Consider the following 52,551-nt stretch of genomic DNA (forward strand, 5'->3'; position numbering starts at 1 on the left):
AGAGGTTGAAGCGCAACAGGCGAAGGAAGAGAAGGAGAGAGCCTGGAGGGAACGGAAAAATGTAGCAGATGACGACGAGGATGAGAACTCTGAAGATGACAGCGAGGAGGAGTGAGTTCGCTCCCCATGTGTTTCTCATCCCATCAGGCCATCCTAGTCATGCTCGTGCAGCCCTTATTTTTTTCGTTCCCGTTTGTTTCACCAACATAGACTGACGGGTGGTCGAGTGGTTAGCGCGTTTGTCACTACTCGTGCAAACGTGCATAGCCGCAACGACGGCGCTCGCGCGGGAGGCGGTGAGGCTTCGATCCCTGCTGCCGGAAAAATATTCCTTACGGAAACGCAGGTACTCGGCCTTGATCCTCCTGGGTACATTTGCTCTATGGATCCGTCATCGGAAGCAATGTGAATAACAGTACCCGGGACGTTAAACCTTGGCTGTGTGGATCAGCCCGAAAAAGTTTTTTGTTTCACCAACATGATCACTTGTTGCCTTTCGACTTGGCTCAAACGGTTCGGTTGAGCACGTGCGACTTTTACAGATCTTCAGAAGAATCGTCTGGAGAAGAAGAAGGAGAAGCGGCCGAGGAGAAAAAGAAGGGTGTCGAGGGCTTGATCGAAATTGAGAACCCCAACCGAGCAGTGACGAAGCCGAAGAAAACTACTGAAGCTCTAGATACGGAACAAGCCCCTGAACTCAGCCGGAGAGAACGCGAAGAAATTCAGAAACAGAAAGCTCGAGCCCACTACGAGAAGATGCACGCGGCAGGTCGGACCGATCAGGTCAGTGTGATCATTTTCTCTTCATAGAGCTCCAATATATGAAGCGTACTCCTAGATTTCGTCCGTTTAGTCTTCGCTTCTGCTCGTTTGCTACTCTTTCTGAGGGATCACATGGACTTGCAGGCCCGCGCGGATCTCGCTCGGTTAGCGATCGTTCGCAAGCAACGTGAGGAACAGGCCCGGAAGAAGGCTGAAGAGAAACGACTTGCCGAGGAGAAGCTCGCGGCCGCCAAGAAGTAACAACCTTTGTCGGCTAGATTAGCGAAAGTCAAACGGGCACACCATATGCCATCGAGGTAGGCTATCCTGCGATGGATAGTGAACTCTCCGTTTTGTGGATGGGAGCTTATGTTTGCGCTTGTGTTTCCGAGTCCGCCGATTTGATTTGACGCGAGTCGGCAGCAATTGTTCTGATTGGGGAGAATGTCGACCAAATGATTTCGGTTGGGTGTATATGCTGTGAGCTGTTTTGTTCGCTGTCGCAGCTCTTCGCCATGTATCGTTACGGCCTATAGCGTCAGAGCTGCGATGCGAACGACGAGGGAACGACTAAACAGAAAGTTAACCGATGAGTACCGGCGTGTTTGAGAGACCGCATTTATGTACACTTCGTAAAGCAGGGCGAGGGGCCGCGCTGGTCTTGGTGAATAAAGGTCTCTGAGACAACTTTTCGGACCGTGTGTATTGTGCTCACTGGAGAAGTGGCGCCGTCCTCCGGGTCCTAGCCCAATTACCCGAGGCTGCGAGGCGAAGACACCGGGGGCCCCTTCATTCCCAAGCCTGGATCAGGAGCACCCTACGCTCCTGGCATCGTTTGATCCACGAGGGATCGGTGACATGCATAAGCAGTCTCGGCCAAAAGTATCGAATTTCAATCGTCGATCTCATGAGATTTCGTTGATCGCATACCGCTGTAGAGCAGATGGCTCATCTTTCTATACTTTCCGTGGACTGAGGAACTTCGCTCTAATCGCGGCTCCTGGGACGCTCCGCCTGCCGATGACCCCCTTGCCGGATTCGATCGGGATCCTTGAAAAAGGTTTCCAATGACGATGCCATCGCGTATCCCTGGGCGACCCCGATCCTCGATCTCCAGCGACCCAGCGCGAAGAACTATGGAGTGCGATCGTTGGAGGAAGCTCTCCAAGCGTCTCTCAGGCTTCTCCTCAAACAAGCATTGTTTCTGTAACATTTACCATAATGTCTAGGTCGAGATCCTCCTCCCAAACCCGGCGCGTCATTTTTCGAGATTTTGCCCTCTCCCAGCTTCGGATGAACGCATACGAGATTGTTTTGTTCTCCTCCTCCGATCTAAAATGGCGATGCGCTGTCCGCAGTGCAGTGGAGTTACATTACGGACAGTTTCGGTGCTCGATCCTGTGATCGAAACGATCATGAGCCGGATCATCGAGATGTGCTACGCTTATCGATGAATTGTCGGAAACGACGCTTGCATTCGGCTCACCGAGGGTAGCGACCGGATAACATCCCGCGGTTCAGGCGGTCCGTCCCCCCTCGAAGGTCTCTCCTGCGAGCAGATGAGCTGAACTTGACCACATTTCAAAATGTCCAAGTTCTCGAGATCCTGCTTGAACTGCTGTCGGCGAGTTCTCGATTACCGGCTCAACCCACAGATGTCACTGGGCCCTGATCAGTGGTACCGTCGGAATGGTTTTTCGCTGCCGCTGCACCCGTTCCAGCTAGCGGCCTGGTTCATGTTGGGAATCTTCCTCTTCCTCTACTATACGGCTCTGATCCCCAACGTATCGAGCTCGTGTGCCCAACGAATTCTCATCATCGTCATGACGGTAGGCGTATCCATTCATATCCTGTCGCACGTTGTCTGTATGGCGATCAATCCCGCCGACTACAGTGTCCTCGCGAAAAACTTCCAAGGCCGTAGGCCGTTTGACAGAAGCAAGCACAAACATGTGATAGAGAACCAGTACTGCTATATCTGCGAAACGAGGGTCGGTGCTAAGAGCAAGCACTGTTCGGCGTGCAACAAGTGCATCGGAGAATTCGATCATCACTGCAAATGGCTCAACAATTGCGTCGGAGTCCGTAATTACCGCTGGTTCTTGCTCTGTGTTATATCGGCGTTGTTCTGCTCGCTTCTCATCGTAGGTCTGAGCGGCCGTCTATTCTTCGAGCACAGCATCTCGGTCACGGACCTGAAACGTGCCGCTATCGAGCAGAACAACTGCGAGCCGTTCGTTCAGCATTCCAACTGTACACTCTCATCGGTGCCGGTGATCCATCGCTTCTTCGCGAGCTCCCGCATCGACTACAAGCTCTACGTTTTCATTCTTCTGACAACAATCATTCTGTCGTTAGCAGCTACGTTACTTCTCACACATCTGCTGTTTTTCCACATTTTCCTCTGGAAGAAGAAAATGTCTACCTACGAATACATCGTCTCTAAACGGGATACGCTGCGTCATCAGCAGGATCAACTCGGCTACACCGAGAGAACCGTGTGTTGTTGCTTTAAACGCAAGCAGAAAATCAATCAGATCCGCCCATCTTCGTTGGCGAACGTTGAGGACACTATACGACCCGACAACGCCAACGTCCAGCAGAACTCTTCCCAACAAGAAGCGACCCAAGCGCCCCAACAATTCGACATGGAGAGAATCGAGAAGGAGAACCTGGCGCGCAAAGCCAGCTCTAGCCATTCGCAAGTGTCCCGCATGGCCAGCAATAAATCTCATACATCGTCGGTGATCACGCAAGATGACCTGAAGCGCAAAGGATCTTTCGCGGCCGGCGATGTCTATATCGGAACCCCGACCGCCGAAGTGATGGTCGCCGATGAGATCAGTCGGAGGAGCGCGTCGCTCCATCGGCAAGAGTCTCTGCAACGACAAGACTCGCTGCAGCGACAGGAATCTCTACCTCAGGATCCGCCCGAGGTCGGATCGGATAGACCCGGCTCGTTGGAAGGAAGTCGCTCGGGGCGTTCAATATCTCAGTTGTCGCTCAACAAAAATCAATATCCCTCTAGTGAAAGCGTCCATCTACCTATAGAGGCAGACGTCGTCATTTGTCAGGGCGACAGCACGCACGAGGCCCTGAGCAAAGGGCATAGCATGATGAATCTTTTGCCCCAGAATTCCGCCGATTCCGCTTGCAACGCCGATGAGGAAGAGCTGAACGCTCCGTCCGAGGACGCTGAAAATAGACCTAAGAGGCGTAACCACGATTCAGGTTATTCAGAGAAGACCAAGCGCAGCCCTAAATCCGAAGAGATCGACGAACATGAAAAGAAAGTCGACCCGCTCATGCTGAAAGCCATGGAGCGAGCCATGATGCGACCGCAAACGCTGCCCGTGACAGTCTCACCTCTGATAGGCAATAATCTGAGTCCCGTGAACGCGTGAGCTTTCCGAAACCAAAAAGGAAAATCGCTATTTTCACAGCAGTGAGCAATCTCAAAAGGAGAATCGTTTGGCATTTGATTTGGAACGACTTTGATTCATCGCAGCTAATACTGTAAAAAGAACTTGTGATTTGGCGAATACCCGTCGACTAGAGATACGAGCGCGATTGGGGAAAACGATTCAAATCGAAGGGTTCGTGGCCTCATCTCCCGAGGAAACACCGAATTGACGGGGGTGACTGTAAAGGGGAGATTCCGTTCTCCCCCGAGCGCCTCAAGACCTCTGAAAGCAATCTCGACCCCTGGTCAGTATTCGACGATACTCATCCTTTTCTAAGGAACCCCGATAGCGAGTTTTTTCGCGAGAGCGTATGATGTGCACAATGTAGTACCGGAATTCCTCGACTATCTACTCACTACGATTTAGTTTTGCGATACCCCGGCTTATGAAATCCGTCGCCGCTCCCCACGAGCCTAGAGATCGAAGAGCGACTCATATTCTGAGCTTGCCCTACTGCGTGCATGAACTCTAGCGTGACTTCAAATCGGTCTGGGGGAATTCCAATCGGGCTGCAGGAAGAAACTGATGTGCTTAATCTCGACTGATCGCCCTTGAGGTACACGGAAATTGCTGCTTAAAAGTCGGAGATTGTCGATTCAACAGCCCTAGCGCCCCCTCCCGCGATGCTTCAACTCTGAGAGGAAACATTCGACCGTGATTCTAGTCCATGTTCATTCGGGCGGATGGATTCTCCGTGATCCGTCGTAGCAGACCGAACCGCGATCCTTCTTCGTTTGTTCAGATCGACGCCGTTTGAGGTATAAAATGAGAAACGATCCGCATTGTGGGCTTGCAGGACTGATTTCTCCTGTGAGGGGGATTAGATGATAATCACAGCTGTTCCAGGCGGAGCCCACGAGAAAACGCGAGAGGATTCCTTTCCATTGCACAAAATGCCCAAGCGCTTCCTCGGTTCGCAATTCCAAAGCTTCTCGCCTGTTTTTCGGTTGTTCTGAAGCTTAATTCCGCGTAGCGATCAGTGATAAACTCTGTCGTCACCAACTTTGAGGAGCATACTGGCTCCCTAGACTCCTCCTTGGATGACTCGCAATATTCAGTGCAAACAGTCGATGTTCTCGACGAGATCGATTTAATACTTGGAGCGGTTGTCGTTGTCCTTCTTTCGTTGATCCCATTTGTACGCAGAAACCATGGTCGAGAAATAGAAAGCCTCCGATGCAAAACAACAGGGAGATTCCGGGGCTCTCAAAAACTGCCGAATCATTTTTCAGAGTCACATAAAGAATTGGAATCCCTGTCGCCGCGGAGAGGCGGCTTTTCCGATTGTGTGCAGATCCGCACTGTATTGTTCTTTAATGTCTTATTGATTCCCTCGGGTTCGCGACACAACCATTGACGACCTCGCGAATATCTAGAGTCGCTGTCAGTGCTAACTCGTCTAGGCAGCAGACCTTGATTGTATAAAATGATCAGTGCATACAATTGTAAATAAACTTAATCCATGATCATCCATAAATTTTCGTCTTCCATCCCGCGATTTCTGGCGCCGATGGTGCGGTCCTGGGAGCCACAGCGCATTCCTCTAATGATGATTCGTCGATGGTCCTCACTACCAAGCTTTCCGCGCGCCCACGGCGATAACAAAACGCCTGTCAGAACTTGTTCTGCGGCTTGAGTCTGGTCCTGGCCGATCCGACGATGCACTAGAAACATACTGACCCAAAACTGCATCGATCCGCGAGTATTATGGACGCGACCTCGTTGGACTACACCGAATCATAGCGGACGCAGGCTTTTCCGTCCTGAGCATAGCTTGGCAAACTCTATTCTCGAGAAGCGAAAGATAACATTAGAGCGCGACCTGTTCTGCTTCCCAGAATGTCTGGGCCGCGCCGTGAGCAACCCGTACGACTGTTGTTAGAGACGGATGTGGGGATTTCCCGCCGTCGTTGAGAGGGAACATCGCATGACTACGATTTGCCGTTGACGTGATGAATCAAGGGATTAACTTCAGTGGCTTTGAATAATCCCTGCTGCATAAATGGCGGCTGTCAAGGACTGTATCATCCGCCTCGAGCCCAGAACAAGCTCTGGCTCCTCCCTGCATGAGCCTACTGCCCCAGATCTCATCCAGGCCCAGGGAGCATCATCCTGACCCACTCGATGAGTCTTTCACACTAGGGAGCTGCTTTCTTCGTAGGAGACCTCCTTCATCTCTACGTCGGAATATAAGATGACTCCCTTATCTCGCACCAGATTTTCGGGCTCGAATTAGAGTCTCGATTGAGTGTTCCGCTTCAACCCAGCCAACATCTTTGGAGACTCCCACCTCGAAGCGGAATAGCCCTCTGCGAAATATTCGGTTTCCTGGCTGGATGCGTAACGAGTACCGACCGTTCCCCAAGGTCTCGGGTCGACTTGGGGCCAGATCCGTGAGTCATGTTTTACATCAAGCTTCAATCGGAAATCGGACCCGATCAGTGGATCGCAGGTGTATTCGGGGTTATCTGCGCAAACTCAAATTTTTTACTCATTCGAAAGTGTGATCTCTGGAACACGCAAGTGTAATTGTTCCAAGCAAGCTCGAAATGATCTGCTAAATATTCAAGAGCGTCAATAAAATATCGAAGTACGTGAAAAAAAGTCGCAGAATGAGCTGCGATGTGCTCGAGACAGTACACGCAAATCCATAATTTATTCGAATGAGAGTTCTCATATAACAAGAAAATCCGAAAATTCAAGTCTCGATTCCTGCGACATGGTTCCAGCCGCACCGAGCTTCGAGCAGGCGAGGAGGAGGAAAAAGTCCTGCCAATCGAAGCTATATGAAGGACGGATGGGAAGGGGGGGGGGGATCTTTTCGCAAAGTTCTCGAGTTTCCCAAGCTGACTCTGGAAGACAGTGAGAACTTGACTGATGAGTAGAGTTCCTAAATTTCGGACATTTCACATGTACCCAATCCGCGAGAGCGAACACCGACGATTACATCGACGAGGAAATCGCCTCTGATGAGTTTTTCCTGTCGCCGGACGATAGGGGAAAGACTAGAATAAGAATGCCGCAATCGAATCTTTCCTTATTCGAGAGTCGGAAAATGAAAATGTCCGAAATTTAGGAACTCTGCTGATGAGTGCAGGAGCTCGTGAAACGAGAGAAGCATGAAAGAAGACCGAGATACGGTGCCAAGGTTATGCCAAATCATAAGTCTTATAACTTATGAAACATAGTGGCCAGGTATGCGACACGACTGTCCGAATTGCTTCGCCGAGCGGTGTCTTGACAAGGGGGGTAGACGGGCAAATGGAAACAAAAGGATAACGTATGCCGTATGCAGTCCCGGATTGACTTCCTCGATATGAAAAGGAGAATCAAGAAAGTCCGTCCCAACTAGACGAGCTCGGATTACTTCCTACCTAGAGACTAGAAGAAGCGTGTTTGTTTCCTCTCATCATTCCTTCCGGATTGGCCATGTAAAGTTTAGCTACAGGATTAAAGATCCCAGAACGACGGATACCACCGGATAAATAAATATCCCAATGTCTCCCTTGTGTCTCAACGCAAAAACTTTTGAAGAATTGTTGATTCACAGTCTTGATTGGAGCCTCACGAGTTTTTTCTGGTATTCTACTCAAGCGGTCAGCTACATGGATGAATTTTCTGAAGGCCCGGAACGCTAAAAACGCGCGATTCCCGAGGCGGGAATGGCTCAAGATTCTATTCTTGCGGTTGCCCAAGTTTGATGACTGTCAGAAAGTTCAATTCTAGAGGGAAGGCACTTCTTGAGAGGATGAGACTCAGGTATAAAATGCAGTACCAAACGAAGCATTCGGTGGATCGCGGCCAGCTCCCTGAAGACGGCCGGGCAGAGGCGAACTCCGAACTCCGTCCGAGCCTGAAGCACTCATGAAGCTGATTTACTTATTTGTGATTGTGGCATTGCTCTCCCTCCATTCGCATGCCTTCCTGAAGAAGAAGAAGAAGCTACTTCTAGGATTGTTAGCTGGTGGTTCATTGCTCGGCGGCGGAGGTGGTCTCCTAGGCGGAAAGGGTGGAGGGTCGGGAGGACACAGTGGAGGAGGAGGAGGAGGCGGTTGGAGCAGTGGAGGAGGAGGAGGCGGTTGGAGCAGTGGAGGAGGAGGAGGCGGTTGGAACAGTGGAGGAGGAGGAGGCGGTTGGAGCGAAGTGGAGGAGGAGGAGGAGGCGGTTGGAGCAGTGGTGGAGGCGGCGGTTGGAGCAGTGGCGGAGGAGGGGGAGGATGGGATAGCGGCGGCGGAGGCTGGTAGGGCCATCAACTCTTAATCTGGAAAATCACACCACGGAGCAGGATCAGGAGCAGCGACGGGGGTTCCCAGGAGACGACATCAGGATGAGACACGTCGAACCCAGTTTTTGATGTGCGTACGATCACCGCTTTCTGCATCAGTACCCGGGACGTTAAACCTTGGCTGTGTGGAACAGCCCGAAAAAGTGAAAGTGGATCAGTTGCATGAGCCCGACTCCAAATAAATAGGAACTTATGTCCTGCCTGGAGGCATGGATGTCATTCTTATCTCCCTCCGGAATGCCGTTTACGAAGAGAAGGCTCTCGAGCTCATGTTACGATCGATGGATTTCCGAGAGCTGTGTCAGAATGCTAGTTCAGAAGACTAAAGTGAAAACAGCAAAGGGTCTGTAATTTTCATCTTTATAATTGATAATAAAACCCTTCACTTCAATTGGATCCTCTCCATGTAATATAGAAGAAAATGTACATAATAAGAATAAGATAATCGCGAAGGCAAACAGCAATATGTAGTTCCTTCTTCGGGTAGAACTCCGTATGATACACACTCACACACACACAAAGTTGCAAATCGACAAAAATAAATAATTGAAGCATGGATTCCAGGAAGCAGTGAAGCCAGCAGGCACGGAATCACACCGACTGTTGATCTAGAGGGATGATATCCTCTGATTTGTTGGAAAGGGAGGCGAAAAAAAACATATTGGGAGAAAGGGCAGTGTGTTCTTCCTATTGACACTCTCGTTCTGATCGGATCATCCCATGGCTATTTTCTCGGCCGACCCCGAAGAGTCTCTTGAGCGCAGAGGAACGTTTCCTACCTCAGGCACGGAGAAGTTGATGCGGAAGAGGGTACAACATGAGAATCGTACTTCTCCAATCGCGCATTTACCCAGATCCGTTATTTTCGTAGATAGTGTAAACTTGGGGAAAATAAGAACTTGACGAAACAACTCATTGGTCCATGAACGGGTAATGATATGTTTGAAACGCTGCTGTATTGGCGCGGCTTGGGAACATTTGTAAGCAGAAGACAATCTCGAGGCAGATCTTGTAGGTTCATTAGGTCCATCAACGACGTGCTCAATTTCTCCCGCGTGGCGGTCCGCTCTCTCAGTCATGTAATCATCACAACTCATCACCAATCCAACCGGAGGACATATGTAGAACGGATGGTAACGTGGAAAATAGTAAGAAAATATAAAAACTGCCTAATCAGCAAGGTCCATCGGTAGGCGCTTAGAATCCAGAACTTCCCGGAGATATGGAGACATTCGGGGACAGGTTACAATACTATTTTCAGAATGCTCGTAGGTATGTATGCTTTCTTCTTCTCCCTTAGAGTGGCCTTGCGAAATCGCTATGTGTATGTGAGTTTTCCCTGGTCGCTGTATGCATGCAGTTCTGGTATTGAGTCTCCTCCTCTCTAGCCTTTGAGACCTTCTGGAGCGCACGCATTTCGACTTGCGAAACAGCGAGATATCGACTCAAGCGATTATTCATACTTTTTAGGCATCTCCAGTTGAATCTGAGCGGATGCATCATCCGTTAGCGGATCATCCGCGACCATACGATTCGAACCCGACGTGGAATCTGATAAGTTTTCCATGCTCGAGTATATTCACTTATCATCGCAACTCGCTTCAGGGCGACTGTCGGGACTTCATTACACAGAACACTCGTTCGCACGCAGTCTTGCCGAATAGTCATGCTTTCTCGGTGTACATATCCTCACAGTGACTTACTGCTCTCTCTCGGATAATAATACAGATAATTCATTCGATTAGTTTCATGGGATCTAGAATGCAATTGTTGTTGTCGACGGGCTAGCGCCGGTGAAAGGGGCCCGCTGCAGCAAAGAAAGCAGTCGGACCCGCCTCGCTCCGGCCTCCTTGTGATAACCAGCAGCCAGACCAGAGCTTGCCTCGAACCGACTTCCACAAGAGAACCCTTCTCAGCCCGAGAGGAGCGACTTGACTTCTGCGACGATAGATCCCGCCTCAAAATCCTTCCCATGGCTCTCTCGAATGAGTTTATGTTCCCATTCTGTCTTCATCCTTCGATCCGAAGTCGAATCTATCCGAACGTCTGGGACGTTATTCCATGAGTCCTAGACGAGCTCGTGTTGTTCGAGTCGAATCGGAAGGGCGCAGTCGATGCAGTGAGGGCGAGCGGATATCGCTCCAGGATCCTCGATGCAGGGGAAGCCATTTCGTCGACTACGAGGCTCGGAGTGTCTGTTCAGTGTGGTACGGTTTCAAATGAATCGGTGCTTAATCGGTTATGGGCGAGAGTTGTGCTTCGGACTTTTCTAGGTCTTCGCTGCACATAGTGCGGAGGGCTCGGACGAGTCGCGATGACGTGAACTTCTTCTCCGAGTTCAATTAATGGAGTCCATCTCATCCTCGTGTCTGACAATTCCGAAGATAGCGCAGAACATTCCGATGAGGGTGCCGTCGGCGTCGTTGCCCTCTGACTGACGACCGGTCTAGCGACTCATTCATAAGTTCAATATTATTGTATATGTGTATATATAAAATCCAGTGTATTATTGCACAGAACTGATGCGCTCTGTTCAATACAATAAAGGTCAACAGCTGGGAGCTTGTTGCCGCAACGATTGAACAAGAGATCTTCCCGCTACGCTTAAGTGTAATCACGCTCAGCTAACAAATGTCACCCCTCAGTATTACTGTGGTACGAGCAGCCTCGGTCGAAGGAGGCGCAGAGTTTCTGAGTTTCCTTGGGGCTGCGGAGAAGGGGATAATTTCAATTCATCTTCGAAAAAGCATCGATGAACTTTGAGCGGCGACTGCTGTCCCGGTTGTGTCCTTGCATTCTCGTTAGGGCTCGGCACTTACTCGACGAGCCCTTCTGCCCGCCTGCTCGGCTCTCAGGATGCGGACTCCCGAAGCACCGCGAGTCCGAGCCGGGGATTCAACGTCTTTGGTGATAATTGATAATTCAGTTTTGTTCTCGTCGCTGAGTTACGAGCGATTCACCGGGATCGAACATCGCAACGAATGCACAGAGGCGGATGCAAGCTAAAAGCTCTAAAACCTCGGAGCTGATTTTAAGGAGGCACGTAAGGGGGTGGGTTCCGATAACTCGGAACCCCGCGCGGTCTACTGCCTCTAGCGCCGGAACCCATCGAAGGTCCGCCGACGTAAGGAGGCGACGGTTGATGATAGGGCTCATTGGATCGATGATGCATCGAGCCTTGACCCAGAAGCGGAGCCATGACGTCCCGGGACAAAGGTGGCCGTTCTTCATGCATGATAGCGGGTCGTTTTCCACCTGAGCCGCCCATGTGCGGACGATCCTCAAGTTCTTCATTGAGAATGATCGGGATGCCTGTGAAAGATTTTCGGTCAAATTAACTCAAGTCGCTTCAAAGCTTGACTTCCTACATAATCCAACATTTCGCTCCCGCGATAGATACAGATAGTCATGGAAGCGCTCGACATTGCCAAGAACGGAGCATCATCGATCGCCGGCTAACGGCTAATACAGAAGCTCGATGACTCACCCTTATGATATAGCGAGTTGTCATTCAGGCCTAGTTTGCCCCTTCTACGTTTGCTGTAGAGGCAGCAGGCTACGGCGGTGGCCATGACCAACATGAATATGATGACCAGAGCCGGAATGACTGTGGTGAAATAAACTTCGTCGTCCTCTGGCTGTTTGCCTGGATGCGTTTTCGGTGCTAATGGGGGCGATATTCCCGACGAGGGAGGCACTCCCCCCGCACCGAGACAGGCTCCGAGAGGACGAACGTCAGCCCTCAACACCCGGAAGTCAGGCCACATCGCATCGACGAGGTTCCTCGAGATGTGACCTGCGTTCGCTTGTTGCTGAGGAAACTGCTCAATTAGCTTGGCGCTCAAAGCCTTGATAGCGTCCGATGGACAGCGATCCATCGCTAAGGTGTTGTTCGTCCAGGTGAATATGGTTGAACCGTTCAGAATGCTCGTGACAGTGATCTTCATGGGGTCTGGATCGTTGTAGAGTTTCGCGAGCTTCTGCACGACGATGACTTTCTTGGTGGCGTTTTTCCTGAATTCGTCGATGGACTCTTGGAACTGAATCGAAAACTCGACGGCGTACTTTTCGTTGTCGGGCTTACGCACGTCGACCAGGAACACGTCGTTGGCTTCTTGACCCAACTTGTCGGCCGCGCTCATGATGTATTCGGTCCGGTTGAGATCGCTCGCTTCGGGCAAACCGAAGAGCTCCTGCGATTTGGTGTTGAATTGAAGCCAAGATTGCGGCGTGACACTCTCCCCATTCATGTTACGTAGATTCAGCGACAGGTAACGCGTGCTGCCGTCGTCGTAGTCGTAGAAGGTGTCCTCGGGTATTTTGAATAGGAAGAATCTACCTACGATTGCCTCTAGCTCGCCGATGTTGTTCCGACGGAGCGGGGCATTGTTCTCTGCCGGCGCACCCGTACTCAGAGGCGTCTTACAGAGTCCGAGCATGTCTAGAGAGATATGGACGATGGTGATCTCTTTCTCGGCCATCGCTTTGATCAACACGCCCCGGGGTTCACCCGAGTCTTTGTTGAGTTTCTTCTCGATCTGCTTCAATACCTCGCGGGGACAAGGCGTCGCAGGCAACGAGCTGTTCGTCCACGAGATCGTATGTTTTCTCTTATCGATGTTGATGATCGTAATCTTGATGTCGTCTCCGTCTCCGAAATAGTTTGAAAGTACGCGCACGACGTCCATGGGCCATCCGATCGCCCAATCCCAGTCTCCTCGCGGTTGCACGGACATCTTGAACTTGTGGTGGAAATTTCTTTCCTTCGGATGTTGCCACACATTGACTTCGAATGTCTCGGTCACGCTTTCTCCGGCGCTGTCGTAGGCCTTGAGGAAGAACGTGTGCTTCCCGTGTACTTCGCCGACCGGCAGGGCGAACAGAGTTTGATTTTCTTTGTCTAGTTGGATGAATGAGCTTGTGTTCACGGGCTGACCGTTGGTGCTGGTCAGCTCGAGAGCGAGTCCCCTGGTGTCTCCGTCCTCTTCGTCCATGAACGTCTCTGCGGGAATCTTGTACGTGAATATAGCTCCGGCAGTAAGGACGAGCTTCTTCAAGCGTTTGTTGACCACAGGCTTGTTGTTCACTGTGGGCGGATCGGGTTCAGGTATTGAACCGGGCGAGGGCGGATCCAAAGGCCTCCCAGTGGGATCTGCGGTAGGAGGTGGATACATTACGGTGGAACTAGGTTCGATGATTGGGGTCATTGAGGGAGGTGAGTTTGTCTCGGCGGGTACGTAGGTGAACGACGGCCGAGGCGGGGGGAGAGCGGGCGTCGAAAGGCCGTAGCCGGGGAGCATTGACTGAATCGTCATGGTGGGTGTGATCATTTCTTCGAAGTGACGGGTCGGGTGCGGTGCGTAAGAGCTCGGATCGACCGCTGGCGACGACATGCTAGGCACTATTCGGGTGTCCGGTGAAGCAGAGTCCCAATCGAGGTCGTTTGTCAGCGTCGCAGTCGGCACTACTACTGAAAAGTGAAAAGATAAAAAGTTAAAGAGTGGCGAGCAATCCGAGGATGCGGGACTTTCGGATTCCCACAACCCCTATGCGGGCTTGAAGAAGGAGGATCATCGATGATAACTCGACGGAGGAAACTCGCGGGAATCCAATAAATACTGAATACTTACTGCCAGGCATCGGCGTCTGGCTTGTGCCCATGTCCCTCCTCTGCCTCATGATCGAAAAACCAGACACCTGATTCCCTCCTAGCGATGTGCCGCGAACGTGCCAGCCGAGCACTCTGTGTCTGAGAAGGTGTCTGAGGGTGCTATCCTTTGCCGTAGTCTCGACAATTTTGATCTGTTCGTCGGCTTCGGCCGTGAGTTGACCGTCGCAGTCGCTGGGCATATTCCATTCGAATTGGATGCCGGACTTGGTTCGCTTGTGACCGTCTCCCGCGCCTGATCGTATGTGGGAGTCGTCGTGCAATGACGGAAACAGAAGGCTATTGCTTTGCGGCATCGCGGTGAGACGGAGCGATTCAAGAGCTACGCCTAGACAGTTCGCGAGAGAACAGGTCATCTCGATTTTACTCTCGAGCGGCAAGAAGTGCAAATCGGCATCGACCATCAAGGTCATTCGCGGCTCGAAGCGGCAGTGTGGATCCTTAAGTTTGTTGGGTAGAACTTCTATTGAGAAGATGTCTTTGAACTGTGTCGATTTCTCATCGCTGACCGATTGCTCGTCGAGCGAGTTTCCTTGATGTCGCATGCCAAAGCCATAGGCTTTCACGCAAATGTACGCTTTGCCTTCGTCGTGGACGTCGGGCAAGCCGATAAGTCTGCGGTTCTTCACGTCGAACTGCAGCCAGCCGGGTAGACGAATGTCGCCGGCCTCTGTCACCTGTGGAGCCATCGAAAGGGGAAGTGAGCGGGAGGAATATTCGAACGTCCATCGCCCACTGGTAGAGCACCGATAACTTTGCGGTCGTTTTCCATCACTTACGTCATAGTGGTGAACTTCCCCATTGAAAATGTCTTCGGGTAGAGTGTAGTTGAAAATGTAGCCTGCATAAGCGGTAGTATCTGGGATTCCGGACTTTCGGCTTAAGCGGACGTGTCCTCCGTGTGGCTCACCAGAGACCAGCAGCGATTCACGACCTCCGAGCAGGAGACCGAATCCCGCCCAAACGCACGTTAGCGTACAAAGTCCCGAAGCCGAGATCATCTCTATCTGTATTGCGGCGGGCTGATGATCGAGACTCGCTCAACTAGCTGGAAGGGAAGAAAAAACTTTTTTTAGAAAAGACAAAAACATGAGCGGAAAGAATAAGGACGACCTCAGTGAGCTTTGGGGGAAGCCTCTGCGAACGGCACTGTGGAATCTGCTGTCAATTCATCATGGATTTGACACGGCACACGCTTCTTTTTCGCGACACCGAAATCCCCGTTCGAAGCTCGACAAAGATTGACTTTTGAGCCTCGCTGGGTGAGCCGAGGAACATGAAGCGACGTTCCATCCGAGCTCAGAATAAAACTCTGGTGGAAAACGAAAATGGCAAGGTTACACGACAATCTGTAGGAGCTCGTTCACGGAATTCACCTGCTCGCCCCTGATCTCTCGAAAGCATCAGGGACCTCTCGAGGAGCGCATAGACAGACAATGAAGGAGGCCCGTTCCATCGCGCCGCTGGACGCAGCGGACAGAGGAAGCACCTGACTTTCTTCAGTCTTTCAATGTATGGTAGGCGTCTCACGCATTTCGTTCAGATGAACTGGAAGGCCGCAATTCATGACTCACTCAGTCAGATGCTCCATAAGACGAGATGCATACAAACGGACGAAACGGGAGCCGACCCTGGCACGCCGACTGGAGCCTGTGAGAATACTCTCTCGGATCCGGAGCCGCTAGCGAGTTCCGGCGGCCAGGTGCACGAGTGCGAGGAAATCTCTGTTCGAGAGTCGGGGGATTGAGCTCGTTTTGCGCAATGATGAGTTTTTGAAATTTCTTCCGAGACCCGGGGCGACATCTTAGAGCGAAAACCGAACGGGATTCTAGATGGCGCTTCCCGACCTAACTCCCGCGCGACTACAAGGGTCAGGGGTCCACTCATTGCAGGACGATCTTCGAAAGCCGCGTTAGAGCGGAGCTCTCGGGACATTCCGGCGGCCTGCTGAAAATATTCGAGGGAAACGGGAAAAGCGTCGTTCAGTAGACGTTTGTAACTTTCACAGTACAGGCTCGAAGATTATGCTCGCTGTGTTCTCGTCGGCGAGGGGCGAGATATTTTTGTCGGTGATGAGAAAACTCATTACGAAAATCCCTGGGACGCTCCCAGCGAGGGCAATTCCTTTATGGTGCGCCATCAAAGGCCCTAGTGTCTCTCTCACTCTCGTCGGCTCCTATCGTGCCCGAACTCGAAATCGCGCCAAAAGCCCGCCCGGATGAAGCTCCTTCCTAGCCGTTGATATCAACGGCCCGAACGTTCGGATCGGAAAAGAAGTGCTGGGAACACATCTTTTTCTAAAGAGAGAGCACGAGTTCCTAGCTCGATCTGAATCCCCGTGAGGGGTCAGCAAACGCACGAATGATCTTCTTCCTTGAATTTCGGCATTCCCGGGTATACGGATAGCAGCAGCTTGTGCGAAAGACGATACCCATCGATGGAGAGGGCTCATCACGAAGAATTCTTTGGTCGAATCTGATCTTTGACCGTGTTCGGTTGGATGCGGACCGCTCGCGTCAACATTGTTACGAATGCGAGCGACAATCTATGGTTCACATCGAGGCATGAGTCAATAATCACTCGTTATGTAGCGATTCGTGGAGCGAATAGCATTGTTCCGGAGCCGTGCGGTAGTTCATAATTTACCAGACCGCATAGAATTTTCAGCATGAGCTCCAATCCGGATTTGAATGAGACTTCAGGCTGTGAATTAGCCGAACCGATTAGCATGTGAGGCACGATGACCTCACCGACTTCCTACTCGAATCTAAGGAAGCACCCGAAATATATCGGTTCACTCGAAGGCAGCGGCGAGCGGACTTGAATCGAAATAGATGCGGGAGATCCGTCGTCTGAATCAGTGAGTTGACTCGCTTGCAACTTCGGTTTCTCCCGAAGGATCATGAGGCCGAGTCTCACCCCGGATGCGCTTGGAAGAATGGGTACGGGAGATTCGTCCCGATAGCTCAGGGGTCCGCATTCGGCGATCGACTCGAACACACAGCTGGCGTAGAAACGAGCCGCGAACCACCGAATAAGGAAACGCGAAACGAGTCGGCGCCGAACGAGTCAACGTCGAACTCTCTTGACAGACGAACCCAAAAACTGGCTGGATGGCTCCTGTTCGTTGGGCGCAGAGAAGCTCTAGCGCAAACAATCGGAGAGCGAGATAGCCAGATGCCTGGAAGTGTTCCCCGTAACACTAACCAGATTTTTTCCCTCCCTCTGTTCCATTGCCCCAAGAATTCTCTTCTTTTTCTCCCGCTGATCTCTGGGTCCCTGAATCCAATACGTCTGTCGAAAGGAGCCACGTTCTTCTGAGTCGTGAGCGGGCGTCGCTTTGAGAATGCGGACAAGCATATCGAACACGCAGGACAGCGAACGACAACGATTTTCGATTACGACAAATCAGAAACCTTTACGCATCATCTCGAGTCGCCAAGAAGCTCGCGAATCGACGGATCCCACCTCATTCACAATCCGCTGCCGAGCAACAGACGATTGGAATTCTCATGGCTTGTAATATTCCAAGGATTCGACATCGCGTGACCGATCCCTCTGAGGCTCCTATTCCGAGAAGGAATAAATGTCAAATCTTTATCTCGATCCCCGCTCGCGGCATGACTCGAAGCGGATGTGAACGGCTTCCGACTCGGACCCCAAATTATTATTATCAAAGTCGAGCCTTCCGTCTTGGTTTCGTGAGGCGAGACCCAAACTCGAGCTGTCAATCATGTCATCCTCGTGGGGGTCAGAGAGAGACTGCTCCCATGCCTGATTGGATCGGTATGTCAGGGACGATAGAGTCGAGAGATCACATTTTTTCCGGAGCCGCCGGGATTGCTCAACAGTCGGTACAGTTTGGGGAACCCGAGGATTCCCCGCTGTGGGTCGGCCGCAGACCAACGCTGCATGTAGAGTATTGAACATGGTGTCGGGCGTGAAGTAAATAGCTGCTCGCCAAAGTGAGTGGGAACACATCAAACACTAGCGATCCAGAAGAGACCCTCCTTCGAAGCAGCAATGTTCCATTCAGAGCAGAGGGAAAACGAGACATTCGGTTCCGCCTCTGACGCAACGCCTCTGTTCCGCAGGACGCCGAGACCATCCGCTCAACAATGGTACCGCATTAGAACGGACTTATAAAGAAAAAGTGAAGATTCACCCGTGAGGGAAGCTTTCTAGATTTGATCGCAATTCGAACGAAGGCTTTCTGAGGGTTCGATAAACTCTGTCCGGGAAATGGAATGTCTATGCGAAGAGAACGTTGCGCTCAAGCTCCTCCAGGAAATATCGAGCTGCATTACGCAATCATCTCGCAACCGAGCGTATTTCGGTATTCAGTGCAACAGCTGAATCTCGGATTCTACTCTCGAACTGTCTGTGCACGGAGACCTTATCGACTATCGAGCCTGACGCCGAGGACGGTTCCCTTCGAGAAATCGGCAATCGATGACTTAATCAACGATTGGGTTGAGTTCCAATCAGCACGACAACGACTCCGGGCTCCTCAGATTCATTGCCTCGCTAAGCATTGAATTCAGGGCAGTGACGTTCGACGTTGACGAATCGCTAGTCTAGATTCGACAATGGCGTCTGATTCCCGATTTTGGAAAGGTTCTTGATCAGCGTAACTTTCAAGCGATAGAAGCCGTCGGATGTTCGGATCAGTCTCAGCGGGAAAGGTATTCGCCGAGCTACTCTCCAACGGGGCGGAAATCAACGCAGGTCTCGGCCCCAAAGGAGTGACATACAGGGAGACACGTGCGTGAGGCTTCGGGGGAACCTCAGCTCGAACTCCCGGGAGGGCCATTCAGAGCAGGAAATTCCGACTCGTATCGAGCGTAACCGCATCGGACTTATCGTGGCTGATTTTCCAGTTGTGAGAAATCACCGTCCCCCACTACGGGCCCGGTGAAGGCGCCGAATATCCGAACACTGCCGCTTGTAGGCCGTTGCGCGCAGATGAACTATCACAGCAATCGATAATTACCTTGCACAGTTGGGTCCCGTCGATTTGGGAGTGATCGGTCGACGCGGTCTCCAGCTCACGTAAATCACATGTTTCTCGGTCATCACCACCCCGTCTTTTCGAACAGCACACGACTGCCGCAACCGGACCAGTGGGTATGCAGCCCCTCACAATGAATGCAGCAGTCCTAGCGGTGGCACACCGAGGAACCCTATCGACGCTCACCGAGCCATAGCTCCTTCGGCACGGGGCTCGGAGTTCCCTCGTTGGGCTCTGGCAGCAATCGCAGACTTCTTGACGCAAGAGCGGCAGCCACTGGAGGCGATCTCCTCTGCCACTCTCTTCTACTCATCTCTTAGTGTCCCGGGGCCTCCATGGCTTCTCACTCGCTCACTCATGCTGGCTGGCTAGCAGCTCACACACTCACTCGCTCCGTCAGTTTCTCCAACGAGCAGCACCTTAGCGATGGTGGCGGCGGCGGCGACGGCGGCGCTCAGCGGCACTCATAGGCCACCACAGAGCATGCGTGATACGGACGAGGGCTCGTTGTCGGAGTTTCTGTGGCTCCGCTGAAAGAGCGGGGGCTTCCGCCGAGCATCTGGGAGTGGCGGCAAAGCCGGTGCTGGCTCTGGTCTCCGAGAGAGGTTGGCAAGGAACGAAAATCAGGAACAAACTAACTCAGTTAGAGCGGCTCGATCCGATGCGAGAACAGAGTGGTATGAACGATCGGAAAGGGCTCGCTCGGGCCCTGTGATGAGATCTGTCGTAGGATAGGCTGAAACACAGCTGTACTTCAAAACGCTGTTCCTGAGACACTTTCCCAACTGTTTGTATAGTTGCTTGCTAAGTGGGACATTTTCCAGGGAAAAGAAAGTTTATTCTGCTCCACAATGAACGATCAGAGGCAGCCGCCAGTTTGGTACCGTCTATAATGCTCGAACGCCCTCGATCTGTGTGAACATGAGCTCCACGGTTTCGAGTCCCGTCTCATTTCAAACTTTCGATATTGCTCGCGGTTCTTCGGCTTTGTTTCAGAATCTCGAGAGATATGGAGGAAGTGTGCTTCATAAAATTTTCCTGCTCGATGGTCTCAACAATTCACCCTCCGACCCAACCTTTCGAAAGCTCACGGTGCTCGATCGAGATCTCTCCCCTAAGAATTCACATTGGGGAATTGACGATTCCGTGTGAGTCGTGAGGTTGCGGAGTTGACAATGTGAGGACTCGAATAATGGTCTCAAAGCGTCAATGGCTGAGGCAATCGAGCTCAATAGTTTGGGAGGAGATTCGAAACGGGAAAACCCGTTCGCCGTTTAGACGATTCAGACGCCTATTTGCAAGCATTCCTGAAAGACTTAACCGATAGTTTCGCCGTAGACTAGCGTTATGGATATTAGGTATCGAGTTGTGAGTCAAACATCTTGGCTGTGAGAGGTAGGTCAAGGAGAAAAATCTCTTCGTCATTCAGTTTGGCATCTCTCAGATGATCGAAAACTATCCTCCGGAGCTGCAGAATCGAGCCGACACCAGAATCGCTGAACTCTCGGTCATTGTGGAATGACCATCGGGACTGCGATATGCTAGTTGCTCTCCCCTCATTTCATCAGGGCATCTCCTTTTCCGCATTTTTTTTCCAAGTATTAAGCATGTTTCCACCCGTAGTTGGACCGGTGAAGCGATTGGTACAAGCAACGCGCGAGTAGCTGATGCGTGTACCTATATAAGGCAACAAGACAAGGTGAATTTCATCGGGAGGGGGGGGGTCGATTCCTGATAGGGATGATCGCGGCTCGATCGGGGGATAGATGCGGACTCGGGGGTATTGGCGAGGTGAACTCCGTCGCATGCCGATCGTTCCCCTCCACAAAAATCTGATGCGTGGATCACTGTACGGCTGACTTTTTTGATCCCGGCAAGCTCCCGGAAGGCGGCGAGCTCAGACTTTGTGGAGGCGAATCGAGGAAATGACAACGTCTCCTTCGATCACAAGGAACTTGAATGCTTGTATGTTTTGTAAACGATGTTTGAAGTCGGTAAAGTGCTTCCGATTGAAGGAGACGGTCACTTCCTGTTCGGTGATGAGCATCGTTAAATCAAAGTGTACTCCTTGGGCGAATTGGAAGTCCTGAATTCCCTCCTCAGTCGTCCATGAACCATTCTGCTTGGAATTCAGAGCAACATATCGCTGATCGAAGCGGGGATTCAGGTGAAATAGGATATTGCCTGCAAAAGGAATCTCGAAATGACCATGCTTGTCCCGATTGACGGAAAAACTTTCAATAGACGTTCGGAGAGAAGAAGCGGATTTTTGTTCCCCAGAATTACTGACCGTCACTGGCTTTATCGCACAGATTGATGTGAAACCGGTGAGCTGTCTTGGTCGGTTTAGCTGCGATTATGATCTTGAGGCCAGGCTTGAGATTCTCGAGCTCTTTGACAAACGGCACGTGAGGACTGATGATGGACTCGACGTTCTCCAGTTTACCGGGTAGGCTCAAGGTATCGATTGTGTCTCCGCATCCGGAGGCAAGATGCAGATATCTGATGGTAGAGAGAAATATGCGAAAATGCCTTCACGGCCCCGCTCATGGTGACGATGGAACCTTCGGATGAGAACTGCTAAGAAACTCACGGGAGAGGATCGTCTCGTTCCTGGAGCTCTGATATGACAAGTCCACTGCCACCGGCTATTTCGATACGATTCACTTTCTGATAATCAACCCGATGTTTGAAACAAAATTGATGCTCCCCATTGATTGCTACTTTGTAGTCGTCGCAATCAACCAGAATCGTCATCACGAACGGTTTATTCGGCTGGATGCTCAACGGCGATACTCTCTCCTGAATCGCGATGAAAAGACTTCAGCTCCTAGGACTTTCCGGAACGTTACGTCTTGGAGTAGCCAGGAGTAGAATTGGACTGCGTTCTCGGTTTTGTATATACCGGCACTGCTCTGCTGCTGGGTAACATGCCGGAAACCACTTGCCTCTTTCATCCATTGGCCTTTTTCGAATGAATTCAGCACGAGACTATCGTTCTCGATCCTCGGGTTGACATGGAGTGCTACGGTGTCTTCGTTATGCTTGAGCTCGATGTGAAACCTCTTCGGCCCGGAGACAATCCCTCGAAGTTCGAAAACACGTCCCACCTGGCGGATGACGATCCGAATCTCATTACTGTATTCTGTAGTTCACGTCGTGTCCTAGAGATATGTATACCGCTGAAACCACGGACCTGAACTTTGCAGCTGACCGACCCCTTATACGGGACAGACAAATTGTGCTTCGCTACTCCGAAATGACGAAACATTTTCAGAGATACGTTGTCGGGCATACTAAGGAGTCTTCTGCAATAGAAGTACAGGAAATTATCGCGTCGATCACAGAATCATCACAGCAAACAATCTTTTGTATAGGAGAGTCACTCCAAACTGGTATCTCACATGCTCGTTCGAAAGAGGGAGAAGCCCTCCTCGGTCGGTGCGTGAGGGAACGAGTCACACGATTTCTGCTCACTCGGCCCAAGTCAGCGGAGCGCTTCGGTCGAGCGATCAGCTGACGGCTCGAACTGTCACAGGTAAACTCAGAATCCGCTTCCAGCGCAGATCAGCGATAAATGCTTCCGCATCTCAAAAGCTCAGGCAAGACCGCTCGTGGAAGCGGATCTTCGGATCTCATAGAGAGATCGAATTTTCGCAGAGAGCGTCGCTGAACGCGGAATGTGGGACCGTCGAAGCTGAAGGACTCACGGATCTCTGACCATTCACGGCGCGTTCTCCAATCACGAGCCCACGCTCCTGTTAATCCTCAGAGACTAGCTACGAGCGCGCGATTCCAGAAAGTTGACTCACAATGGATTAATAGAGTGGCCTTCGCTGATCGTTCAAGCCATCGAGTAGTGCGTGCTAGAGGAGGGGTAAAGCTTTCGTGATTGCTGCACCGATAGGTTGCTGGACTTCGATAAGCTCTTTCATTCCAAAAAAACACGTACGAGTCCTCGATGAAATGACCCGTGATAGAACAAGTTTCCCCTCTCAGCTAACCATCACCCATACTACTCCCATCATCCGCACTCCGATCAAAACAGCAACAATAACAACGACGTCTGGCGCTTCTGCTACGCCGCAGCGGCGGCCTCTCTGTTTACCTCCTAGGTCCATGCGATGAAGAGAGAAAAAAAGTACGAGTGAACAATGCCGGACCTCTGCTATAATCACCGGAAGCTGCTCACGTTTTGTCGTCGATCCATTGATGAATGATTGCGCCAGGGTTTTTGAAGACATTGAATGCAGAGCGAAGTTTCGGCGGCTGTAGTTTCATTGCTGTCGATCGACCGGACCGCTTCATGTGCCTGTTGCGTGTCTCCTTGTCACCTTCGTGCCTTCGCACAAAGTTCCTGTATCGTCGGCGGCGCAGAACGTCGTGGACAAACCCTAGCAAAGCCTATCCGGGGTGGCACCGAATCTTCGTGAATTGGGTAGTTTGCTGGAAGCAGCGGAGCGCAACTTTTCGCCGAAGCCCTCGTGATTTACCACTCGAGATCCGCACGGCCTGGGGATCATTTTCGGGAGTTCAGAGATTCTATTCCCGTGTGAAGAACCCCGAAAAATGGCCCGAGAAGGCATGGAGTAGGCTTCGCGGAACCTAGGTTGGGGACCACTGGATTAGGAGCTCGACCAGTGGTTCGACTGAGCAGGTCACGGGGTAATCTTCGGTCCATCGGACGGCTTTTCCTCAGCTAGCTGTAGGGTCTAGTAGAGTATTGGCATCCGGTGGGAGATAGGTATCTAAATGGTTTAATGAAATGTCATTCGGGAGATCTGATGTGTTCTGCTCGTCGTGAATATTGAGCTGATGGTTTTTAGCAGGTGAGGGGAGAGTTCCCCCCTCTGTGCTGGACAGTAGCTTACCGGAGCGGTATCCCGGGTGCTTCCTCCCTGAAAGACATGTTGTAGCGGGACCTTCTCAATCTGACAGACTGGGCAGATGAAATCACTGCATCTTTTGTCGTCCGATCCTCTGCCAGCTGAGTCGGCATCAGCTCGGCTCGCATTTACTTTGGTAAAAAAAACACCATTGAACATGACAACAAGAGGCGGATCGAATAAGAAGTTCCGTCGATAGCCATCGTCAGCACCTCATATCGATTAGCTACATCACCACTTGATAATTTCGCAATGAGTGCCTCGTATGGTGGCAGAGCTTGTCTTTCCCGCGGGAAGACTTAACTATTATCGGGCACTCAGACATGCTGCTTCTAGGAGATTAGAAAACGGGTTGGAGGATTCCTAGCTCATGACTTCGATTCAAATGTTTGGATGTTGCTGAACTTTGCGTGTTTTTGTTGATGCCGTCAATTGTCGCATGCACGCTTCCCAAAGGAAGCTGGGGACGTTCAGTCATTTCTTTCCATGGCAGAGTTCCGCTCGTACGACGCGCACGGCTATCCAGCTGCTCGGGGACGTTCGAATAGCAGCTCTCGATGCCTAATCCATCAGCTGGTTCCCTTGCTTGTTGAGAACCTCAGCTTCCGAGACCAGGATTGAGGTTGCCGAAAATCGCAACGCTTGTATACTCGACTCGGGTTTTCTCTGGTATGCCATGTATAGAGACGAGCTGAATACCCATACATTCAGGGAGATACATCCGTATTCTGCATCCCGACCACGAAGCCGACTTCCTCATTGTAAAAAACCTTGAAGCCCTCCCTCATAGATCTTTCGCACAAGATTCCTGAGAGCCGTCCCTTCCGGTCGCTCATTTTCTCAAGCCGTCCCACGGCGGCCAAACGGTCCTGCGGCCAAACGGTACCGCGACCAAACGGTCCCGCGGCCAAACGGTACCGCGACCAAACGGTCCCGCGGCCAAACAGTCTCGCGTCCAGACGTCTCGCGGCAAAACGACCCGCGGCCGAACGGTCGCGGCCAAGTGGGGCGTATCGACTCACCCTGATCAGCCGCGGCTTCTGTTTCAGCTATGTAGGTGAGTGTGCTCCATCCACCTTCCGGCTCCAGAAAGAAGCTCCCGTGGAATGGAACGTCCGCTTCCCCCTCATCTTCATCTAGAGATTTGAGCCCGATACAGCGCGGGAAGCGCTTTTCCACCCCATAGAAAGGTAATCGACCTTGCTTGTCGGTGAGGAAGGTTTCATTCAGGGAACCATCTCGGGATTACACTTTGACTCTGACCATCCTTCTTCTGAGTTGAGCGACACTCTGAAATCACGGATCTGATGCAGATGTCGCATCAGGATTTGGCGGGAACATAAAACACGCAGGGTGATGGATTCTTGGAAATCCAAAACTCTACGTCAATTCAAAGTACATCACTCGGATACATCGTATACCTTGAAGACAGGAGAATCATTCCGGGGTGCTCTGTGGGTCGAGACGGCCAACTCGTCTTCCTCGAGAGAAAACCTCGATTTAGGATTGATAGAGAGACCTTAATGCATGCGCGACTTCGCAAACCGTTGGCAAAAGAACCCAGTGACAACAGTCCAAAGATTCAGGGAGGTGCATAGATCCCTCCAATCGATATTCGATATAGATTAATCATAATCATACACCGTTGGTATAGGAGTCAATCGGATTGATTTCCAGATTGCCTTGGTCATGACTGATGACTCATGACTCATGACTCATGACATCCGATCATCCCTCTGCGACAACGAATGCGTCCGAGATTCCTTGAGAAGGCAGATAATGATTTTTTCTTGAGCCAGACGCAATGGCTCGGGACATTACTTCCTACCCAGGTCTGCTATGGAAAAAATGTTTTTGAGAACTTCTATGGACACATCGGTGTCATTCTTCCGACGTCTTTACCGGAGCACTAAATTCAACCTCTAGATGGGAAGGGAAGGTTCCTGAAAGAAATTGGAGCATCTTCGATGAACTCTTCGTCCTTGACGGAATATGGCGGGAAGGACGACGTGCGATCGCTGACATCATTGTTGAAGGAGGAACTGGTACCAGATCTACCTCGAGCTGCGCAAGGAGGTTCAAATGTCAGAGCGATCAGAGCCTCGAGGAATGAATTTTGCTTGAAATACTGCACACTCTGGGGTATCATTCTGATGGCTTTCGTCACGGTTCTCCTGATAATTACAATCGGGAGTGAGACGACATCGCGGCTTTTGTCTCGAGGAGGGTGGCATCCGATTTTCATGGAGAAAGCCCGGCAACGCCTCTATGTAGGGAACGTTTCTGCACATGAACTGCCCGTTCCGAGGAAGTCCCTCGAGGACAAAACGACATCCCTTGATGAATCATCGACGGTCTGACCACATCCGAGGCCTCAGAGGAATTCACCCCATATTCATCGGGCCGAATAGGCGCTGAGGTTCTGACGAGAGGTCTGAGGTTCAATTACGCGGCGAGCTGCCTCTCTGATGAGTGGGGTTTCCTGATACAAGTCTCCTGAGAGGATTGGCTGCACGTACTACAATAAAAAATCACATGACGAAAGCATGTGATCATGTCAATCACATGATGAATCAGAATTCATCCGAATATATATATATAAACAGTACCTCACCGCTCAATGGAACAGGTGACGAACTCGTCCCATTTGGCTTCCTCGAATACAGTAGCTTGTACGCTCGGTCCTGCCACAGCTCACCGACAGCTTCACCGCAGCCACCTTCCGCCAATCGTGACGTCGGGGGTGCAATCGAAACGAGGAGAGACTATTTGGCGATACCGAGAAATTCCAGATGATGGATAGTTATTCTGGCTTCAATCCTCCTGTCAATACTGACCCGGGACCGCCGGCAGAAGTCAGTTTCCGAAATCGGCGGGATCAATGTTCCGAGCCCATTCGTCTTGAATTCTCGAGATATTCCGCCGAAAACTCATCCGATGATCCATCTTGTTCCCTCCGATATCGCCCCGGCATGCTTCTGCTGCTCTTTCGGTCTAACATCTCGACTCATCCCATGGGTTAGTCTTTGATAGAATTCACGTCTGCTACTTCCGTCTGGGGGACACCCACGGAGCAACATCGAACGACTCCGAGCTCATCCTGTGCATGGAGATTATGGGGCGGAATCCCCGTCCGGTGAGGATATCGTTATCGCACTGTTCGAGGATTGTACCCGGGGGCTCCCCCTCTTGTTATTCCTTCCCAAGCCGCTGTGACCTTCTAACAACCCTACCCGTTTGGAAGCGCCTGTATGCAAGGAATGAGTTTCATCCGGCTTGTTGAATAACGAAGAATTAGACGCGTCCCATTTAGTGCTTTTGCCTTACTCATCGAGAGCCCAGGGAATCTTCCGTCTCAGATATCATGGAGGAGGTCCCCCCTTACAGCTTAGGTGAGCGGCTCGCGGAGGGCTGCTCAGGCCAGAGGCGGATCCTGGAATCCTTCGAGGAGGGGGTGCGAGGCCTGGAGCCTGGAGGGAGGGTCGTTTCCATGCCTGGAATCAGATTTAAGATGGGGAATATAGGCAGTCGGGTCACTCGAGGGAAGAGGATCGGCCGAGGGCTCTTTTCCCCCTTCGGGCTCGTGCTCCGCTTGTGCTACCGGAGAGCTGCAATCACCACGCATTTTCCAGATTTCTCGCTCGTTGAGGATTCATTCATCAGGGCACAAACCCAGTATCCTGATTCCTCTGGAAGCTCCATTGCTGGGCGTTGGGGAAGGAGAGGTTCCGAAATTCCGGGACACGGAAGGGAATTCAAATTCAAGAACTTGAAGTATTCAATCTTGATTGTATCAGCTGTCGCAATGATCATTTTCCTAGCATCGAGACGTCATAGAAGCCAGACCCTCCAGGGAGATGATCAAGAAATCCGTACCGCGTTGTCCCGTCATCGCGTATCGTAGTCTCGGCTCTCTCAGATCTACCTCCACGCGTCTACCTCCACGCGTTCAAAGAAGCGCCACTCCATGAATCATTAGCACCGAAAATTCCCCAATGCATAGTCACCAGAGCAAAGAGGAAAACGCTCAACAGAAACGAACGTTTACGATGAAACAGGCAATTTCAATCTCAGATCGCGGAAAAAGCGGTGTTTTTCACACTAATAAACGTGACCCATTTACCGAACTCGTCTGTTCAGATCAAGCGAGTTCGATCAAGAAATAAATGTAGTACTGCAAGGAACACACGAGAAGCCGTCGTTGTGGGCTGCTTCCTCCGAAATTTCGCTAGAGTTGGAGGTAGAGCGGGACCGGATCTTCTGGCATCTGGGACTGTTCAGGAGATTGCCACATTGCCACCCGTTGCAAGAGCATCTTATTTATAGGCTTAGTGCACGTATCGCTATCTATCGTTTCGCTTTCGATGAATAAGCATAGCTGTATCTATGCAAAAGGTCTCTAATCTAGAGCCGAGGATTGACCATTCACGCGCTGCTTCATCCGCCGCTGCCGTATATGCATGACATACTGTACGACTTGGTTCGCCGCGCCGGGAATGACGGAAGGAGAACGATCCTCCATCGTTTGTCATGGGGCAGGCGAACGATCGTCTGTCATTTGACACGTGCAGAGCACGATCTTCTCGCAAGATCCCGGGAGCTCTCTATGAGAAATAACACGAATTATTTCGAGCTTGGTCACCAGAAAACATTCCACATTTCTTCGATACCCCAGAGCCCGCTGATTCAGGTTCTATTATAGCGTGGCAAGATGCCCTGTAAGGTGTTCCTCCTCCGTAAAAGAGTACGGAGTTGAAGAATTTACGAACACTACTATAAAGTCGATGGTATCCCAGCCATCGCTTTGGGTTTCTTCTAGATAATGAAAACTTTTGGGAATCTAAGGAAATTGATGAGATCTAAGAGAGAAAGGAGCTGATTATTATATTTATTCGATGTTCAGACTATTCAGACCAGGTTGGCTGTCTCGACATTGCATCAGCGATTCGGGAGCTTGGGGCTATGTCGTAGCAAGACGGGGATGGGTGGGGAAGCCTCGCACCACTCGGACGAAAGGCTTCAGCAGAGCGGATTTTCAAATAGATTCCTTCGATAGGACGGCGGGAGGTCCAGTCGCTGAGTTCTGACTGGACTGGAATTACTGAAGGACGGCAAGAATTGAATGGCGGACCTCGAAGTATGAAAAGAATTGCTGGTCCCGCTCATGGTGAGCTGGCTGAGGAGCCTCCCATGCCGCACAGCACGCTGGAATTGGAACGGAGAATGCCCGTATTCGTCGCGGATAGAGAAAAGTCTGATCAGGTCTATCAGCTCATACACATCGATACAATGATTGCCGAAGACCTCATGCATTTCGTCCAAAAGAATTATCGGCAGAAATTCTATCCTTGAGCGATAATTGGAGTCTATCCCGCTCCGATTCTAATAAGTCGTTCTCCCGGATGCAGCCCTCTAAAGCCTGCCTCTATCGAGATAAAACAACGAAAAGCCATCATTTGTTGACGGACCAGGTCAACCACTGAGAGGACTCGTGCAGGATGGCCGTCGACGCGATGGAGAAGGGTACACTCCGAGTGAAGGATGTGGCGAGCAGGGTGGAAAATCTCGCCAAGAAGGCCGACGCTCTCGCCAAGAAGTCTGAGTCTTCGTCGAGCACCCCCGAAGCGTCGAGCTCCTCGATTTCTAAGTCAAAAAGGAACATGAGGTCCATCCTCATGATGATCTGTCTGCTGCTGCTAATCGTCTACGTAATCGGTGCTCTTAACGAAGATCCTTCCGCAACAACAAAAACCACGACCACCACCAGTGAGCATGCGTTTTGAGTATTCACTATTCACCTATTCTGTAGTTTCATCATAGTCGTATGGAGAGAGCATTCTCACGATGTTTTTCAGAAAAGCCCGCTGCGAGGAAGATGGGTTGGCCATGGAAAGGAGGCAGATCTGGGGAAGATGTTGGCGAATCATTCGACGAGGCCGGTGCGGCTGAAGGCAGAGCCGGGGGCGGCGAGGAAGAATCCGAAGGGCCACACGACTCGAAACGGAAGGTCGAGAAAGCTCGAAGAAAGTCGAAGAAGAGAGGTCAACACGGAGGATCCAGCGGACGATCCGGAGAAGGCCACTCGGATGTGTCGGACAGCGGGTTTGAGGGATCTGAGGATGGAGTCGAGGGAGGTCAATTCGTCGCAGAAGACAGACTTCGCGCGAAGAGAAGTGTCCACAAGCGCAAGCGCCGCTCGTGATACACTAATCCAGGATGCCGCAGAGAATCTTTCTTCATCTATGTCTACTTTTTCGAAACTCACTTCTGGATCCGAGCCGATAAAGCATCCGAGATGGATGAGATAACCGTGTTGTCGTCTCCGAGTGATATTCACGTTTAGGAAGACCTGTCTATCGTGAAAGATGAACTCTATCGTAGGCGAAGTATTCGGTAAACGCGGGCGCTCGTCCCACCTTCCTGGCATCACTGTTCAGATTAGATTCCGTGGATAGACTTCCCGTTCGATACGAAAAAGCTGAAAGACTTCAGCGTGAAACACGAAGATGGAGAAGCTCGGCGGAGCCGATCGATCGATGGATGAATACCGGATGAATTGAAATGATTACGATTGAATTAATTACTAATTTCGCTTTCGGAAAGGAGGAGGTAGGGAAGCGAGAGTTTAGGCAAAGCGCCATGATCGGAAGAATAAGCGGCTCACCTACGGCGCTCATCTGTGGATGGGAGGGGCCGTAATCGCATCGCGTTTCATATCCTCAGGCTTCTCACACGTCGCCCGGATGTTCACGAGGAAGAAGTCCACTGTCAAGCTGCGAGATATCCCTCATCCCGAAGCTCCCAAAGAGACGTATTGATATTGCATATTTCGGATGCACCTGACCATAGCTGGAAGTGCACTCCGCAAGGAATTCGCTATCTAGATTGGTCTCAATATATCTACTCAGCAAAGGCATAATTCCGGTGATCTCACCAACGCGCGTAAATGCTCGAGAAAATTCGAATATGAGGTGCCGCTCCCGACTGAGAGACTGCATGTCAATCCCGGCCAGCCTCGCTGGACCTCCCTATGTCCTCGGTCCCGATGTGCGGGATCAATCAGGGGGTCGCAGAGGTGGGACGGATCTTTGGCTGCCTAAACCCACATAGGGGTACTGACTCCCGCAAGAAGCTTTGTATAAGCTCCCAGAGCCAAGCCGCGGCAATGGTCTCAATCTCAAGCACCTCTTCGGGTTGCCTGAGAAAGCAGAGCTCGGTGTCGAGCATCGATTTGCCTCGCCTACCAGCTTGGAAGCTTGTGGCTTCTTCCAAAACTAATGCACGCTGTTGACGATCCCACATCCTCTTATCATTCAGCTCCCAGCTTGTCGACTGGCATCTGCTGACGTCCTCCCTGAGCGAAATGATCCCGAAGAATTCGACAGGCTCACTCAGATTTTGGCTGAACAAAAGAAGTGGAAGACTCATGATGCAAGGGGCTCGTCCCTTCCAAGAAAAAGCGAAACTCATGAATCACATGTATCAGAAAAATCAGGGGATTCCAAAGATGGGGAGGTTTTCTCCGGAGGAGCGAGCTTCCAAGAGTTCGGGCTCGTCGGACAAATTAGCAATTGTGAGGAGCTCGAAGTCTTGCTCGGTAGCTGGCTCGATCGGCTTATGTTCGGCGGGAAGCTAACGAGCACTGAATATCTTGGATAAAGACTCCACGGAGGTATTATCGGAGTGAATCATCGGATTCCTTCGACTCATACCGATCTCCGAGAGCAATTGAGCCGAATTCGAGCTGGGAGGACCATTTCTAGCGTTTGTCAAAGTCGCAATCTTCGTCGAACGACCCGAGCGCGGGGACCGCAGAACACTCCGTGGACGGCGAGAAACGTTCGAAGTGACGAGACTCACGAATGCCCACGATCGCCTACAGTGAGCCTCACCTGGATTCATGAGGTCATGCAACTTTTCGCTCGATGGTATCGGGGCTGAAAAGCGTGATGAATGCGAAGCGATGACGCATGTTCCTTCAACGCGATACTTTCGGTCGCAGAGACAGTGCCCTCGGCGTTGCTGGGAATTGTCACCAGTAGACGAATTGATTCGGGTTGAGGCAAAGAGAAAGTGAACCAAAAAAAGAAAGTCGTCCGAATCGGTCATTCGCGAGACCGCGAGATTGGTCTGAGCTCGCGAAGCGAGATAACGTCATTGTGACACAGGCCGACCGAGAAAATCGGAGTAAAGGCGAGCGGAGCCTCCAATCTCACACCCCGCTAGTCATCGACTGCCCGAGGTTATCCAAAAACTTCATGGTTGACGGCTCGTTGAGCACCGGCCGACTGACTTGCCGACGGTGTACCTACCATTCGCGCAGGGATCAAGGAGCGAACGATATTCTCCGCTGTCGATGGGAGTTTATTCAAAATTTCTCGTAAAGGCCTTTGCGTCGGGAACATTGGTCGTTACTTTTGCGTCGGGAAAAACGCTCGGACGTTCAACGGAAGCGGGATCCCACCTTTTCCAAGCACATCTATCACGAGATGCATGCAATGCGTGAATGATGATCACATAGAGTGCTCCAATCAAAGGCTGCTCCTTTCGGCGGTTTGGCGAATGTGCCAGAATCACGGAGTCGATCGCGGATTCCCGAGGTAGGCGCAGGATCGATGAGCAGTCCTCCAATGACGAGGAACGTAATCGATCGTTTCGCTGGGAGAAGAGTGAGATTTACGGGAATTGGGTTGCTGGCCCGCCGCGTATACTCCGACCAAGGAGTTCTGAAAGGAGTGACGACGAAGGCGGCGGCGTGTTTCGAAGCGACTGCCATGAGCTATTGTCGCTCACAATAGCAGAGTCATTCTCTCTTCTTCTTTGTGGCAGGCAACTGACAGTGTTCGATATCTAGTAGCTACTGTTGTTGTCGTCGTTGTTGTAGGTGGTCTTGGTTGCGATGGTTGTCGAGGTGTTTGTAGTTCGGTGGACGGGAAAAGAGAGGAAAAGGAAGGATACGACGACACGTTTGACACGATGTGTTATGTTAGCTACTTCCCCCATCGCGCGAAGTTGGACCGGCCCCTGTCCGACATCCAGGTAGGCTAACGCCCTGCCGCCGCACTTTGTCGCTGTGGGCCATTGTGCATTGATTGTGTGTATGAGCCCAAGGGTATTGTTGTCGGCGTCCGGATCTTCGTACAGTCAGTTCGTCCGTGTGTCCCCATCCGTCCGTGGACTCGTCCCGTCGCTCGACTCTGTGTCCACTAGTTCCCCCGTCGTCGTAAGCAACCTGTATCTCCGCAATAGGCAGCTGGATGCCCAGCTTCGGCTGGCTGTCGAGCAAGCAATCGCCGCGGATCGGAGGACGCACGGACGGACAAACGAACGAACGGATGGGCAGACGGGAATGCGGCTCGCCAGGTTTTCCCACCTGCATTCTGCGGCTCGGCCATTCTTCTCCTGTTTGCGACGCTGCTTTCATCCTATTCTTCGTATGCGGCCGCTGCTGCCAACCGTATACGCAATCGCTTTTTCTTCCGTGTCTGAACGCTGCTTATGTGACAAATTGTGTTTTATGAGCCGTTCTTCCCCTGAGTATGCCTACGGTGGAGCTTCTAGAGCTAGCGCAGTCAGCGACCCCGTTCGACACAATGTGATGATAGCTACATGTCGGAAAGAGATGATGCGCAATCGAGAGCGATTATTTTGATAGACTGAGAATCAATGGAAAGGACTGGACTTCTGATTCCGTAGACGAAGGCTTAGAGCAGCAATGGGCTCTCCGCTATGCCGAGCCTGGGAGCGAGGTTGCTCCTGCTGACCTGGACGATGATCGCGAAAATCGATTGAGCAATCAATGAGCGCAATTGATAGACATTAGCACCTATGGCGTAATCTCCAACCAGTGGCGTAGCGAGCCGGAGTGCCGCCCGGGGCGGCGATTCGAAATTTTCCGTTTTTTCACCGTGCTCGACGAAAATGCCGCCCCCCGCCAGATATTTTTTCCTCGAAAACACTCCGTTTTTTTGGATGCAAAACCCCGAAATGCCGCCCCAAAAAGCTCCGTAGGAAGTGCCGCCCGGGGCGATCCGCCCTCCCCCCCCGCCCCCGCCTTACTACGCTACTGTCTCCAACTCATTCAGATATACCTGCTCATCAATTCAGATATACCTGCTCATCAATTCAGGATTCCGCCACGTTCCTCGGAATGATATGCCCACTTCACCCGATTCGAATCGATTCCTCGAGCCGATTCGTACGCGGCAATCTCGCGGCCCTCAGCGAGGATCAGATCCCGTTTGTTCTCAATCGGCTCCCCACCCCTTTGGGTGTAGGGGTGCGCAACTTTCCCCGTTCCGACGGAACTGATGGAATCTCCGGCTGTAGCCAAGGCTTCCGAGTGAATTAGTCGAATCATCGGAATATGGTGACTATCCGCAGCGAACTCCAGTCGGCTCCGAGCCCACCACGGTCCTGACGGGCTTCTCTCAGATAATAATCGGAGCTCAACTCCGCTCGCTTGGAAGTGTGCTTACGTAGGGACAGGATGACACAGCTATTTAGAAACTTTCAACTGTGCGCGCGACGTACCGACGTGCGTTGCTTTACGAAAATCGATTCCGAGAAACGGTTCGCAAGGGAAGCCAGAGAAAGCGATGAGTCGCCCCTATTATTCACATCCCGAGCCGAAGGCGGGACTTTCGCCAGAGGAGAATCGTCGGTAGCTCTCGCGGTATTACGGGACGAATCCCGTGAGCGGCGAGAGAGCCACGGTATAGCTACATTGATAGAGGAATGAATGATGGACTGATTGAAGGAAGCAACGCGGAAGCAAAAAAAGATAGCGGAAGAGAACAGGAATGTTTCTGAGTTGTACAACTTGTGATGGCTATTATACTCGCCTGTTCTGCTCTTCGGTGTTTTCTATTTCGCCGGATGCGCCTCTTTTTCCGTCTTTCGTTCGAGTTCCATTAGCAGTATTTGTCCTTCTATTTCGTTTTGCTGCTTCCTACCCATTTGCTCTTTTTGCTGTGGGCGCTTTTGCCAAGAGCTATGCGATGGCACTGCCACCGCAAACAGCTTTAATTGTGTTCATGAAATCTTCGCAAATGTTCTGGTGCGGACCTCTCGCGCTCGAGAACGATTTTCGTCGTCATGGTCTGTCCGGCGGATGGTTTCCCGCTATGATATCTACCTAGACCTGCGCTTCAAGAATGTCCTGTGACGGGTCTGGTCCTCGAAAGGATTTTTCTCGAGTTCGTTCAGCGTGTAAGCCTGCTCATAGAACTGCATGAACAGCTCTATTTGGCGCAGCTCTTTTTTACATTTTATTGTCATTTCTGTTGTTATTGTTGTTGGAATGGTGCGGAGCCTTTGTCAGAGGACGCCGCACGACGCTCTTCCCATCCCGCATCGCTTTTTTCGGGACACACACGGCACAGGAGCAGAAACTCATGCTTCTGCTGCGACTCAGGACGCTCCCACAGAAGCTGAAGCTCGTTCATTGACCCAGACTCCTTTACAACCGCGATCGCGAGATGAATGATGCACAGCTCTTCTGCGACGGAATATTTTCGGCGCGCTCTCGGGAAAACTCGACAATCGGAGTACAAGGACGAGCTCAGAGGAAATCATCAGGCGAGAGCGTTTTGGAAAAAAGTCGAGGTTATACTCTTGATGAGGCCTTGCTTCGCTCCGTGTGATTCATTCGGAATCAAGAGAAGAGCAGCAACATTGAACGACCCATGCTCCAGTTTTCTTCCGGGGGAGAACTCCAAGGATAATGCAAACAGGATATCTGCTTATCGGGGAAAAGTTTGAACGGCGGCGGGAGCTTCGCTGCTTTTCAATGGAGCGCTGTAGATGCGCGCATTTGTTTGGATAAGAAGTCACGTTGGGAGAAGAGCTTCTCAGATCGCCTGCGGACGGGAATAGTGGCGGGTTCTCGACGAGAGACACAAGCATGGATGGATTTGTTTCTTTGGCATTTGGGCTTCTGCTGATAGGCCGGCCAGCCGGGCGCGCGGCCGGGCAGGTGGTCTCGCGGACAAGCGAATAAGCAGCAGAAGGAAGACCCGGCAGACATTCCATCATGCTGCTTTCGGGGTGAAAAATGCCGAATTCATTCAATGCCCGGGCCGTCCGCGGGGCAGGCCGTACGACAAACGAACGCAAGAGAACGACACGGAGGGGAATTAAGGGTGGACGTAGACCAGTTAGGGGTCGTCGCGCGGCGGGTCGCAGCGGGGCGACAGCGCCCCTGCCGCGGGCTTGGACGAGTAGGGACGACAGTTTAGGGGGTTCTGGGGAAGTTTCCAAGTCGCCGACACCACTGTATGTCACTGTGGCTGGCTCAATTGAGTTTTGTCGAAACGAACTCAACCGTGCAACCGAGCGAGATGTTCAAGCCAAGTGCAAAGCGGCGCTTTCCATTCATTCATTCATTCATCTCTATAGGCTCCGCTTTGCTTTGAAATTCCGAGCAAGAGAGAGAAACACCATGAGAGTCGGGAGGAGAGAGAAAGCCATTGTAGTTCGCATTCGATGAGAGAGAAAACGAGAGATTCGAGGGCATCGTTCCGGCAGCAGCGATCTCACAAACCCCGAGAGAAAGAAGATAGGAAACCGTGTGCTTTCTTGTTGTAGTTCGACTTTTGTGTCCTCTGTACTCTCTATACCAACTCGAAGAAAAAATAAAAGATGAAGAGGCTATTTCCGAGCTGACCTCATGAACACGTCTGGTTCCCAAGACGCTTCCAGATTTACATTGCGAGGTACAGTCGTGAAAGCAATTCACAGACTTGGATAACATCTACGGAGTCGGGCTCCGACTCGGGGAAAACTGTTTGAGAGAAGTCGGGCTTTTTGAGTGAGACATCATAGTGGAGGCGGCGCGTCACCGGCGATGATTCAATGAGAAGTCTTATCATTAGTCACGTGTTCCCCATCCCCCCTCGGATGCCCGCCTTCCTGCCCCGGTCCCGGTCGTACTTCTTCTCTAACGGTAGTCTATCTTGCTCTATTCTTTCGCAGCTCCGCTCAGAGTATCGAGTGTCCGCCGCGAACTTATCAGCTGTGGTCACGCCTTTTGGCCGAACAAAAGCCATGATTTGCTATCTGACTGGATAAATCTGTCACAGCACCCCATGCCAGTCTCCTTCTGCCTTTGTGTGATTGTTCGAGACCCACGCAGATCTTCGTCGACGTCGCTAGGATTATCTCCAGCAACGGTATCTCGTCAGCTTATTGTCGTGGAAAAATGACTCGCGGAGCGAAGTGTGGCAGAGGGAGAAATCACTCGTCTTCATGCGAGCGAGCGAGCGAGCGGATCGACAGAGAGCATCGAGCATGAAATGCGTACTTCACTTACGCCCTGCTTCTCGACGCAACGACCCCCATTCGGCCGCAGTTCGGGCCGAGGCGACGAACAGCACTGTTCCGCCTCACAGGGTCGAGATCGAATCAGCGAATATGTGCGGAGCATCTGAAATGTAATAAATGCCTCTAATCAAGGCGACTCTCGGTCGTATATGGACGATATCATAACGGGTCATCCGAGCTATATTCATAGGAGGTCAAAAAGAAGACGAGTTAACAGCCCGCTGGTATAAACGCTATGGGTCCGACCCCGGACGGGGCCAGTCCTTGATCAAAAGCTAGAACAGTCACACTCGGAATCCGTCCCATCTCTCGAGTCCTCGGAGCGACCGCAATTTGTTCGCTGCAAATATGCTCTCGTAATTCGCTAGCCACTGGCGTGGTTTACGATGCGGCGCTCGGTATTCCATGCCTGAGCTCAACGCGGTCCCTTCTTTCGGTACACAATCGCGATTCTCGCCGTTACACAGCATCTCCCATGGAGAGCGAGTCATCCTCGGACGGGCATTCGAAGCTCTTGTGACGAAAATAGTCCGCGGACATCGTGAGATTCGCTGCGTAGAGATGCAGGGGAAAAACATGAGGTTTGATTCACATCTCTGGATTATCGTAATCAACGATTCTCAGAACGATGAAACGAAGCAGTGCCCAGTCGTGGTAAACATAGGTGTTCGTCGAGGAGCCGCCGCGCCGGTCGCCCTCGTCGGCCATGGTGGTTATTGTGCTTGTATCGAGCGACGAGGAATTTCAACCCACAGTGGTTTCTCGTTCTTTTTGAAAAAGCAAATCCGACATCACATGTAGCGCACGCATATTCAGACCTTTTTATCCACCTCTCAATCAAGCTTTCCCCTCGGAGAGCAAGGATCAGGTTTCACCTCGACTTCGTGTCAGAGCTCTGGAGAAATGGCCTGCCCGTCGAACAACGAAATGCTGAACTCATATTCCACTGCGTACCTCTGTTCGTGAATACCTACTGACCAAGTTGAGAGAACTCATGCACCCGCAAAACATCTTCGCCCATCGGTCGAAAGTTTCGATACGATTCTGGACGAAAAAATCGAGGGATGTCACGATTTGCATTCCTCCGCGGGTCTCCGCTTCCGCGAGACGTTCCTGGTCTGATTATTCCCTCGGCGCCATCTGCTCGAGAGCTTTAGTGCACGTCTCTCCGTTAGACTGCAGAGAAGCCGCCTTTGCGTTTTCATGCCACGAATCTTCAAGTGGGTCTCGAACCGAGCCACCGGCCACCCTGACCGAGCAATCGTTTCGCGGGTAAACGAGCGGCCGAATGGTCAACCCACCCACCAACGAACCCCAGCAGGGCAAAATGGAAAGCTCTCACTCTCTCTACATAAGACATCCTCGTGTCCCGCCCGTGCCTGTGGCGGGCTTGGATTAGTAGATAAGAGTCCCGGTGAAGGCAGCCGCAGCAAGAGAGCCAGCCGCAGCCTGCACACAGAGTCACCCACGGCTTCCAGTGAATGGCACCTCTTCCGGTGATAGCGAAATATTGATGGAATTTAACAGTATTGTATGCTTGCCTCGCTCTTTGTGGTAAGCTGAGCTCAGACCCGAATCTGGCTGACACGTTTTTGTGCATCGAATGCGGCACGGTTTCTTGCAGTCACTCAGCTTTGTTGACTTGAATAAAAAAAGGGAACTCTTGCTCCCTGTCAGATAGAGCGCTTGTTCAGGGGGATATTCGTGTCTGCGAGGATATGACCCCGTACACGCCGCCAGCATTCACTCGAGGCGAACCGCGAATCCATTTGATCCTCGATTCTCAACCTCCACAGCACAAAACAGGACTTTGTACGGCATCTCTGAGAGAGAGGCGAGAAGGGTGATGGACATCGAAATGAGTTCACCGTACAATAGAACATTTCAGAAACCGTGGAGAGCGACGAAAAGTTTTCCGACCGCGTTCGACCGACTGAGACTTATCAGCGTGCGGAGTTCCGCTAACATCCGCGACACTCCGCGTTATGTAATGAGCATGGGAAATCGGATCGGTGTTGATCGACGCTCGTAAGCCCGCAGCTCGCGAGAACGTCATATATTTCGATTTTTAGGGCGGTTTCGTCGGACGAGGTGGCAGGAAGCCAGTCCATTAAAAGTTCAAATACATTAACGATCACCAGCAGGCGTTTCGAATCGTGTCGCGCTCAGGTGAAAGGAGAGAGAGCGAGCTGAGAAGCAGACTTGCGTATTCGAATCGTTTGATCATTTCGCGATCGTGGCTGATCATGACTAACCTGGAGCCATCGCACTCAATTTCTCGGACATCTTGGAGACTTCCACATACAGGTCTCAATCGATAAGCGCTTCAGAGTAGAATATCATAGCATGAGTGGGTCTGCTCATGAAGTTTTTGTAACAGAAGTCGCTGATAGTAGAATTGAGCGGCAGAGGAATCGATGCTCCTCACGATGTTGAGGAGAGTTGAAGCTTTCCACGCGACGAAGGTCAATAATTAGAGGAGAGAATTGCGAAAAATCACCAATACCCACCTGCTCATCACGATCATCACCGATGCGGCAACTCCCGGCTCTCAGTTCGATGGAGGGGCAACTTACGGTACGATTCAGAAAGAAGTAGCGCGGGGAAGCTCTGTCGCAAAAGTCTCACCGCATAGGAGCGACGAGACCGGGCCACGGAAATGCAATGGATCGATTTCACGTGCCTTGCATGCCCGTGAACCGCGCTTCCCGTGAACACTCCGAAATGTGTCAAAGGAACAAGCAAATGGTGCTTTGTTGAAGAAAAGGTCATCTTCCATACTCGGACTTCCAACTCCACGTTTCTCAGAGCAAATATGATTTCCCGTAGTGATCATTGTTGCCGCTGCTACTGATCTTCTCTCCTCATTTCTTTTTTTTTGTCACTTGCGAATGAAGGACCATCCACGGGTAGCTGCTGTTGGTCTGAAAGCAGTCGCCCATTTCGCTTCCATCAAGCGAGCGCGCAAGCTAGCTGGCTAGCCATTGACCGACCCAGCAAGCCATCTATAGTTTTTTCTCAATTCTATTCATATTTTCTTTCTCTCTGACGATTTTTAGTTGCGTAGTCGGCTGAATTTCTCATTGGTCAGTAGTAGTGACGCTGATGATGCGGTCGCTGTAGCGAACGCCGTCAGCGGGAGCAGCACCACAGCCATACCTTATTCACACAATGGTACAATACCACATTATGGGACGATTTTTCTCCTTTTTTTCTCTTTTTCCTTCTTCTTGTGATGTCGCTGCTGGTACAAACGGAGTGAGATGTGGTCGAAAGAATGGTCTCCCTTCCATTATGACTAACTTCGGAATCGGCTGAAATTTCGTCTGAGTCTAAGACCAGATGCTGTGGTTATCTTGACCATTGGGAAACCGCCAGAAATAATGTTGCTGTCAAATTTCAAGGAGGGATGAGAACTCCGGACATACCAGAGGAATTTATACGAGTCTACGTGCGGAGAATTCGGGAACGCCGGCATAATCTTTGTTCGTTCAGCGTTGAGTACACTATATGAGAACGGGCTCTACATCCCTTGGACCCGAATGGATTTGAACCCAAAAGGGCGAATTCTGCAGGAGACGAGAACTAAGAATCCTTGTCGAGCTCCGGAACAATTATGGGGGCGTCAAGCCTCATGGGATGGATGCTGCGGCGATGGGAGGATTTATATGTGCGATGCTGCGGTCGCCATTGACGTCTCGGATCGGAATGAGCGCAATGACATCGGTAGGTCCGCGATGGGCCCGAAACAAGGGAAACAGCCGAGCAGGTCCCATCCGAATCACTTGATTCTCTTGTGGAGGGAGACTCGCCTGTCATGGATTGATCCTTGTCCCCACTTCGCCTCGACCAATCAGGAAGTACGAATCAATTATTTCGCGGTGAGCTCCGGGATTCCTATTTCAAATTTTCCCATGGCTATAGCTTAAGAGGGCGAGCTTCCGCGCTCTCCATCTCCGAGGGTCCTGTGTGCATGCCAGACCTCTAATGACTAGGTGAGGAAGTTGGCTCGAATGGGATTACTCAAGATCAAACACTCAATGCGAGAACGACTGGAAGACGGTCGACGTTCGTGGCTTGCGGCCGTGGCGTCCCGTTTGCCGAGAGCGTGGTACTATTCCTTACCCGGCTGGTCCGCTGTCCAGGCTGAAAACAATCGACGACCAAGAGAACGACCCCTGATCGACAAGTCGTACTGTCGTCGTGGAGGACTGCGGAGACGAGGGATAGAAAATCTTCACCGGCCCGCGGTGACCACGGTGGCGGCGGCGGCGTCAGCTATCGTCTCCCGTCGGCAGTGGCGATTGTAGCTGCTGCGACCGGTCCAACCACCGACGCTTGATGCCGCCGTTGAGTGATTTCTTATATCCATTTGAGAATTTTTACCAATGCGAGGTGTCTCGCAGGGAAGAGGCGTCGAGAAAATTTTGAAAACCTCAGGCGGGAATCTTCAGCGAACGGGGAGACCGTCACAACGCGAATCGCCACCGCCGCTGTGGCTAGGTCAGAATGGCTCCTGGGGAAGAGTAGGAGGTGGACGAGTGAAGAGACCGACACCAACATCCCACGCGTCCGACGCTCAAACGATCTATTGTTTGTTAAGGTATATTTGTTTGTCTGTCGGTTCGCTTTCGTACTTACCGACCGTCTCGCCGGGTAGCCAGATAGCTAGCGCGCTCCTAACTCGCCTGTTCCATTCTGTTACGTTTTCTTTCCGTAATCGAGTAGTAGAATAAGCTGACTTGACGATTCGGACTTTTGAGGACATATGGGAGAATCGGAGATCGAAGCTCGATGCGGTTCTATTGCGAAAAGCGAACTCAGAATCGCCGTCCTTTCTGAGTGAGCTGTAGTTTATTCTCGAACTGGAGACTGAGTTGAGTATTGGAATAGATCGAGAGCGGATCGGGGCCGATTTCTTTCGCGCTTCCCCGCAAGACGGTAGCTCATCGACGGAGCTGGGTGCCAGGCTCGGTTCTCTCGAGCTACGTGCGAACATGCACGACGGAATCGTCGAGGAGAGACACACCGATATTTCCAAAAGGAACGCCCGGATGAAAAAACTCAAAGCCCCATTGTTCCCGCCCTCGCCTCGGTTCCGGCGAATTTTCACCGTTTCAGCATTCGAAGTAGACGAAGCTCTTGTATAAGCCGAGCTCCAGGTTGAAGGTGTGAAGACGCCTCCAGGCCCGAATCACTGTGAAGTTTCTGAAATTCTCTCGCGGAGTCTTCAGCCTCGGATCTGGTACCGGGTGTACTGCCCTGCCAACGGAGCATCCAGTCTTGATTTGCTAGAGACACGCGGCTATCTAGGCGCATCCGTCGCCAGAGCCAGCTCGAGGAGCCGTTATCTCAAAGGATGATCGGGAGATGCTCTTGACCTCTTCGAGAGGATCTTCGGACGATGGATCATGCATCATGCCTCCCCGCGCGTATTCCACTAATGACTAGCCTCGCGATACTCCTAAGCTTCCCGGCCGAGGATTCCAAAACTCCCCAATTTATGGAGCAGACTAGGTATGTATAAGTCGAGAGAAACGCGACGCCGACGCATGGCGGATCTCTGCGAGCTCCCAAGCATGCCAAATGCCGAGCCCTGCGTCGCGTACGGAGCTTAGATGATAGAAATCACCGGCACGTCAGCGCTATTTGCGTGATCACGCGGAAGGAGGGGGTCTGTCCTGCCTCGGGCGGCACTATCCTGGGGCATTCTTGAGGAGCGAAACTCCAAGGTTCTGCATATTGAAAAAACGTGTCTTCCCCAAGGAGAATAGACAGAGGGCGACGCTCAGTTGTTCAGACGTGGAAGGAACTGAATAAAAAATAGATCAAGTAGCTAAAGTGAAATTAAAGCGGAATCGCTGTTCTGCTGGACAGACATCTTGGAGTCGTTCAATCTGGCCGATTGGTGCTCAAATCGGTCAGTCCACGTCGGGCGCTTCTGCCAGCCGAATTTTGAGAGCGATTTTCTCAGGAATCTGAAGTTTCCAGTTTTTTCCACTTTCAGTCGATTCTGAACCACTGTGCGACGTTTTTTCCTACTAAGCTCGAAATAATAGGAAAGATGACCCCATCCCCTCTCCCCAGCAGCAATCTGGCGGCGCGTTTCGTTCTTCCAGAGCGAGTCGTGCGAAGCCAGGGATGAGGATCGTCTGATACAGCCTATTCAGCGAAGAAGTATTGAACTCGGAGCACGGAAGATGCTCTCAGAGGAACCGAATCGGAAAATCGAGGGGGCTTTCAGTTTCGAGTCTCTAGGCCTCCCTGAGCTCTGCCTCTCTACGGATTCTGGCTCAATACGACAGCGTTATTAATTCAATGCGGCGAGCGGCGACCAACATTGAAGCCTCAACGTCCCGCGTCCAAGACGCTCAGACTTCGCTGCGCGGGATCCTCAATGACTCCCTGAGCCCTTTAATTCATTGATCATCCGTCTCAGCCGACCTCTGAAACCAAGATCCGGTCCGCTCTCGCCTGGAAGATGCAAGCAGCGGCAATGCAACACCATCTCTTTCTCGACAACGGAAATTTGGCCTTGTGTCCATAAACTTTTCCGAATATCATCAATCAAGAGTGCATTAAATAAAGACCTTCTGCTCATAGTTGCTCGACACTCGACACTCGATCGTCTTGAAACTGCCACGGAAATTACTAAGTGTGACGGAAGTGAATAGGGCCATTCCATCTGGGATGGCACTCCTTGAATTCGTTCGCATATTCAATGAGCTCCCTTCAGGCGGTGCTCCCCACATAAATTGACCTAGGGATGACATTCCACCACCAGTCCGCCTCCCGAGAACACGAGAATCACTGTCAATCATCATTTCTCGTGTGCGCTCCCCGTGTGAACTTATACCGCAGACTATCGAAATCTTTAACGTCAAGCAAAACCGAACTCGACTGACGAACTATTGATAGAAGTCACCGTCATTGGAGAAAACTCACGAAATTTATGGAATTCAACAAGACTGGATCGAATATCCGCTTTCGACAACATTACCATGTCTTCGGTGACACTCCATGGATCTTCGAGGGGATTTTTTGTCATTGGCTCTAAGCGTCGCACGAGCGTTGTCTGTGGTCATCAGTGAGATCAGTCTTCATTCTTCATTCATCATGAATCCCGATAATTAACCCGCAAAGAATTGACCGGGGCTGGGCATGGTGCCCTCGACGGTGAAAGCTTGCGGCTCGGGCAAGCGGAGCTGACGGCAGCTGTAATTCAGACCAAGGTGAAAACTCCGGACATACCCGTATATAATGTAGCAGTCGTCATTCGTTCCTCCCATTCCAAAAGAAAACAGCGAACCTGATGAACCTGTTTCGGCTTGGCACGCAGCTCCATATTGGATAGGACCAGAGAGACGTGAGTTGACCCTGAGGGTAAGAAGGCCAATGGCACTTCATGAAGCGATCAGAAGAAGAGTGAAAGGATTGAGCTGAATGAGGATGATTCGTTTAGAAATTATTCCCTCCTTCATTGGACAAGTCGGGTAGCTCAATGAATCGCAGCTGGGCGGCGAGACAAGAGGACCGCATCGTCGCAGAACGAACAAATCAGCTGCCCCTAGCGGCACCGCTGCCAAGAAGCAACAAACTGCCGCTTGCCCAGTGCGCTGCTGCGGTAGCTGTTGGTGTTGTTGTTCACAATAAATTCTTTCGACAAAAGGCTCCCAACACACTCCGTCTATTGGCCATTGGCAAGCTGGACGCATGCGCCAAGCAAGGCGGAGCGTCTTCGTTGAGAGGAGGAGCCTAATCCAAATGCTCCTGAGGCGACTATCCGGTGGTTAAACGAACATCGTTCACACGTCAACCGGCTCTCACTCGGTGCACAGGTGGCTTTCGTGTGTGACACAAAACAAAAGTTCAACATAATTTGCTCGGAGCGTCATTGTGCCGGAAAACTCGTCCCTACCCGCTCAGCTCGGACAGAATGACTTCGTTCACAACGACAACAGACGAAGGTGAACACGTCAAGCGTCCGATGAACGCGTTCATGGTCTGGTCTCGAGGCCAACGTCGCAAGATGGCTCAGCAGAACCCGAAGATGCACAATTCAGAGATTTCGAAGCGGCTCGGAAGCGAGTGGCGGGCCCTCTCAGAGGCTGAGAAAAGACCCTTCATCGATGAGGCTAAACGACTTCGCTCTATCCACATGGTGCAACATCCGGATTACAAGTACCGACCGCGCAGAAGACCGAAACCCAACCAGACTTCCGCGAATGGAGGTCAACCTGCGCACAACGCCGCATCTTCACCCCCCGCATCTACCCCCCCGATGCCGCCCTCGAGCTTCGACTCGAAACCTCTGGGACTCATTCCCTCGAACGGACTTCCTCCGCATCCTCTGCTCATGGAAATGATTCTCGGAAAAAGCGCATTCGGGGTTTACGGTATGGATGCTCTGCCCACGCCTCCCCCTTGTCAGAAGATGGAGACCGTCTCGGTCGGAGCCGAGACGGCTGTCAACCTGGCCACCGGACCGAAGAACAAAGGCGAAATCCTTCGCCCATGGCTAATGGCCGATGACGCAGCGAAGATGAGGCAACAGGCGGTGGCACCCTTGAATTTCTCCAGAGTCCCGTATTGCAGTGTCGTGCATCCTCTCCATGCCGTCCTAAGCGGTGATCGGAAGTTCCCCTTTTTCTGAACGGGGCAGTTCAAAACGCCGTTAAATGCCAAATCTTCCCCGGGGAGTTCCAGTTTTTTTCCGTGGTCGACGATGACGTCCTCGTTCGCCGGAAACTCCCCGAGGAACCTCCAGTTTTTTTGAGTGCCAGACTCGACGACGCCGCCCTTCGAGGGTTTCGCCCGGGCCGGACCCCCTACCCCGCTTCTCCGTGCGCACGCTTTCGCCGCTTAGAGATCTGCGCCCTGCCGAGGCCGCTTTTCCGAACAAAGCGAAGAAAGGATTGACTTCGGAGATGATGTGCTCTTGCCAATGGGACGTGGGATTTGCTGGATCTGGTGGCGCAGTAGATCGAACGACGGCGCGGCAGTGGAAGAGCAGGGCAGAACTACTCTATAAACGTTGATTGTGGCACCACATCTGATGTCTTCGAGAATTTCATGAGTCGAACGTTAGATGAATACCTACCATCGTCTCCGATGAGTTCGCCTTCCCGAAGTGACCATCTGCACGACGTCCCGAAGCGAGGCATATAGGGGGCCAATCTGCCCTCCGCAGTTGAGCAGCTCGACTTCATCGAGCGGACTCTTCTTCGTCGGATCCGTCCATAAGTTCACGATTCTTCGATCTCGTCACCAGAACCAGCAGATCCCACGTCCCCCGTGAAGCTCGTCGGCATATCCAGAATCGATCCTCCTCAAGTGCTTTGTTCGGTAGCAGCATGTCGGCGGGGTATGCGTCTGAAAACGAGCCTGCAGCTGCCGAGCGCGAGGTCGAATCACCGCCCACGCTACGGCCGATAAGCTCTCGTAGGGCTACTGCGTATAGCGCGTCGCGGTCTAGCTGAAGCTCCCGGATATCTGCGATTCCCATTCGAAAAGCGAAGCATGGAGACGAAAAGGCTCTGTGTAATGGAAAAGTTGCTCCGCGCGGTTTTCGTCTCGGTCTACATCGAAATGTAAACGACGCGACACCTTCCGAGTCCTGTTGAAGGATCAAGTGCATATAATTAGAGGGGTTGACAGCGGTCGTCAATTGGTCGATAGCGATTGTGGCGGCTGAACGAATTGAACGACCGTAGAGTTGACGCACAAGTGAGCCAACGCATCGTTGACTGCGGGCCGCGTCCGTAGATACATAGTTCAATATCTCCACATGTGTACACATAATCAGCGGAAGACTGGGCTAAACAAGTACTTATAGGTCTTGATCTCGTGATTTTCAAGGAAATTGAGGTTTGTTCTGAAGGGGAGGGGGGGACTTCTCTGCCATAGATATAAATCTCGTTGATGGGGAATGGGGACCGTCAACGGTTGGAATGGGGTGTTACTCACTCCTTCCGTCAGAGGGCATTTGCGAACCACGCCGACTAGTTCTTGCCCGGGGCCGAGGAATGTCCCCAAGATCTCTCCAATCATCGAGATCGAACTCATTCTAGGGAAATGATGAACCCTCTTAGCTACCACGGGAGTGTCTGGATTCAGATACTACACCGGACATGAGATTCGCCGATGGGCTGGATCGTCCATCTTGACTTGTTCTGCCGAAGAAAAGGATAATAAATTATGTCGCTGACCAATAAAATGGATATGTACCCTGAACGAATATCACGGAGGATTTTTTTCCCTTCAACCATCCTTGGAGTATCGACTTCAGACCTTCTCGTCGTTGTATGACCAGAACGGAATCGAGCCGTCTTCTAGCTGCTGGGCATCGATATCCTAATTCGGGAAATCATTCTCAGAGAGGGTATAACGCCCTCTTGCCAAAATTCACAAACGGGACGGGAGCTCAAGTTCAAGGGAGTCATTTGGCCATGGTTGCGGGTTGCAATCTCATCGCAAGTAGACGACACAGGACCTCCGCTCCCCCCTCGCCCCGAAGGACTACACTGTCCCCTTTTCCCCGCTTCCCGAGACCGGGTTTCGCCCTGCGACATTGATTGCATATACGCAGGTAGGTCAGCCCGCATCGATTCTCGAGATGCTCCCTCTGGACTGTCATCTTACCTAAATGCGTCAGGAGGTTACTCTGCTGCTGGCTTTGACAATCGTGCGGGAGACAGCGAAGCGAGTAAGAGGCAAGCAGGTGAGCAAAAGCCCGAGCATCCGAATAGAGTCGCTTCTAAAACCAACATTCAGCGACTCTGAAGGAGCGTTTCCTCGGGGCGACAATCACTGAGCATGTAAGTGACAAAGAATCAAGTTCACGAATGGCCAAAATGCATTGGCTTGCATTGTTGAGCAAGCCGCCGGAGCCGCAGCATGTGGTGGAGGAGCGTTTTGCAGTTGCTCGCTCTGATAAGAAGAAGGCAAGCCTGCCGGGGATTGCTTTTTATTGTCACGCAAATGAAAAAGGAGGGGAGCTGGCGACAAACACAACGACGACAGCGAGGATGACAACGATGATGACTGCGGGGTTAGGAGGCGGTCTCGTGCCGAGGGAGCCAGCTGAATTAATTCGGGATCCACCAAACGTTCCGAGCAGCTGATTATTCCCGAAGCGAGCAGAAGTATAAAGGCTCGACGAGAGCGTCGTCTTCCTCCGGTTAGAACTCTTCGGGTGATGCGCTTAGCTCGTAGCGTGATCTACTAAGGGAAGACCGTGAAGCGCAACGTCGACCCGGGTAATTCCCCAGCGTCATTGAACTTCATCGCGAATCGCGACACAGTATTTACGGATCCTAAATCCCTAACTTCCGGAGCAAGGGTGAGCCTGCCTGGACCATAATTCCGATCGCGTCCATTTCGCCCAGTGCTTCGTAGCTTGAAAGACGTAGCTAGAAAATAGCCATTCAACATCGTCAACAACAAGGGCCTGAGCTTTCATCAATGCCGTCGGAAAAAATGGACTTGGGACATTTGCTCTTAAACGGCACAAAAATGAAGAATCCTTCTGACAAGCGGATAGTTTCTTTGTTGGAAGAGCGACAGTCAGAAAGAGCTTTCTTTCAAAAAAGCCGCACGCTTGCCACTCCACAGTACTCAAGACAATCAAAGAGAGACGATACGCCGTCTGACGTCTATTCGTTTGGTTTGCAATCCAAGTACCCTCGTCTCCCTGACTCGTAAGACACGAGGATCTCTTATTTCTCCTCCTTTTCTCCTTATCGATATTTACTTTTGTACTCGGACAATCATTAGAACAGGGAGCAACAAACACGATAATGGCAGCCGACGCTCCCACCTGAAAGACGGCTATTCCCCGTGAGCGCTAAGGATGGGGTGCTGTTCGTGCTGAGCAGTCGAGGAACAAATAGGCTCCCGGGCGCTGCGGATCACCAGATCAGTGATCGGGGGCTTGACATCTTTTTTGAAAATCCAGAGGTAGATGCTGTAATTTTCCGCGGGAACCCAGCGGAGTTTCCGGTCGTCAACACGGGGAATGTCGACTCGGGAGTGCAACAGGATGTCAATATCCAGTCGCAGCAGAAAGTAAGATCTTGTTGCATACGATTGATTGAAGGTAGAAAGGAGCGATAAAATCGATTCGGGTACTTGAGAATGGGAGCTGACGTCGGGCGGCGGCGTCCTCGGAACGCAACAAAGGCTGGAAAACTGCTTGAAAATCGAGCGTCAAAAGAATACCGGCTCATCGGACGCTGGTGTCTGTGGCCTCCTTTGAACTATCCACTTGGGCACTCACAGCTAAAGATCGTTTTACTGCGTCATAGTATCCGCTCTCTTCTCTCTTTAAGGAAGCTCTGGATGCCGCAATTCAGGATCGTTGATGCATCAAACACGAATCTGCACTTTTCAATAAATCGAATCGCCCGAAAGCTCTCGAGACACCTTCCTGATTCATCGCCGTGGAATCGAACAGGGAAAAAAGCAAGATTGGGCGAAGCGGGACTTCCTCACGTGGTCGACATGCCGATCACATGTACGATAGTGCTGCAGCTCCCTCCGCTCATCGGTCGACGGCCGCAGAGTACGGGTTCACCGTAGCGCGAAATGTGGCGAACAAAAGGGTCCACGACTCCCGAGAACGGAAAATCGTTTCAGTTTCAGAGGGAAGGACGCGCATCATATAAAAATCATGAACGATCGCTCGCTTGCCGAGCCGCTCGCTTTCGACGGCCGCTCAGCTCTAAGGGCAGCGGGAGCGCCGGCAGCAGCCAGCGAAGCACTTGGAGCAAGCCAACATATGATGTTGCTCCGAGTTCGTGTGATTCTAAAGGAACAATGGAGCAAACGAGGGACTCCACCGAGAGCAGAAATCTCTTTTGAAATCCGAAGTCTATTGTGCATCGGGAGGATCGCGGCAATAGGTTGTGGGAAGCTACGCAGCGATATCACCGCCACTACTACCAGCGCCAGCTACAGCACGCCGATAAGTTGTTCTTCCCCTGCTGCTTGCTCGCTCGCTCGGACTCAATTTCAATGGCAGATATTGAGTTGACCACATCTGGCTGCTTGAATCGACGAAGCGATCGATGGATATTCTAGGCATGATCGTGACCCCTTCCCAAATGAAGCAGAAGATACATCCCGTAGAAGCTTACTGAGCTATGATGGAGGCTCGCTCGCCATGGATTTCACGCTGGAAAAGATCCGTAGCAGCAAGGATTCGTCGCGATTAGCGAGTTCCGCCGCTCCTGTCCGGAGCTTCCACGAGGATCTCACTTTGATCGGCCTGATTTTCGGTTTCTTTCACCAATTTGCTCCCGAACGTTCTTTAGGAAATCGTCGTCAAAGTGAAAATAGGAGGTTGCGCGAGAATTATTTCTTCGCTAGTTTCCGACTCCTGGAAGCTCATCCTGTAGCTCTGCCGTAATAGGCTCAAGTCGTTCCGCAAGCGCCGAAGGCCTCACCTTGCGGCTAGCGCCGTTTGTGAACTTGTATTGGGTCTAATCAGGTGCCACGGGATCACGGAATCCACGAGAAGCATCAAGGCCGGTTGAGGTGTCCAGTAAAATACTCAGGCAGACTTGTCAACCGAGATCATCACCGAGGTAAACCGGAGACTGCCCCCGGGTACGGATATCGGCCGTGCCCAGGTTACCCTTCCGATACATGCAGTGAATCCTTGGGGCGTAGTCGAGAAGCTCCGCGAGCCGTTCCGAGACTGACTGCGAGGTTTGCAGAGGCGAGTTTGCGCGACCACTACGGGCGACGCGACGCCGACGCTCCGCTCCGGCACCGAGCGCGACTGAGCTCATGTTCCGGAGGACCCTTGTTATTGCATGGGGTTCCTTGCGGCTTCCTGTATACGTCCCATCGGAAACGCGATCCATCGCGCCGGCAGAGCCCACGGATGAGCCAACCTCCTTATCAGAGCGAACGTGACTGAACGTGAGAAGAAACCATTCGCCGTCGCCGAGCGTAACAGAGAGCACATGTTTGGATCCATAATTTGAGGACTTTGAGCAGAGACAGGAATTCTGCCTTCGAGATTCATGAGGGCTCCAATTTGAGTCTTTCCCTTTCTGGCCGATTCGGAATTCGGTTCCTCCTGGAGGATATCTGTGCGTTCTTTGCTTTGGCTCGGATTCGCGCAGAGATGACGCCGACGCATGGATCTGCGACTCTGGGATGAATTCCGAAATCGGAGTTTTGAGTATCTGTTGTTCCCCGCTACATCTGTCTGAGTTCGCATCCGTTGCCATTCCAGCTATGCGACCATAAAGTCCCACTCGGCAAACCGAGAGAAGAGATACAAAGCGAAACAAGGTGAGGCGGGAACACAAACCGCCCCGCGATTCGAGCCCACCACCACCACCGATTGCACAAGCAAGCACGCGACCGAGAAAGCGACCAACACCCCTCGGTCTCCATTGAAACAATGTCATCTCTAGCAAGGGAGTGAGAAAGGAAGAAAGAAGCCTCCGCCGCCGCGTCTGCTACCGCAATCCTTTCAAACAGGGGTAACAGGGCTTTAACCGACTGGGACAACGACGAGGAGCAGAATGGCCGAACGGGAGAGGCCGGGAGTAGGAGAAGAAAGACGGAGCCTTTTCAACTGGGGGAGGTGGGGCATCGCTCTCTTGGTGGGGGTTGATAAACGCTCATTGTTGGGGACATCAGCGGTGGAGTGGCGGGATTTGAGGCACGGAGAGATTTTATTGTTAAATTGTCCTCCGCTAGACAGCTTCAGTGGATTCTTTGTCATCGACGGCGCTCAGCCAGCCAGCGATTCAGCCATCGAGCCAGACGAAGGGGAATGGAATCAGATAAAAGACTTTGAGTGAACAGAGAATAAGTCAATGGTTTCGACGGAAGCAGCAAAGACGACAGCAAGGTCTTTCTTCGCTGCTTCGAGCACGAGCCGAAACTTTCTATCGATGTTCGGTGGAAGCACCACAATCATAGGAGACATCTTGTTCTCTTTTCAGTCCGATTGAAAGCAGCAGCAGCAGCAGCAGCAACCGACGGGAGCCACGAAGCGGGGTTGTGATACATCGATGCTTCGGTGACGGTATTGACTCCGGGGCGTTATGTACGCTGGCGCTGGTCGACAGCGTCCTCTGGAGCTGTTCTCAGCCCGGATACCGGCGATATCGAGCTCCCTCCCAGATTCC

The 52,551-nt window shown here is 51.7% G+C and overlaps 5 protein-coding genes across 5 annotated transcripts in view; 3 read left to right on the forward strand and 2 right to left on the reverse strand.

Moving 5' to 3' along the window:
- The window catches only part of LOC100906569 (28 kDa heat- and acid-stable phosphoprotein), a 2,019-nt gene extending 561 nt beyond the window's left edge, over nucleotides 1-1,458 (forward strand). Inside the window, exons 2-4 of the mRNA XM_003747600.1 lie at nucleotides 1-111; nucleotides 543-783; nucleotides 907-1,458. The exon at nucleotides 1-111 is cut by the window's left edge and continues 43 nt beyond it. Coding sequence (XP_003747648.1) covers nucleotides 1-111; nucleotides 543-783; nucleotides 907-1,023 — 469 coding nt within the window. The 3' untranslated portion in view covers nucleotides 1,024-1,458. The remainder of the gene's footprint in view (nucleotides 112-542; nucleotides 784-906) is intronic.
- A 644-nt stretch (nucleotides 1,459-2,102) lies between these two features.
- On the forward strand, nucleotides 2,103-4,166 carry LOC100898334 (probable palmitoyltransferase ZDHHC1). Its single transcript, XM_003747788.2, has one exon. The coding sequence runs from the start codon at nucleotides 2,349-2,351 to the stop codon at nucleotides 4,164-4,166; it is 1,818 nt and encodes a 605-aa protein (XP_003747836.1). The 5' UTR covers nucleotides 2,103-2,348.
- A 7,376-nt stretch (nucleotides 4,167-11,542) lies between these two features.
- Dg (Dystroglycan) lies at nucleotides 11,543-19,351 on the reverse strand. The gene is made up of 5 exons (XM_018641128.1): nucleotides 19,173-19,351; nucleotides 14,959-15,227; nucleotides 14,142-14,856; nucleotides 11,999-13,981; nucleotides 11,543-11,823 (listed from the first exon to the last, which is right to left on the reverse strand). Exons 2-5 carry the CDS (start codon nucleotides 15,178-15,180, stop codon nucleotides 11,543-11,545), a joined length of 3,201 nt encoding a protein of 1,066 aa, XP_018496644.1. The 5' UTR covers nucleotides 15,181-15,227; nucleotides 19,173-19,351.
- A 1,635-nt stretch (nucleotides 19,352-20,986) lies between these two features.
- Nucleotides 20,987-23,184, reverse strand: LOC100898483 (galectin-9). The gene is made up of 7 exons (XM_003747789.2): nucleotides 23,143-23,184; nucleotides 23,003-23,056; nucleotides 22,387-22,498; nucleotides 22,139-22,300; nucleotides 21,784-21,992; nucleotides 21,481-21,692; nucleotides 20,987-21,374 (listed from the first exon to the last, which is right to left on the reverse strand). Exons 3-7 carry the CDS (start codon nucleotides 22,483-22,485, stop codon nucleotides 21,088-21,090), a joined length of 969 nt encoding a protein of 322 aa, XP_003747837.2. The 5' UTR covers nucleotides 22,486-22,498; nucleotides 23,003-23,056; nucleotides 23,143-23,184; the 3' UTR covers nucleotides 20,987-21,087.
- A 22,151-nt stretch (nucleotides 23,185-45,335) lies between these two features.
- LOC100898621 (transcription factor SOX-17-like) lies at nucleotides 45,336-46,052 on the forward strand. Its single transcript, XM_003747790.1, has one exon. The coding sequence runs from the start codon at nucleotides 45,336-45,338 to the stop codon at nucleotides 46,050-46,052; it is 717 nt and encodes a 238-aa protein (XP_003747838.1).
- Nucleotides 46,053-52,551: the final 6,499 nt, after the last annotated feature.

Source organism: Galendromus occidentalis, unplaced genomic scaffold (assembly GCF_000255335.2).
Source record: "Galendromus occidentalis unplaced genomic scaffold, Mocc_1.1 scf7180000077524, whole genome shotgun sequence".
In the NCBI taxonomy this organism is placed as follows: domain Eukaryota; kingdom Metazoa; phylum Arthropoda; class Arachnida; order Mesostigmata; family Phytoseiidae; genus Galendromus; species Galendromus occidentalis.

Bases quoted from the DNA above. Each gene is read 5' to 3' on its own strand.
- LOC100898483 (XM_003747789.2), bottom strand. From the start codon at position 22,485: ATGCCCGACAACGTATCTCTGAAAATGTTTCGTCATTTCGGAGTAGCG. The intron at 22,301-22,386 runs GTCCGTGGTTTC...GTCATCCGCCAG, and splicing joins CGGTCAGCTGCAAAGTTCAG to GTGGGACGTGTTTTCGAACT. The intron at 21,693-21,783 runs GTGAGTTTCTTA...CTCTACCATCAG, and splicing joins GAACGAGACGATCCTCTCCC to ATATCTGCATCTTGCCTCCG.
- LOC100898621 (XM_003747790.1), top strand. From the start codon at position 45,336: ATGACTTCGTTCACAACGACAACAGACGAAGGTGAACACGTCAAGCGT.
- Dg (XM_018641128.1), bottom strand. From the start codon at position 15,180: ATGATCTCGGCTTCGGGACTTTGTACGCTAACGTGCGTTTGGGCGGGA. The intron at 14,857-14,958 runs GTAAGTGATGGA...ATGGCTCCACAG, and splicing joins GGGAAGTTCACCACTATGAC to GTGACAGAGGCCGGCGACAT. The intron at 11,824-11,998 runs GTGAGTCATCGA...AATCTTTCACAG, and splicing joins CAACTCGCTATATCATAAGG to GCATCCCGATCATTCTCAAT.
- LOC100898334 (XM_003747788.2), top strand. From the start codon at position 2,349: ATGTCCAAGTTCTCGAGATCCTGCTTGAACTGCTGTCGGCGAGTTCTC.